Below are 71,850 nucleotides of genomic sequence, written 5' to 3'. Positions count from 1 at the left end.
CCCATCAGCAAGGGCATTGAAGACAATGACAATGCATGACAATGATCCCAAGCACACAGCCAGAGCAACGAAGGAGTGGCTTCGTGAGAAGCATTTCAAGGTCCTGGAGTGGCCTAGCCAGTCTCCAGATCTCAACCCCATAGAAAATCTGTTGAGGGAGTTGAGAGTCCGTGTTGCCCAACGACAGCCCCAAAAAAATCACTGCTCTAGAGGAGATCTGCATGGAGGAATGGGCCAAAATACCAGCAACAGTGTGTGAAAAGCTTCTGAAGAGTTACAGAAAACGTTTGGCCTCCGTTATTGCCAACAAAGGGTACATAACAAAGTATTGAGATGAACTTTTGGTAATGACCAAATACTTATTTTACACCATGATTTGCAAATACATTCTTTAAAAGTCAAACAATGTGATTTTCTGTTTGTTTTTTTTTCACATTCTGTTTCTCATGGTTGAGGTTTACCCATGTTGACAATTACAGGCCTCTCTAATATTTTCAGGTGGGAGAACTTGCACAATTAGTGGCTGACTAAATACATAAATTCTGTCTTGGTGATTTTCACGTGAGGTGTAGCACTTTGAATTACCTTGTGTTTAATTGTGCTTTAAAAATAACTTTGCCATACAAAGGACCAACCATCTGCTTAGGTTACAATTAAGATGATTTAAGGTCAACAATGCAGTCAAACATGTTCCACTTTCTGCCAATATCCAGAAACTTTGTGTGTAGGAAATGTGCTTTACTGCGTCAGTCAAACTGTTGTGACACCAGATCCTGACTGGTTTACTGATCCTCTCCTATCCATCCACTGCAGTTTAACTGCAATTTCAGAGGTGCATTTTTTTGGGGCATTCATCTGAAACAGGGGTGCCCAAGTCCGGTCCTCCAGAGCCCCTATGGGACTGGACTTGGGCACCCCTGATCTGAAAGATGAGCATTCACAGCCAAACCTCCCAGTTTAAATGAATTTAAAATCTAATCCAGTACGTCACAAACAGTGGGATGCAGAGCAATGCCGGGGTGGCGCATATGACCTCGGGGAACTTTTTTTTTTTTTTTACCATACTATAATAAAGTGTAATTGCACATCTACTCAGTGGGTGGCAGTGGTATGGAAGCATGCTTCCATACAGCGGCGCTATTTTCAGAGTGTGCATAGTATTTTGGATCAAACAAGAGCACACAGCAAAGAGGACTAGAGATATGAAGAGCTAAGACAAGAAAATATGATGAAGTGTATGCAGCTTTTGGCTTTGACTTTTCATTCAGTCGGAGACGAGGAAAGGCCAGTCTGTTTACTGTGTATAAAAATGTTTGCAACGGACAGCAGGTAGCCAAATCAATAGCGTACAGCACAAATGCTATTTTTAGACCGTACATCGCCATCTTAACCCAGAAGTGGGTCAACATAGACACACCCTCGCATACAATTAATGTTATTACTGCATTTTCTGCCGGTAATCTTTCAGAAATGAATGTGCTGAGTAAACACTGCTGCTATGGAACTTGTAGATACGACTCTAGACATTACGCCATATGAAGGATGTTTTCTTCATATGTTTCCTGAAGCCAAATACTCAGAGGTAAAAACCTTTTCTGTTGTAAAAAAAAAAAAAAAAAAAAAAAAAAAACTTTAGTATGGGGAAGTGTAAATAAATCATAGAATTAAGATTTGTTATCAATGAAAAAATTTAAAGTGTTCGTGGGCTGTCACTGAGTAGCATTTGAAATCGCTACACAAAACTAGCAATGTAAATTACCCCCAAGATCGGTCGGAGACATAAGACAACCAGAGGATATAATATATAAGAACAACGTAGATAGGATAGATTGTTGAAACGGGAGAATGTCATTGTCAGTGGCGTAAGGCAATGCACACAAGAAAAAGGCGTCAATAAAAAAAGCTACCTTTGGATTAGGTCAGCTCTTTTCCCGTCTTTTTCAGCCCTCGACACTCAAGCCATCATTTGTATGTCCTTCCACATCTTTACCAGCGAATTTGGCACCAGGGACACCATTTTCGGACATAATTGGTAGGTTTAGCTAAGTAAACATCTCGTTTGTCCACTATTTCCATGCCATTACTATTAGGGACAAATGGGAACAATTGCTGACGTAATGAATATTAATTAGCAAAAATGGCGTGTTGCTTGCGGTACGCCATCAAGACGTCACTTAAAGACATTAAACCCCAATCACATTGATAAGTCGCTTGATTTTTTTTCCCAGAGAAAACATTGCCAGCAATCATCCTTCTTTGTCTGTGTTACATCAATATACCAGCGAGCACTATTAGCATCATATAACGTGGCATACCAAGTTGCTAAGTGCAAAATAACCCCACACCATAGATAAGGACCTGATACTGCCTGCAGCGAAAATAAAAACTGTCCCTCTGTCCAATGACGCTGTCATTTTTGTTTTTTCGGTTGGTAATCAAATTGAATGTATTATTATTTATTAATTTTATTAAAATTGATTTTTCAATATAAAATGGTCCAAAAATGTATCTTGAGTGTATTTTACAGTTTTGATGTGACTTTTTTTTTTTTTTAATTCAGACAAATTGATGCGCTTTAAATCTTTTCTGTTACAAAACAATGTTAATTAAGTTATAATTTACTGTAAATTGATCTATATTACTTTTTTCTTTAATATTAAAAAGGATACAATGTTATGCAGAGGTGTGCTTATAATAATAATTGTATAGAGCGGAAAACACTCAGATGACTTGAAGTTCCGCTCTGAGACCCCCAATTTGGCCAAATTTCAAAATTGTCCGATATGCATGTGTGATACATCATTAGAAAGCTTAAAATCTCAATTTTCTGGGCGAAGAAAAATTTTGAAGAGGAGGGCATTTAAAAAAAAAAAAATTAAACAGCAAAACCCTAACTGAAGGCGAGAGCACGCGAGAGCAGGATTAAAGACGCCACTATTTTAACAAGATTCTATCACGTACCTACCTTGTTTTGATCCAAAAACTCCATGTAGCATGTGTCACCGGGTGTCAAGACACAGCTGTGAATGGCCACAGCCAGATTTTTTTTTTAATTTTATGGGTGAAACATGGTGATATAACAAGGGTCGTGATGCAGAAATCGCAGACATCAAGGAGTGTTTGAGATTTTTTTTTTCATATATTATTTTAAATGTTATTTTTCAATTTTTCTTTGTTTAGATCGATTATTTATCACCTAACATATCGGGAAAAATGCGACAGTAACAAAAAAAAATACAATCAAGCAATAGTTATGAGGTTGACATGAAATGACATTTTTACAGACGCCAAATTTTTCAGTGTGACCTCATTTGTTTAAAAGTTTAAAATATGCGAGTAAATAATTTTTTTAAAGTTGTTTTGTTTTTTTTAAACTAAATATTAGACCTCAATTAATGATTCTAAGCTAAAAATGACGGACATTTTTAATAATAAATATAATTACTTACCTTCTTTTTATGGCCTGGTTGAAACAAAAGCGGTTGCGCGATGTCTGTAAATGGAGGTTTTCAGGGTAAAATGGACAAATTCAAAAAAAGTTTGGGGGCTTAATGCGCCATGAATCTGATATGGCAGCATATAGACATATAGTTTTTGGCTTAAAATACTGCAGTTTCTTTTAAAGAGGAGTGCAAGAGCAGAAACTGCTTTTTCAGCCTTGTCTGTGTTTTCCGCCATAGACAAATTATACTATTTACAGTGGTTGGAGGGGATGTGAAACGTTTGTGTCTTCCTGGGGGACGTAGCGGAAAATAATTGAGAATTACTGATCTAATCCAACATAGAGGTGTATTCTATACAGTGTTGTTAATCTTACTGAAAAAAAGTAATTAATTATAGTTACAAATTACTTCTCCCAAAAAGTAATTGCGTTAGTAACTCAATTACCTGAATGTAAGAGTAATTAGTTACTTGGCAGAGTAATTGGTGATAATTACTTTTTTTTTTTTTTTTTTTGCTGGGAAAAAAAAAACAAAAAAAAAACATTGGCCACACTATGTGAAGTTTTTTGTGAAGGTTTTTGGTACAATTGGCCCGAGCCCAATTCTTTACCCTAATTTACCCTTTACCCTGAATCAACTGTTAAAAGTTGTTAAAATTGCTCCCATTATTGCATTAGTTCCCTTCTCTCTACTTTCGACATATGAAAGTTATAAAACTGTTTCATCATTTAAAGATAGATTCAAGTCAAGATTTTGCCGATTTAGAAGTATTTTAGATAAAAAGTTACTTAGGTTCGCTAGGAAGGTTCTCTACAACAGAGCCGTCCTAAAAAGTCTACTGCTTTAAGATGGCGGCTGTCTACTAACGCATTTAGTGCCATGTCTGTCATTTTGCATCTAGTTATATCTATATACAGTACATGTAATATCTACCATGTCTACCATATCTACCATAACATGCGGGCGTAGTTTGTAGGCTATCGGCTACAACATGTATTATTGGAGCTACCTAGCATCGCGTTTGCTCCTCGTCACAACTTTCTTGCCTCCTCCTCACTCCTGCTCTGCTCTGTCGTCTCGGTGAGTCCGTCTCCCTCAGACTTTTCGACCAATATAGTAACGCATAGTAACGCATGCCTTTCCGTCCTCAGTAACGGTAACGGCGTTGCCAAGATGAGAAAAGTAATTAATTACGTTACCCACTACTGAAAAAAATAACGCCGTTAGTAACGCCGTTATATTGTAACGCCGTTATTAACAACACTGATTCTATACCACTTTCCAGTATGGAAGTTTGTTAATAACAAAATCTTGTACACAAGATTTGACTAGGCTGAAACAAATGTGCTTTAATTGACCTAATTGTTTAATGTATCATTTTTATATGCTATGGTGTCTAGACATGTTGATATGCATTTTTGAAGATGTTGTGAAGCAGCTGCTTTGTCTCATGCATACCTGAGTGTGGTTGGCTTTATTGGGAGGCACGCAGCAAATGAATTCATATTCTTCCTCTCTCCACAATCCTTCACTCTGGAGGTCAGAGAAGATCAAATTAGCTCTCTGCGTTGTTGTGTTTGACGGCGTTACATGAGTCGCCATGGCAACTAGTCACACGCCGCTGAAAGATGTTTTTTTAATTCACAGGAACAGTCTGCCAGTCTGGCACACAGCCGCTATTTAAAGTGGTCTTCTTTCCACAGTGGGCATCCCAATGTAAGTGCTCATTAGTATGCTATTTAAAAAGCCTACACTCGCACAAGACTACAGAAATGTAATGCTGCCACACCAAAAAAAGGTCTCAAATTTATTGATCTAACGTCTGAATCTTATTGCATTGTTGCATGATGAAACATCTTAGAGTGTCGACTGTTAACAGGCCACATGCACAACAAGTCCCAGTGTCAGTCACCCTGATTGTTCTTTAACCCACTCACTACTCTCCGAGTCAGCACTTTAGTGCCTATGTGTGTACTGCTGGCAGCACCTGAGCTGAGAGATTAGCCACACTGATCATGTGGAACTATTATCCAGGTTAGCAAGGGTATGGCATCATTCTTACATGATTGCGAGTTATTAAAGGATGAAATACAAAATAAGGATACGAACAAGGTAAACGTTTTATGACATTTCAATCATCAAGGAAGTTTTATTTCTGCTTTACTTTCAAGTATTTCATGTACTGTATGTACTTTATGTATTCATACAGGAACAGTTTACCAGCAAAGGTCATAGGAATTCTTCATGGATCGCCTGTTTCTTCTTCTGTTTCTTCTTTTGAGAAATGTTTTGATACTGTGGCGATCGGCAGTTCTCAAGTGGGTCCTTGAAGGCATCATGAGGTCAGTCGGTCTGCTCGCGTCCCCAGCAGCAAGGGGTCAGGGCCTGGTAAGCCTATTGCTTACAGCCCGTGTCGTGAAAGCACACTGTGGGATGAGATGTTCTCTTGGGAGCTGATTCCTTATTTTGTGTGTGATAGGCGGAGCTACCACTGCATCCATAGACTGCCTTGCCTCACTTGAACTGACCTGACCTGGTCACCAACCTCAATTTGGCCCCTTCAAAGGCAAAACTTCTTTAAACACGTAAGCAAAAATGTATTTTAATTTGGAGTGGGACATGATTAAAAAAATATATCTAATTAATTAGAGACTTTGTAATTATTTAATCTTAAATAATCACATTTAATTGCATAGCTATAATTGTCTCAAAAAGAAACTTTTTTTAATCATTTGAAAGCATTTTAGTCTTCAATTAATTGCATTTCTATATAAAACAGTGGAATAATAATTACTGCTGATAGATATGAAGTGCCGTTTTATGACCAAAAATGTGCATGAAGTGCACATATTTTTTCTATAAATGTTCCTTTGAGAGATGAAAAACTAAGTCTTTAAAATTATTTTCACTGTTCACCAACCTGTTTTTCACCACAGTCTGATTTCATTTGAAAACATTTTTTGATGTACCTTTTCAACGAGTCAGTTGTGGGTGAATTGTGTAAAGACTAGTGCAGTATATTTGCACAAACTCATTTTTTTACGAACCCATCTTTTTTCTCTATTTTAATAGCCAACAGCCAAGATAATAAGTGTGTTAGTTCAGTCGGTGTAACAGAAAATCGTGCACTGCACTCACAAAGGTTCTGTCTTGTTCAAAGGTTTTATTATTGGAATGCCACCTGCGACTAAAATGAGTTAATTTTTTGAACTTTTAAATCTTTTGTGATTAATGAATTGTAATAAACACACTTAAGTCCCAACCTTAATTAAATATGTATGCATAGGGCAACATTCACTGCTACTGACAGTGATAGACATCAAATCTATTTCAACTGGGACGGCTGGCACTGAGTGATCATATTTTACTGTCATTGACAATGATAAAGTGGAATGAAAAAGTATCTGAACCTTCTGGAATTTCTCACATTTTTGTGTAATATCACCATCAAATGGGATCTGATGTTTGTCAAAATCACACAGATGAAAAAACAGTGTCTGCTTTAAAACCATCCAACATTTAAAAGTTTTCATATTTTAATGAGGATAGTATGCAAACAATGACAGAAAGGGGAAAATAAGTAAGTGAACCATCACATTTAATATTTTGTCAACCAGACGCTTCCTGTAGCTGCAGATCAGTCTGCCACATCGATCAATACCAATCTTAGCCCATTCTTCTCTACAAAACTGCTGTAGTTCAGTCAGATTCCAGGGACGTCTGGCAGAAATCGCTGTCTTTAGGTCATGCCACAGCATTTCAATGGGGTTAAAGTCTGGGCTTTGACTTGGCCACTCCAGAACATGTATTTTGTTCTTCTGAAACCATTCTGAAGTTGATTTACTTCTGTACTTTGGACCAATGTCTGTTGCAGCATCTATCCTCCTTTTAGCTTCAACTGTCTGGCAGACAGCCTCAGGTTTTCCTGCAAAACATTCTGATAAACATTTAAATTCATTCCTTCATTAATGATTGCAAGTTGTCCAGGCTCTGAGGCAGCAAAACAGCCCCAAATCATGATGCTCCCTCCACCATGCATCACGATGGGGATGATGTGTTGATGTTGGTGAGCTTTTCCATTTTTTCTTCACACATGACGTTGTGTGTTACTCCCAAACAATTCAACTTTGGTTTCATAAGTCCACAAAATATTTTGCCAAAACATCTGTGGAGTGTCCAAGTGCCTTTTTGCAAACGTTAAACGAGCAACAATGGGTTTTTTTTCAGACAGCAGTGGCTTCCTCCGTGGAGTCCTCCCATGAACACCATTCTTGGCCATAGTTTTACATATAGTTTATGTGCGCACAGAGATATTGAACTGTGCCATTGATTTCTGTATGTCTTTAGCAGACACGCTAAGGTTCTTTTTTTTACCTCTCTGAGTATTCTGCGCTGAACTCTTGGCGTCATCTTTGGTGGACCGTCACTTCTTCAGATTCAGATTCAGAGTTTATTTGTCATTGTCAAGATAACAACGAAATTCAGATTGGAGTTCCAACAATAATACTATGGGTTAGTTTCCATTAAAGTGCTTGGTGCAGAGCAATATAAAGGTAAAGTGTCCCCAGTGCCCCCACAATCCCACCATAAATAATAATAAATATTGATAAATTTACATAACCATTCATGCCCCCCCCCCCCCCCGCACCCCGCAGTGTCAAGTGTGTATTAATGACAGTATAACCATAGCAGCAATTTCAGTGTACTTGTGAATTCAGCAGTCTTATCGCCTGAGGGTACAGACTGTTTCCTTGGGAGAGAAGCAACAGTGCCAAACTCTCTCCATTTGTGGAGAACTTCTGACTGTCGATTGATGAACATCCAGACTTTTAGAGATGGTTTTGTATCCTTTCCCAGCTTTATACAAATCAACAATCCTTGATGGCAGGTCTTCAGACAGCTCTTTTGACTGAGCCATGATCCACATCAGACAATGCGTCTCATCAAGACATTTCTTACTAGGTGTGTGTTTTATAGTGGGCAGGGCAACTTTAAACGACTCATTAGTGATTGAGCACACACTTGACTTAATTTTTTTTTAAATAAAAATTGGTTTCAATTGCTTTTTAAGTCTCCTGAGGCAGAGAGTTCACTTACTTATTTTTTCCCCTTCTGTCATTGTTTGCATGCTATCCTCATTAAAATATGAAAACCTATAAATATTTGGGTGGTTTTAGGTAAAGCAGACACAGTATTTTCATCTGTGTGATTTTGACAAAGATCAGATCACATTTAATGGTGATTTTATGCAGAAATGTGAGAAATTCCAAAAGGTTCAGATACTTTTTCATACAACTGTAGAAGTCCAAATAATTTGACTCCCAGTCAAAATGGATTGTACATCACAAGAGATAAACAAGTGACCTTATGGGTTACTCAGGAAAAATGAATCAGAGAAATTCTAATGCAGCAATGGCTAAAATTGTATTTCACTTTATAATGACACACACATTATTATGGATCATGATTTACTCATAGTCACTGATTGTAATGTTTCATTTGCTTGACTTCCGTGCAAGCATGCAGCATGGGTTCGGGAAGTATGACAATGCAGTTGAAATGTTGACATTTCATCAGCTTGTATATACGTTAACTTATATACTTTGTATATACGTATATATACGTATATGGTGCCGAAGTGCCAGGTTGGAAGGCCGTCTTTGCTATCATCAGATCTGTGTTTAGCACTTGGCAGGATGTGACTTGACTTTATGCAAAAAATTCACACTATTTTCCCATTTTTCCCCCTCATCTCACTGTTTGTGAAATAAATATATAGTACTGTTCACATACAATGTTGGGGTTGGGGGCAAGTGGGAGCACAGAAACTCATTTGGGGGGAATGCCTGTGATTGCCTCCCTCATAACGCCAACACTGTTAGAACATCAATTACATAGCTGATTACATTTCTCTGAAGCATTCTAAGCAGAAACTGTGTCGCCTAGCAACAGCAAACCTGTGCCAAAGGCGGCTGATAAATAATATTCATTAATTAATATCGTTTAACAAAAGAAAAGTGATTGAACATGTGCTATTAAGCCCAAAGCCTGAGGCGCTGGGTGACAAAAAATACACATTGGATAGGTCTGAATTAATTTGGATCCAGATGAAGCTTTATTGTAATAAGTCCTTTTAAGGAACACCCCACCCCCCCCACTAATGATCCCCTCCCTCCTCAGTTGTAGAACTTCCCCTGCTGCTGAAACTTTATTTGACAACACTGTCTGGCAAATATATGCGCGGCAAAAAGCTTTAAGGGAGCTGGGCACAACCAGCAGTTGATGCAGATTAAAATAGGAACCATAGCGGATTGGATTATACCTAATACGCTATTTCATGAAGTGTAACGTGTCATTTTCTGGGCTCCGTGCCCTTGTTTGTGTAGTGTACATCCGAATTACAATTCAAACTGAACTGCGGATCCTTTCCAATTCTCAAAGCGGCAAATATGTATAAAGGTCGACTGCAGGCTCGGAGTAATGCTTCAAATGAACCTACAATGCACAATGACTTGTTCTTGAGACACTGGACCCATAATTTTTATTAACCCCTTATGAGGCACTTATTTAACTCATTTCCTGCCATTGATAGCTCTAGATGTCAAATCCTTTTTGACTGTGAGGGCTAAATGAATGTTCGTTTATTACCAATGCACTTCGATGAGCATTCACAGTAGTCCTACCAATTAAGGTGAATTGGATAGCTACGGTTGTCAATGGCAGGCATGAGTTGATAGTAAATATTCTCATATTAATTTATTTTTTTTAGGACTTTTAAACTTAGTTTTTCTTTATTTTTATTTTATTTACATTTTTAAAAGGGGAAAAAATGGTAAATATTCTCTTTTTTTTTTTTTTTTTTAACATCTTAAATAAATTTATAAGTAATACATCAATTATTGTCTTTATTTCTTTAAAATGTTTATACAGTTAAAAAAATTAAAAACAAAAGGGATTTAAAAAAAAAATGTTACTTCATGCTATTTAAAATCAAGATCTGGCATCCTTATACTCTATGTGGACGTCACATTTTTTGGTCTTGCATGTCACACTAGTATGTTAATATTTTGGCCTATACTTGACTTGTATATATGGCCGAAGTTCTTTATGGTGTTACTTTGCGTAGGAAGAGTAGGGACATAACACTAACAACTTTTCAGGATGCTCAAACATAGACTTTATAATGTATTGATGGGACACGGGTTGCTGGGTCGATTCAAGGGGGCCTATCTCCGTCAAAGTTGACCGAGTGGAAACACAGAAAAAGAGCTTTTTCCGTTGAAAATTCTTGTGAATAAATGCTTAAATCCCTGAATTCTTTATAAAGGTGAACGTAAAACAGTCTCGATTCTTGATTAAAAGCAAAAAAAACCTTGCAGGTACCATTTATTTTACGTAAATACTGAGAACTATGAGGCTAGTCAGTAAGGAAATTAGCGGCCGCCATATGTAAAGAAAGAGCTTTTTCCGTTGAAAATTCTTGTGAATACTGTAAATGCTTAAATCCCTGAATTCTTTATAGATATGGACGTAAAACAGTCTTGATTCTTGATTAAAAGCTAAAAAAACGTGCTAGTAGCATTTATTTTACGTCAATATTGCGAACTATGAGGGTAGTCAGCAGTGTTGGGAAAGTTCATTTTCTACATGAACTAGTTCAAATTGCAGTTCACAAATTTTAAAATGAACTGTTCAGTTCATAGTTCATAATTCAAAGTTTTGAACTAAAGTTCATGGTTCCAAAAAATGAACTTTTGTATTTCAGTTCTTTTTGTTCGCCAAAAATTGTTGCAAACTATTATTTACTGTATTTATTTCCAAAGCTTATAGAAAATAATCACAGTTCATTTCCTACCTGAATATTTGACCACCGATGCTGAAGAGTCTCCCACAATATACTGCAGAACTAGATTGTCTAGCTGCGGCTGGGAGAGACAGAAAACGGGGCCGCTCTGGTATGCTGTTAGCGGTATTTGGGTGGCAGAGGTACTGCTCTGGCCAACCGTTGCCGTCTCTTTATTTAATCGCACATGCTCGCAGTCGCAGATACCTAGCAAGGCTTGTCGCATGCTTTATTTCGATGTGCCGTTTAAGGTTGGTTAAAGACGTTACCGACGTACAGACGGTCTTCTTATATTTTTGCCATCCGGGTCGGTACTGACTTTTTCGTAAAACTCTTTTAAATGCTGGTACTGTGTAGAAAGTTGCTCTGAGCGGGCCGGGTTTCGAGAGCTGCCAGCTTCTGTGTCCATGCTGCTCTTGTTATGATGATGTATTTGCTTAAACACTACGGCCGTGACAGGCAGGTTGGGTTGCCAGGTTGGACAGTTTTGCGCTATTAATGTTAATTTTTTTATTGTGTGTTTTTAGCCTACGGCTTTATATGCAGTTTTGTCGGTAAGGCTCTAAATGTGATGAACTCATGAACGAAGTTATGAGCACCGCTCACAACCGCTAGAATGAGCGCGTTCACAGTAACGTTCATGAGACAGAAATATGATGCGTTCAATTCACGTTCGCCCAAAATATGAACGCGTTCATGAACGATCGTTCAAGGAACGCGTTCATGCACAACACTGGTAGTCAGTAAGGAAATTAGCGGCCGCCATATGCAAAGAAAGAGCCGTTGAAAATTCTTGTGAATCAATGCTTAAATCCATGAATTCTTTATAGATATGGACGTAAAAGAGTCTCAATTCGTGCAGGTAGCATTTATTTTACATATATATTGCAAAGTATAATGCCAATGCTGTAGCGGCTAACTTCTATTGATTGTTTTCACGTTTCAAAATGCATGCACGCATGGTACTAAAAATATAATAATTTCCTTGAATCCTAGAACAAATTACTCTTGAGACAATCCTTCCTGTTTATATGCAGTACAATTTTCGTACTTTTTCAACCTAAATCCGGCGTTAGATCGCTACATGTGACCAACTGCTAATAAATGTAGCGGAGTGTGGGATGGCCCCCTTTGGGTAGGGGTGACGTAATGAATGGCGAATGTGTCACGTCAATACATTATGAAGTCTGTGGCTCAAATTGTCCCCACCAACTTTAAAGCAACCCTATTTGCATTATTTAAGGAGTTCACTTATATAGGTCATTTAGATTGTCTTACCATATATTGTAAGGATAGAATTGACCCTACCTAGTAAATTATTTTCATGATGTTCTGTTTAGTGTTTATGTTTCAATTATTTTCATGATGTTTACCCTTTTTCACATGCTGAATGTGCCAGTCCATTTTTCCCTAAAAAATGCACGTTTGATTGGCTGATAACTTGCATTTATTTAAAATGTAGTTACTTATTTTCTTCAATATTTTATTTATTTAAAAATATTTTTATTTCTAGCATATGCAGATTTTTATTTCCAGATAATCATACGTTAATTAAGAATTAAATAAATAAAGAATTAAATTCTTTTTTCTTTTTTTTTTTGCGTTTAGCTGTGCTTGTGGACTAAAGTAGTCATGTTTTACCTGAAGGAAGGCGCCGTTAATCCCCCGACCAGGAACTTTTTTTTAGTTATATATTTTTTCAGTTACAGTGGTACCTCGACATACGATCACTGCGACACACGATCTTTTCGACATCCAATGTAAAATTTGACTCGCCATTTGTTTCTACATCCGACGACATTCTCGAAATACGACGATTTATGACAGCGCCGCAGTTTGTTTTCCTGTACGCACGGCGGATTTTCTTGTGAGAGAAATCAACATCGGTAGCAAGATTGTTAGTGCAGGTGGTGAAATAAGCAAAAAGGTGAGGCTTACCATTGAAATGAAGACGAAAATAATAGATAAATATGAGCTTTGTGTGTTCATCCGCGAACTGGCTTGACATTATGGCCGTAAAATGTCTACTCTCGATTGTCCTCCTCTGACCTCTGTTCACCAGTCTTTCTAAGTTAAGGTGACAATTATTATTGTGGTTTGTAATCTTTTATTCCATCAACTTGTGCAACACAACATGCCTACTGTCCGCCGCAGCTGAACGAAGTAAACAAAGAGAAAGTAAAATGTCCTATCTCACTCTGTCAAGTCAGCCACACGATGCGTTCAGGTACACCACGCAAAAACAATCGCCATATTAGAACCCAATTTCTTACATTATTACAGGTGTTATTATTATTATTACTATTATTATATTATCATTCCTATTTTTATTAATAATTTATTTGATTTGCTCTGTGTGATTGCTATTTACAATAGTACCAACAGTATTTATTAAGTATTTAGTGTCGGTTTTCGGGCTGTGGGACGAATTAATGGAATGTATTCTTATGGGAAAATCCTGCTCGATATTTGACCATTTCGACTTACACACAAGGTGCTGGAATGTCTTCGTATGTAGAGGTACCACTGTATATTTATTTATTTTGACAGACAGTGTTGAATGGTCTTAAGACAAATGGTTATTTTTTGCATGTGTATTTATTTTGTATGTTAATATACGTTATATTCAAATATTGCAATTTAAATTTGCTAATAAAATGCAGCATTTTATTCTGGAAGTTTTCAAATGTTTCTTTAGTACTTTCTGAAAACAAATGTTTGAATTGAACGGTGTATCACCTGAACCAATACACGTGAAAGTTCGTACAAGTCTAAACAGATTTATTTTGCATTGATCTTTCAGCCTATATCAATTAATTGGGTTTATATTGGTGAGAAATACAGCTCTGACCATACGCGGAGTTTGAGGGGGGCCGAGGGGGCCAGCCCCTCACCCCGGTGGCTGAAAGTGTCATTGCATGTCATTGACTTTCCTATATATGATTTTAAAGTTTTCCGGTAAAATAAATGGTGTTAAATGGTGTTATACTTATATCGCGCTTTTCCACCTTTCAAGGCACTCAAAACGCTTTACACTATCTCGCCATCCACCTACTGGTGACACAGCACCAGGAGCAATGTGGGTTTCAGTGTCTTGCTCAAGGACACTTAGACGAGTTCATCAGGGCGGAGACTTGAACCCACAACCTCTGGGTTGGGGGACAACTACTCGACCACTGCGTGGCTCAGGTGTTAAGAAAATGATCAACTGCTACCTTTCTTCCCTTGATAATTCTAATCGTAGGGAGAGGGATTGTAAGGCTTTAGCCAATTAAAAAAAGGCTCGAAAGGCTGCCAAAATTCACTCATTTTACGCAGCCTTTTATCTCTCTATATAGGAAAAACGGCGCCATTACAGATTGAGCGCGACAATGCGTGAGTGGGTCGTGCAGCGCATGCATTAAATGCGTTAAATATTTTAACATGATACATTTTTTGGTTTTTTTTGTAATTACCGCTGTTATCGGGATAAATTTGATAACACTACCTTAAGCCTAAACTTAAGAATAAAGAAAAAAATATTGTCTATGAAGGTTTGAAAGCAATTCAACAAAAAAACAGAAATGAATGAAATGAACAAAAAAAGATTTTAAAAGTTTTATAATGGTCAAAATTATTTTTCAAACAGATCATGTGACCAGCACCATTGATGATCATTTGCTCTGCATAGCCAAAATCACCCGAGGACCGAGAGTCAAGATGAATATACGTAATTTTTTCAAACCTAAGCTTTCAAAAGCGACAACAACTACTGAGCAAGAACCAAGGATTGAAAATTTGGGCCATGAAGCGCCAGGGAGCACCGCCAAAATGGTCAGCGGAGTTTCAATTTGCCTCACTAAAGACGCTAATTGTACAACAGAGCCACCACCAGTGTCTAGCCAATGTAGTTACCCGCGTTAAAAATTGTATCCCCTGGCCGCGGGAGCGCACACACACACATTAGTAATGAGTTATGTAAAACAATTAATTGAAGCCAGAAAAGAACCACAGTTATATATATTTTTGACATTGACGTTTATTTAACTGGAGAAACTACATACAGGACTTGAATTACAGTAATAACAGTTATAGGTCGTCCAACGAGTAAAACAGTAAAACATTGCCTTTTTTTTTTTTTGCCTTCAGTACGTATGTTATGTTATACGACAGAAGAAAAAAAAAGTTTTTTTTGATGGTTGGGCCATGTTTTAAAACTTCGTAGATAACTACCTCACCACAACACGGAAATCAAGCAAATCAGTACAGCACAGTGGCTCCACCCAGGGGATACCATTTTTGACGGGGGTAAAAACATTGGCACGACACTGGCGAGCGTACCATATTCAATGGATGATGATCTTGGCGAAAAGTATAGCTGGCCTGATTTAGAATTCCCCTCAAGAATGATGGGAAACAAAAACCGCTAATTTTTAACTTGTTATAAATATTCTTGTAAGTTAATTTTATTGCTGACACTGCATTTCGGGGTCATCAACAGGTTGTGCCCCCCAGCCCCAAAAGTCAAACTCCGCCTATGGTTTGGTATTATTAATGTCTCTGTGTTAATGTTGAGATCAAGGGCGCAGGTTTGGACTCAACATTGGTAGGGATGATATACAGTGCCTTGCAAAAGTATTCGGCCCCCTTGAACCTTGCAACCTTTCACCACATTTCAGGCTTCAAACATAAAGATATAAAATTTTAATTTTTTTGTCGAGAATCAACAACAAGTGGGACACAATCGTGAAGTGGAACAAAATTTATTGGATAATTTAAACTTTTTTAACAAATAAAAAACTGAAAAGTGGGGCGTGCAATATTATTCGCCCCCCTTGCGTTAATACTTTGTAGCGCCACCTTTTGCTCCAATTACAGCTGCAAGTCGCTTGGGGTATGTTTCTATCAGTTTTGCACATCGAGAGACTGACATTCTTGCCCATTCTTCCTTGCAAAACAGCTCGAGCTCAGTGAGGTTGGATGGAGAGTGTTTGTGAACAGCAGTCTTCAGCTCTTTCCACAGATTCTCGATTGGATTCAGGTCTGGACTTTGACTTGGCCATTCTAACACCTGGATACGTTTATTTTTGAACCATTCCATTGTAGATTTGGCTTTATGTTTTGGATCATTGTCCTGTTGGAAGATAAATCTCCGTCCTAGTCTCAGGTCTTGTGCAGATACCAACAGGTTTTCTTCCAGAATGTTCCTGTATTTGGAAGCATCCATCTTCCCGTCAATTTTAACCATCTTCCCTGTCCCTGCTGAAGAAAAGCAGGCCCAAACCATGATGCTGCCACCACCATGTTTGACAGTGGGGATGGTGTGTTCAGGGTGATGAGCTGTGTTGCTTTTACGCCAAACATATCGTTTTGCATTGTGGCCAAAAAGTTCAATTTTGGTTTCATCTGACCAGAGCACCTTCTTCCACATGTTTGGTGTGTCTCCCAGGTGGCCTGTGGCAAACTTTAAACGAGACTTTTTGTGGATATCTTTGAGAAATTCTTGCCACTCTTCCATAAAGGCCAGATTTGTGCAGTGTACGACTGATTGTTGTCCTATGGACAGACTCTCCCACCTCAGCTGTAGATCTCTGCAGTTCATCCAGAGTGATCATGGGCCTCTTGGCTGCATCTCTGATCAGTTTTCTCCTTGTTTGAGAAGAAAGTTTGGAAGGACGGCCGGGTCTTGGTAGATTTGCAGTGGTCTGATGCTCCTTCCATTTCAATATGATGGCTTGCACAGTGCTCCTTGAGATGTTTAAAGCTTGGGAAATCTTTTTGTATCCAAATCCGGCTTTAAACTTCTCCACAACAGTATCTCGGACCTGCCTGGTGTGTTCCTTGGTTTTCATAATGCTCTCTGCACTTTAAACAGAACCCTGAGACTATCACAGAGCAGGTGCATTTATACGGAGACTTGATTACACACAGGTGGAGTCTATTTATCATCATCGGTCATTTAGGACAACATTGGATCATTCAGAGATCCTCACTGAACTTCTGGAGTGAGTTTGCTGCACTGAAAGTAAAGGGGCCGAATAATATTGCACGCCCCACTTTTCAGTTTTTTATGTTAAAAATTAATTAACATTAACATTAACATTAATAAGACCAAACAAATTGGGTGAACGGGGGTCAGGACTACATCTCTCGCGAATATGAACCTAATTAATTACAAGGCTAAATGATCAATGCAAAATAAATCTGTATTAACCTATGAATACTACATTTCATTGGTATTGGTTCAGGTGATACACAATTTGATTCAATCCTTTGTTTTCAAGAACTATTAAAGAAATATTTTCAAAGCTTCCAGAATAAATGTCTGGATTTTATTAGCAAATTTAAATTGCAATATTTGAACATAAATTAATATTAGCACACACAATGAATACAAGCTTCTTCATAATCTCTAAACTATCCAAGAATGCAAAAAAAAAAAAAACATTTATCTTAAGACCACTCAACATTGTCTAAATAAAGATATTAAATGTAACTGCAAAAACTTATTAGTCAGGGAATAACAAAAACAAATAAAAAAGGAGCCTTCTTGCATGTAAAAAAAAACTACTGCTTTTGTCAACAAGCACAGCCAAACCCAACAAAAAATGAACGCTCCTTTGGGCTGCTTTAAGACCACATAAATAAAATATGAATATAATTTAGGGTGATGGGGATGAACACTACATTTCTTACAGTTTAATTAATGTTATAGAACAAAACACATACAGGAGGACACTTCTCTCTAAGCCAGGGGTCCCCAACCTTTTTTGCACCATGGACCGGTGTGATTTGGGTCTTTTTTTTCACGGACCGGTGTTCTGTCAAATTTTGCCCCTTATAAAATTTTGCTCCCAAAGCTTTTGTGGCGGTGAAAAAGCCCTCTTTTATATTTAGTTGGACTGTCAATGTTATCCAACGGTGCTAAAAAAATATTTACTTCATAAACTTACATGTGCAACACGAAAATGGTGTAAATTAATGCTTAACGACACGGCAAAGTCGATAAGTGAGAGCTGCTTGCAGTTGTGTGCAGCTAACATGGCAAATGTAAGTTGATATTCCTTTCTTTAAAGAAAGTTTGTAGTGGTTACTTTGGAATCGCTGCATTCGCATGCATTTTTAACGTTACGCGCATGCAAAATTTGTCAGAACACCGGCAATGTGCAGCAGAAAAATACAGCAAATATAAAATAACATTTGTTTTTAGCCCGTCGTGTTAAGTGCAGGGAAAATATAACTCACCCGCTGAATCAGTGGGAGGCCTGAGCTTGTTTCTTTGAGACGAGACGGTCCCATCAATGTGTGATGGGAGAGTGAGAGAAGCCCGCTTCACAAAGATACGATGTTGGAAATTGTAGCACGGTTTTCAATGCTCTCCTAGCGATGTCAGGATATTCCGGAATGATTTTAATCCAGAACCTTGGTAGAGTTGTTGTCTCAAATGTAAATTTAAGGTCGCCGTCATTTGTGATCTCTACAAATTGATCCTCCTGTTGCACAGACACGCTCGAATCACTCGGTTTATTCACAAACGGCTCACGAATCCACTCCTTCGGAGTTCGTTGGTTTTTAGTAATTGGGAAGTAGCGTAGATTTTGTTTGCTTCAAGGTTGTAGGCTCATCTTCTGGCTCGTCAGGTGCCCTTTTCCCCGTAAAACATTTGTCCAAAGACGTCTATTTTCAGTCATTCTAGTGTGGGGACAAATTATTTCCGGGAGCAAATGTGATTTACCCGCCCTACGTCAGACATTATTATCGAGGACAAGCGCACATAGATATGGCGGAAATCAGGTGACTTGAAGTCCGCTCTGAGACCCCCAATTTAGCCAACTTTCAAAATTCCCATATGCACGTGTGACACATCATTGGAAAAGCTTAAAATCTCAATTTTCTGGGGGAAGAAAATTTTTGAACAGGAGGGCATTTAAAAAACAACATTTATTTTAAACAGCAAAACTATCTCTCGAGGTGAGAGCACGCTAGAGCAGAATTACAGACATCATAACTTTAACAAGATATTATCGTGTACTTACCTTGTTTCGATCCAAAAACTCCATGTAGCATGTATCTGACAGCATGACTGTCAAGACACAGCTCTGTATGGTCACAGCTGGATTTTGGGGGGATTTTATGGGTGAAACATGGTAATATAACAAGGGGCGCGATGCAGAAATCGCAGACATCAAGGAGTGGTCGAGATTTTCTTTTTCATATATTTACCCGTTTAAACATTTTTGGATTATTTATCATCTAACATATCGGAAAAAATGCGACAGAAACAAAAATAATACAATTAAGCGATAGTTATGAGGTAAATATCCGTGACTTTTTTACAGACACCATTTTTTTCATTGTGACGTAATTTGTTTAAAAGTTTAAAATATGCGAGTGAATCATTTTTTAAAGTCTTTTTTTAAATATGATTAATTACCTTTGTTTTATGGCTGGGTTGAAACAAAAGCGGTTGCACAACGTCTGTAGACGGGGGTTTTCAGGGTAAAACGGCAAATTAAAAATAATTCGGGGGCTTAACGCGCCATGAATCTGCTATGGCAGCATATAGACATATTGTTCTATCAAACACAACAGTTGTTTTGGCAAATACAGCAGTTTCTTTTAAAGAGGAGTGCAAGAGCAGAAACTGCTTTTTCAGCCTTGTCTGTGTTTTCCGCCATATACAAAACAAGATGTACTGCTAGCAGTCCAATCAATGGATTTCTATGATGACATTCCATCCTGTAGTATTATATCTAGAGTAGACAGGGATACTGGTGTGTTAAGGGGCACAGGCCAAAATTACAGTAATTTGGCCATTATGCAGTCTTTAATAATGATTTCTTTTGCGGCCTAGTACCAAATGGGCCAGGGACCGGTACCGGTCCGCGGCCCGGCGGTTGGGGACCCCTGCTCTAGGCAGCTTCCTATTTGAGTTTTGCAGGTTAGCAAATTCACACAATTTAATGTTATTCTAACTCTGATGCAGGTTCAACTTTCAGTAAAAAAAAAAAAAAAATTGTGGTGTGTTTCCCACCTCAAAAAAATTGATGTCTTTTTACTAGGGCTGGCAAAATTATCGCGTTAACGGGCGGTAATTAATTTTTTTTAATCAATCACGTTAAATATTTGACGCATTTAACGCACATGCCCCGCTCAAACAGATTAAAATGACAGCACAGTGTCATGTCCACTTGTTACTTGTGGTTTTGGTGTTTTGTCACCCTCTGCTGGCGCTTGGGTGTGACTGATGTTATGAGTTTCAGCACCATGAGCATTGTGTAATTATTGACATCAACAATGGCAAGCTACTAGTTTATTTTTTGATTAAAAATTTTACATAATTTATTAAAACGAAAACATTAGGAGGGGTTTTAATATAAAATTTCTATAACTTGTACTAACATATATCTTTTAAGAACGACAAGTCTTTCTATCCATGGATCGCTTTAACAGAATGTTAATAATGTTAATGCCATCTTGTTGATTTATTGTTATAACAAACAAATACAGTACTTATGTACCATATGTTGAATGTGTATATCCGTCTTGTGTCTTATCTTTCCATTCCAACAATAATTTACAGAAAAATATGGCATATTTTATAGATGGTTTGATTTGCGATTAATTACCATTAATTAATTTTCAGGCTGTGATTAACTCGATTAAAATTTTTAATATTTTGACAGCCCTACTTTTTACATTACTTAGAGTGGATGCTGCCGGCCGAAAAAAAAAAACCTTCTAATATCGGAGGAGGCGGCATGTTGTCGACATGTTGTATTTCTGTCTGGGCTTTTGGTGCGTGTGTGTAGTTGGGGAGGGGTGAAGTCATCAGCCAATCAAATGTGCATTTTAGGGGGGGGAAATTGACTGGCACATTCAGCAAGTGAAATGGGGGGAAAGGAAAGTCTGAACATAATGAAAATAATTCACTTAATAATTGTATAATAATGGTCAATTCTGTCCTTACAGCATATATGGGTAATTTGTAAGGGTGTAACGGTACGTGTATTTGTATTGAACCGTTTCGGTACATGGTGTTCGGTTCGGAACGGAGGCGTACCGAACGAGTTTCTGACGTAATTTAACCCTTACTTTTCGAGGCTGTGAGCTGATCGGGTTACAGTTTCTTTGTGTAAATTATATTTACTCCGTCTTCTCTACTATAACGAGGACCAACACGGTAGGACAGTATAACCCAGAAACGACAATGGCGCGACAACGTGGCCGCCGCAAGAACGCAGTGAAACGCGGGCGTTAAAGTCAATCAGCCAATGCACACCAGTCGCAGTGCCGTCGCGTGTTAGACGCATGCGAAAAGAACGGCAGAGTTTATTATTTGACGCGAGACGCAGCCCTCCTGCGTCAACACTACTACCGATAGCTAGGATCGGGCAGACCGGAAGTCACTAGTGTAAAAATACGGTGGATCTGGTCGATTTTCAAACTCATATGCAATCGTAACCCACTTTTTGAGTCCATCAGATCTCTTGAGTGGTAGATCGGGGCACAGTTGACTTGTCTTTGTTGATTTACTGTTGTCTACTCTGCTATAATAATAACCAACACGGCCCCGTGTACAATACAAAACCCTCCTACCACAACAAAACAAGTAGGAACTAATATTCACATAGGAACTAAAGTTATACAACATAAAATATACAATATAAATGGATAACACATCGCATTTGTAAAATATAAACGCATAATAAAATAAATAATAGCCCATTAAAATAAAATAAATTGAAATGAGCTAAAACACATGTAATTAAATAATAAAAATAATACACACATCCTGCTTACACAGTTAATTAATTTCTGTGTGGCGCTTTAACTTGAGAAAATCCACCAATAAAGCTTTTGAAAACCGTTCATATGAAGAAGATTCATTGAGGCATTTCATTTGTAAAATACATGTTAAAATCTTTGTCATTGGGATTGATTTTCTCTTTAGCACAGGACTTCTTTTTTCTTCTTTCTTTCAGAAAGAAAGCTGGCCAATGTGCGGGGTCTGAAAGGCAAATTGTTGTTGGATTATTTTTAAATACCCGCTACTTTTTGAGCAGAATTCGATCTTTGTATAGGCTAATGTTCCTATTGTTGAAAGCACAAAGGTGTGTAATAAACAACTAGCACATTTATATTTTGCATTTTGTTTTCTTACTGTACCGAAAATGAACCGAACCGTGACCTCAAAACCGAGGTACGTACCGAACCGAGATTTTTGTGTACCGTTACACCCTTCTTAGTAATTTGGATTGTCTTCCCATAATTGAAGTCTTATGTATTGCAAAACATGGAGCGAAGCAGGTGGTGATGCGCACAGGTGTTATCATTTAACTTTTTTTTTTTTTATTTATTCTGGCACCACTGCCAAGTCACGTGACTGGGGTGTTGCTAAAAGTGGAACATAACAATTAGTGGATCCAAATGGTCCGAGAGGATGCGGACTGAAAGCGTGTCCGGAGAGCGGCGGTGCTCAACGGGGGAGGGAATCCCTCCAGTACGTCGCGCTTCCTTTACCAAGGAAACCCACACTGTGCTCTTTCTGACGCAAATGCCCATTTTAGGAGACATGCGTCAATGGACCGACTCAAGTGCGACAAGCAAGCGAGGACCACACGCCTGTTCCTGACGTCCAAACCGGCACAGAAATCTCTTCGTACGTATCTCCGAAAGACTATTTGGGTTTCATCAACGCTATTTTTCTTCCGCCAGTATCCACCGGAGGAAGTACTCAACACGGCTGTGTATTTCGCCACTTTATGGAAAAGAGCCCCCCCTCCCTTTCGGCTCAAGTCGCAACGCCCATAAGCGTGACGTGTGTTCTTTCGTCGGTGTTGAAAAGCAGTTGCACTTCTCGACAGTGCCATTGAAGTGAGTCATCTCTAGGAAGTGTGGTAACAAAAAAAATAGTAAAGAAAAGCGGAGAGGGGGAAAAAAACTAACATCGAAGTGCTCCGCGAAGGCCACAGATCGCGCGTAATCGGCAAGACAGTGGAAATTATATCGACCGGCGAAAAATCCGACTTTAAAGTGAGTGTTAACCTGCGTGGATCTTAACTTTAAGTTCAAGTTCGCGCACCTTGCACCTCTTCAATAACAAACGGACAATCACCTCCATTGCCGACTGCAGAGCCTCGACTGCACCTTTTTATTAACTGTTTTCTGGACACGAGCAGTCAAAGTGGAAGAATTATTTATTTTTTAACCACTCTGTTGGTGCCTTTGATAAGAGCGAGGATTTGCTACCTGAAACACCGCACACAACAGGTCTCTTGATATCTTGTTTTCCCCCCCTGGATCATGTACCAGGAATACTCCGGGAATTACGACACCTCGTCCCGCGGCAGCAGCACTTCTCCGGCACAGCCCGAGTCATTTACGAGCGGCAGCAGCACCATCGGAAGCCCGATCTCTACCTCAACCTACCAGGTAGACTGGCACTGAGGTGCTGTGTGCGTTGCCTATTTTTTATTTCTATTTTTCACCCGGTTATTTAACAAAACTTAAGCTAAATATGATCAATTATTAGTTTATTATTAACACATTGGTAAAAAAATGATCACTCAACTCCAGCAATCCCAGTTCAAATTGATTTTCATGGCTATCACTATCAATGGCAGTGAATAACTTAATTATTATTTTATTGTTTATATATTTTTTTGATTTTACCTGTAAACACATGTATTTAAAAAAAAAAAAAAAAATTGATAAAAACAGAAAAACAATGTGTGTGCAACAAAACAGTACCCAGATAGTAGACAGACATTGAATAAACGTTGATTTTCCATCAAAATCATCAGTATGGTTGACATCGAAATTTTCGACGTCAAGTGGCGTTGAAACAACGTTGTTCAATGGTATGTTAGGCGATTGTTGGGTTAACATAGTTTTATAGTTGATGAACTAATGTTGACAAATAATTGATTTATGATTGACCGGGAAATATGATTGAAAAGTCATTGAATTATGGGTGAGCGCGCGTTTTGGTCGAAAACATAACATTGATTCAGCATTGTTCCAATATTATTCATAATCGAAATGACGTTTAGGTTGTGTAAGGATTTCAACGTTGAAACAACATTGAAGGTGCAAAAGTGACGTTGGTTCAACGATATAAGCTCGACAGCGGAATGTTGATCCAACATCTTTTAAACGTCGGTCTACTATGTGGGTAAAGTTGACGATAGACGTCCAATTCATTGAAACTGTGAGGACTGGCTGTAAATTCTCAACTTTCGGTGCCAGTGACGGTGCTAGACGTCCAATCCATTTTGACCGGGGACCTGCCAGCATCATTCGCCAGCCTCGTAGTCAAAACGAATTAAACGTCTAGCGCCGTCAATGGCGGCCAATGAGTTTAATGAATGCAATTAAAATGGTTTAATCGTGTATGTTGAGCCAACAAATGTGCTGGTGTTAAGAGAAAAAGCTGCGATTCCGCGCAATATAATTGCATTTAAATGGAATGTTTGCACGTATAGCGCCATATTAGGGAGCTTTCTCACGCATGTCGATGCGAATGAAATGCTCTTGTCAAAATGTGAAGTTGGACAGGCGCGCAACAGGCACAAATTCGGAGATACAAATCTAGTTTGGCATTTTGGGTGCGATGCGTTATGGTCCAATATTATTGAGTGTGGAAGTGTCATCCACTATACGTTTAAAATGACCGAGGATTTGTAGTTATCGTGATCAGATCGTTCGTATTAGTTGACAACTTATTTATGAAGGGAAAGCCCGGAATCGTTGCTTTAAATTCAATCGGGGCGTACTTTTGACATTCGCTTTCCCTTGCGCAACTGCAATGCTCGTATTTTAAAGGCGAGTTCTAAAGTGGCGTGTTGCTTCCCGGTTTACTGGAACTGAGCGCGTTTCGCACGCACTGAACAAATGAGTCACCAGATAAACAAAAAGTTCCATAAGACTGCCGGGATGTCCGACGGAAGGTTGGGAATAACTGGAATAAAAGGACGTGCGTAAATAACTTACCGACGCATGATTAATAGAGCAGACCCAAAAGTTGTTTCTAACACCTGCATGTCATCACTTGTCTTGGAGTTTCGGTGGTAAAGAGGACTGATAACAGGGCACCTTGGGCTTTCCCACACGATTCACAGCTTATGTCACTCTTGCATTAGTACCACAAGAGGTAATGGCGGAAAATGCACACATGCTTATGATCCCACTTATGCTCTTTCCAGAAATACAGGGTCGACATGCCCGGCTCCAACAGTGCCTTCATCCCCACCATTAATGCAATCACAACAAGCCAAGACCTCCAGTGGATGGTTCAGCCGACCGTCATCACCTCCATGTCCAACCCGTACTCCCGCTCACACCCTTACAGCCATCACTTGAGTAATGGGCAAGGGCTGCTGGGGCATAACCCCTTGGCCAGGCCTGGGGTCATCCGCTCCATCGGGGACGCCAGAGGCCGACGCAAGAGAGACGAACAGGTGAGGGAATCGCTTTTTGAATTGGAAAGAGATCAGATTCATGCATTGATATAAAATGTTCATGTGTCAAATGGAAATGGTCGTGTTAAACAGGGAGCTCTCCTTGCCTGAAAGTGGCATCATCGAGTCGCTTGAGCAGCGAGTATCTAGAATTTGCTCGCAATTCAAATTTTTGCTCATGGGAAAAAAAGACGAAGCTATGACTCATAACTCAAAAAACTTGTGAGTTAACACTTTTAGACACAGCGGTCACTACAGCGGACAACTATTCAAAAGTTGGCACTAAATATCTTTAACTCTATCAGGCAAGTGACTATTTTCTGTCAATCAAAAAAATATATATATAGTAGTTCCATGTATATATATATAAATCTATTAATCATGATTGTATTTTTTATATTATTTTTTTTTTTTTAAATCAGCTAATTAAAAAATGTTTATAAGAACTATAGTTGTCCGATAATGACTTTTTAACTGATATCGTCCAACTCCAAAAATCCAATAGCGATATATGCGGTCGTGGACATAACATATTATGGCTAATTCTATTGTGACGCCCCTCTGGATGCTTTAATAATGATAAATGTAACAACTTCGAGGTTTTCCAAATAAACATTTTGTTAAAAGTTATGGAAAGGTGCCTATATTTTACTTTGAAGGCAGCATGCGTATTGGCCCAAAACTGATCATGAAAAACCTATGTCAATACTATCTTGATATCATTTTAAAATGCTTTTATTGGCTGATATTATCAGCTACCTGATAATATCGGGCAATTCTAATAAAAACTAAATTGGTGAAGTTAAAATTAGGTAAAACAGAAATAGACCATATGGCCACAAGTAACACACTAAAATAACTATTTATATATATAATTAGATTAGATTCAAACCTTTGCTTTCAGAAATAATCACAACTGTTTTCTTTTAACATAGTATTTAAATCATCGCATGCCATTGAAGGCAATAGATGTCCAATTCAGTGAATGCTCATGTTTCAGTGCCATGTGCTCTCCTAGTCAAATTGATTGGATATCTAGCACCATCAATGGCAGTAAATGAGTATGAGTGGAGTTTTCAAAAAATTTGTAAAAAATCATATGAAATCTGGTATCGTCTGGATTATGTTATGCAGGATTTTAACCAACCTGTTTTTGTAAATTCATGGCTAAAAATTCCAAAATGTTGCTTCTGTACGCTCAAACGAGACACTAAATTGCTCAGGGTTACCTGACTGACATGTTTCTCATTGTATTTCATACAAAATAAAGTACTGCAGTGTAAATGCATAGTTTCACCTTAGCATACACCGTGTTTTTGCAGACAGCCATGCATAAACACATACTCTTTGCATTGTGACCTGAGGCTTTACACGTGCATTACCTACAACCTAACCCATTCTTTGATCTTTACCCTTAGCTCACCCCAGAGGAAGAAGAGAAGAGGAGGGTGAGGCGCGAGAGGAACAAGTTGGCCGCTGCCAAATGCCGCAACCGCAGACGCGAGTTGACTGAGATGCTGCAAGGAGTGAGTACGAACGAACCTGATGCGGTGATCATGTCAATATTATAAAAACTGGAGAGAGTCCAAAATCCAAACAAGCGATGGTTTTTTGGGGGGGCCGAATAAACATATTTGAACCTTTATTAAAATATTATGAGAAAAACTGTTCAAATGGGACATAGTATTTTTATTACATTAGATATAAAAATGTAAAAAAAAAAAAATAGACTGTTAGAAATATGTTCACTTTTAAAGTATCACACGTCACTACTTTTTAACTCATAAAATAAGATTGAATGTTGTTAGATTTAATGAAAATATTTTCAGGTATTCCTAATATTCCTATTCATTTTGACGGCACTAATATCGATCCAAATTATTCACTCCAATACTTACCGAACCAAGCTAATGCATTTTGCATTGAACAGCTTAGCACAAATTGAAAACAAAATTAGTATTAGTGGGCCGCGCACTTTCATTTTTCAGTATGGGGCCCTCCTTGGAATAGTCTATAAATTCTTATAAATCCCTCTTTAGATAGACCTTCTTGCACGTTACAATGAGAATGATGCTGAAACTAACAAATGGATGCTCACGATGAAACCAAAGACTGTAAATGGCACTGAGTGTTGCTGCAGACAGGATGATGACGAAAGCTGTCTTCAGCCTGGCAGAAGTACAATCGTTTGCTGAGTAAATGTACTCCACACCTAAAGTCAAAAGCTGGCAATACAGGTTTGGGCCCCGTGATAGTTACATAAAAGGCCGACTGAAATATACAAGCTTTCTGTAGCTGTAGACAGACACACAGCCCCAATAATGAGACGCTAACAAAATGAATCAATTAGCCCAAGTTTCACTAAGCCAAGCCTGTTGAGACTTCCAAAACTCCCAGGAATGGAATTTGCCACGAGCAAGCTCTCAGTGCCGATTGTGTTCATCTCCCAAACCTGGAATGTCCTGATTTGCACTCACAAAACAGCATTACAAAGGGAAATAAATGCCTTTTTTGCTGTTGTTGCATGGCCATTTTTGGAATACCAAATAAGGAAATACCAGTTTCGAGTCAAACAGTGCTCTCTGATTGCACACCTCCTCTTTGTGTGGCTCCTTGGAAAACTACTTCCTCATACCTTTGTCCATGAGTCAAAGTTCTCAGACAGCTTGTCACCTTATCTTGCCTCTCTGTCTTGCATTCGTGATGAATTGTGCCTTATGGTCCCTGACACACACACAAACACACACACAGTGGCACTCAAGTTCATGAAAAGCAAAAACACATAACACTCCTCATATTGCTGTATTTGGAGCAATACCGCTCTCTTTCGGCAGACGAGTGTAATTACATCTACGCAAAGTTTTTGCAAAAAGAAGTGTGTTTAACAAATACCCGTCACACGGTTAACCCTTTATAGATTAAGTGACTCTTTCTGTCAATTGAAAAAAAGCACATAAAGACTTTGCGTCAACATACGTTGAGATCACATTTTTGGTCATGAAGACAACAATAGTATAAGGCCGAAAACACTAAGTTCTGCTCTGAGACCCCAAATTTGGCCAAATTTCAAAATTGTCCTATATGCATGTGTAATAAATCATTGGAAAGCTTAAAATCTCAATTTTCTGTGGGAACTGAACAGGAGGGCATTTAATAAAAATAAATAAAAATTAAACAGCGAAACCCTAACTGTAGGTGAGAGCACGAAAGAGCATAAAGACACCATGATTATAATGAGATATTATCGCATACTTACCTTGTTTCGATCCCAAAACTCCATGTAGCATGTATCACCGTGCGTCAACACAGCTGTGAATAGCCACAGCCGGATTTTGGGGGGATTTTATGGGTGAAACATAATAATATAACAAGGGTCGCGATGCATAAATCGCAGACATCAAGGAGTGGTTGAGATTTTCTTTTTCATATATGTACCCTTTTAAACGTTTATTTTCAATTTTTCTTTGTTTGGATTAATTATTTATCATCTAAAATATTGGGGAAAATTAGTTACAAAAAAAAAAAAAACATAGTTATGATAATTATGAGTTCGATATCCGTTACTTATTTACAGACACTATTTTTTTCATTGTGACGTCATTTGTTTATAAGTTTAAAATATGCGAATGAATGTTTTTTTTAATTCGTTTTTTTTTTTTTTTAACTAAATATTACACATCAAAGATTCTAAGCTAAAATGACAGATATTTTAAATAATAAATATAATTACTTAGCTTCTTTTCATGGCTAGGTTGAAACAAAAGCGGTTGCGCAGTGTCTGTAAACAGGGGTTTTCAGGGTAGAACGGACAAATTAAAAATAGTTCGGGGGCTTAATGCACCATGAAACTGCTATGGCACCATATAGACATATCAAACACAACAGTACTTTTGGCTTAAAATACAACAGTTTATTTTAAAGAGGGGTGCAAGAGCAGAAACGGCTTTTTCAGCATTGTCTGTGTTTTCCACCATAACTATAGTACAAGTGTTAATTTAATTTGATTTTTAAATTAATCTTTTTAAATATAAAATGAATTATAAAATCATTACACTCTGGTTATGGCCCCGAATGCGGTTCATAAATAAATTTTTTTTAAAATGAAATGGTAATATGTAATGACAAATAGCATTTTTTCAATCCCTTTTTTCTTTGTAATACATTTTTTATATGAATAAACATTTTAAATAAGTGAAGAGAATAATCGTTAGTAATAGTTAATAATGTTAATAATAGTTTTATCCTTATTATTTAAGGGATTTTAAAAATAAGTAAAAGTAATAAAAATAATTAAGACAATATTTAATGTTTTAGTCCCCTTTTGAAAAAATAAAAAAAATGAAACCATAGACTTCACTATCAGTTGACGGGACACGGGGCTCAGGGCCAATCAGTGGAGGGCCTATTTTAAAAAACTTAAAATTCAAATATTTTCAAAATCAAAGCCGCTAGCGACCTAAAACCAAAACAGGCACCTCCCTTATGCATTTATGAGTCTCCATGAGCAGCGACATCAAAAAAATCAGTCGTTCCATGTTAGATGCACAAAAATGCAGGGATAATCACCTGTATTGTCAGGATCAATAGCAATATTTAACATATCATACAAGATTTTGCCCAAAATAGCAACTTAATTTTTTTTTTTTTTTTAATTTTGTGCAAGTTTACAACAGCTAATAAATAACTCAATTTTTCTCATCAGAAACTTAATACTTGAGGACAGCATGCAGAATCATCTTAATTTTACTCAACAAAAGCAAAATTTGCATTTTTCTGTATACAATCACAATTTATTTCGGTTAAATTCCGATGTTACTATTGCCTCAGCACGTCTTGCTGGCTATCTGCCCCTCGTCGTTTTTAGATTGAAATGTTACTCAAAATAAAACAATTAAAAGGCAACAAAAAAAAGATTGGGACGCAGAAATGTCTAAATTACTACTTTTTTTGTTAAAAAAACAAACAAAAAAAAAACGGGCAGTTTGCTGAAAATTCCCTGATCATTGGACTGTAAAGTTATGCTACTGTGTATGGATACAACATGGCGGCAATCACAAAACAAAGAGCTTTCAAAGAACGTGCATGCATAGGGATAGTTTATCAAATAACTACCTTGAATCCTCGACCAAATCACTCTTGAGACACTCCTGCCTGCTTGTATGCAGTAAAACATTCGTCCTTTTCCCAGCTAAATCCGGCGTTTAAACGCAGCGTGTGTTTGAGTTCATCACAATGAAAGCCAAACGCTCTGCCTGGGTTGGCCTCCAATGGGAAGGCGTGGTGCAATGTTTGTGGGAGCTGTCCTGTCAACTGATGGTAAAGTCCATGAAACAAACTAAGTTTAAAAACCTTAAAATTCAATAAATACGAGTACATTTACTATTAAATCAACGCCTGCTAATGACAAACGTCCAATTACACAACTTGTATTCAGTGGTTCACTTCATTTCTTCTTTCTGCCTGACCAGGAGACTGAGAAACTGGAAGAGGAGAAAGCCGATCTGCAGAAAGAAATCGAGACCCTCCAGAAAGAGAAGGAAAAACTGGAGTTCATGCTGGTAGCCCACAATCCCGTGTGCAAGCTGCCGAATGAAGATCGCCACCATCCTCCGCCGCATCATCAGAACCATCAACACCAGCAGTGCGCCCCCCTGCCCTTGACCATGCGCCCCAACATGGCCGCCCGGAACCATGTCAACCACGTGGTGGTGAAGCAAGAGCCGGATGACATGGTGGAAGCGGTGGGCAAACCCCAGCATTCCGTCATCAAACCCATCTGCCTGGGTGGGATGTACTGTACGGACGGGGACAGTCTCAACACGCCGGTGGTGGCGGCATCCACCCCGGCCGCCACGCCCAATGCTCCCAACCTCATCTTCACCTACCCTAGCATGCTGGAACCCGACAGCCCCTCGCCCTCCTCCGAGTCCTGCTCCAAGGCCCACCGTCGCAGCAGCAGCAGCGGCGACCAATCGTCGGACTCCCTCAACTCGCCCACGCTCCTGGCTCTGTGATCAAAACACTGTGGTCGACGGTGAACGCAAAACACCCCAAAGCACATTCGGAGAGTCCAGACCAAGCTGACGATGTGAGCCACCCCCCTTTTTTTGGCAGGGAGACCCAACAAGGGCTACGCTGCGTGTTTCTTCTCGTCCCGCTTCAGTCTCCTCGGTTCAGACTCGTTCAACGTGCGTGCAGCAAACCTTTACGCGTCGCCGCTTTGCCATTTCTACGACGGAGTATTAGGGCCACATAAAGAAAAAAAACATCTAGGTCTTGGAGAAAAAAGTCGTAGTACTACATAACTTTATGCAATATTACGAGAAAAAAGTCGTAATGTTATGTAATTTTACGTAAAACTACACAGGATCAGAACTTTTTCCTGGAAAGGTGTTATTTTACTTTTTTCATTATGTATGAATACAGTGCAACTAATTTAGCATGAGCTACTGCATACTTAACATAGCGCTTAGCCACCTCTGTTAAAATGAACAATATTGACAGCATCTTGTAAGGCTGTATTTTTATTTATTTCACAAATAAGGAAGGCTTTAATCTTTTGGCACATCGACATTAAATTATAATCAATATAAGGATCTATGCTTTGTTGTGGCTCCCAACCAAGGTGAAATAACTTGCGGAGTTTTACGTAAATTACGTAATCTTTAGCTAAATTAGCCGCACTGCATCTGTACATACTGGGGCTGGACAAAATAATGGAAACACCTAACATTTTGGCATCATAATCCTTGAACATATTTGTTAAAGAATGGCATGAGGTACATTCTAATGAAGTTGAGCATCTCGTATGGCCGGTGTTCAGATGAATAGGTATCCCTTGTCGAAGTAGTATCCTCGCTGTTGATAGCAGCTTAATGTTGGACAAATCTACTTTACGTTTTGACACGTCTATTTAGATATATTATTGATATAATATTAAATGTTTAGATACACCCACTATAATGTCAATATTCTTTCTTGAACAATAAACACTATTAAAACCCAGGCGACCCACATTTTTACTGCTTATCAGACAACGTTAACGTCCTAACGCTAATATCCCACAATATCGTCAATATTCTATCGTAGTCTTTCGTGCGTACACGTAATTGCTTACAGAGTTTAGTGGTCAAAATAGGCACTATAAAATGGAGGGGTGTGGTTGTCGTGCGCATGCCCAGTAGCACTTTGGATAGCAATTCGACCGGGATACCCATTCGTCAGAACACCGACACAATCCCCAGACCTCAACATCATTGAGCATTTATTGTCAATTTTAGAGATTCAATTAAGATGTCGATTTCCACCGCCATCGTCTCTAAAAGAGTTAGAGCAGGGGTAAGCAACCAGCGGCTCTTTAGCAATGCCCTAGTGGCTCCCTGGAGCTTTTTCAAAAATTTTGAAATCAGAAAAAGACGGGGGAGGGAAATACATTTTTAGTTGTGATATGGTTTCTGTAGGAGGACAAACATGACACATTCTTCTAATGCATTAATATTAGGGGTATCAAACGATTAAAAATTTTAATCAAGTTAATTACAGCTTAAAAATTAATTAATCGTAATTAATCGCAATTATTCGCAATTCAAACCGTCTATAAAATATGCTATATTTTTCTGTAAATTATCGTTGGAATGGAAAGATAAGACAAGATGGATATATACATTCAACATGCGGTACATAAGGACTGTATTTGTTTATTATAACAATAAATCAACAAGATGGCATTAACATTATTAACATTCTGTTAAAGCGATCCATGAATAGAAAGACTTGGAGTTCTTAAAAGAAAAATGTTAGTACAAGTTATAGAAATTTTATATTAAAACCCATCTTATTGTTTTCGTTTTAATAAAATTTGTAAAATTTTCAATCAAAAAATAAACTAGTAGCCCGCCATTGTTGATGTCAATAATTACTTACACAATGCTCATGGGTGCTGAAGCCTATAAAATCAGTCGCACCCAAGCGCCAGCAGAGGGCAGCAAAACTCCATAAAACACAATTAACAAGTGAGCGTTTCACTGTACCGTCATTTAAATCTGTCTGAGCGGGGCATCTGCGTTAATTGCGTCAAATATTTTAACGTGATTAATTTAAAAAATTAATTAACGCCCGTTAACGCGATAATTTTGACAGCCCTAATTAATATTGTATTGAACTTAAACTTTAGGCGGCATCGTACAACAGAGTAATCACGTGGCGCGTCAATTGCTATATGATGCACTGCAGGGAAAATAAACATTTACCGTAATTTCTACACTATACGGCGCACCTTCAATGAATGGCCTATTTTAAAACCGTTTTCATGGATAGGGCACACTGCATTAAGGCGCAGTAGTAGTAGGTAGTGGTTGGTGTTGCGTTATGCATCCACAAGATGGAGCTGAGCTATATGGAATGTCAAGTCATGGTGATATACAGTATAAGGCACATTGGATTGTAAGGCAAACTGTCGGCTTTTGAGAAAACTGAATCATTAAGGCTCATTATGTATTTGTAGCCAACTTAGTCATTTCGATAGTAGGCAAATATATCTAATATAGATACATACAGCATGTGTTGCCTTCATTATCGTTATCCATCCTTTCAATTTTTTGTGGCTCCAGACAAATTTGTTTTTTGCTCCAATATGGCTCTTTCAACATTTTGGGTTGCCGACCCCTAAGTTAGAGGGTATTCTAACAGAAGAATTGCTTAAAAGTCCTTTGGAAACAATTCACAAGTTATATGAATCAATACCTCGGAGAATTGACGGTGTAATTACCGCAAAAGGCAGACCTACACTTTATTAAATTAGTTTTTGTTGATTTTTTTAAGGTGTTTCCATTATTTTGTCCAATCCCTGTATTACATATTACATAACTAAAAAATATATAAGACTTTGATCTCATATTACATAAAATGATGTAACATTAATTTTTTTTCATAATCTTGACTTTCTTCTCGTAATATTACATAATTTAATACTCTTATATTAAATTTACATAGTATTATAACGTTAGTTTCGTAAATTACGATTTTTTCTTGTAATTTTACATTACTTTGTTCTTGTAATATTAGGACTTTAATCTCGTAATACGACTTTATTCTTGGATTCCTATTTTTTTTTTTCTCTTTCTTTGTGTGGCTCGTTCTTACTCTGTCGTACATTTCAACTCTTATGGTGTCAACTTGTTTACTCAAGACTCTTTACTCCCTTCAAATCTGGCCATTGTGAGTTCAGATGATTATACAAAATGAGTTCTTAATATATATATAAATATATAGACGAATATAAAATCTATTTTTAGAAGAATGAATTTAAAGCCATGACCACTTGCACTCACTCTGCCAAGACGAATCAACAGATCACTATGAAAAAGGTCACCGCATGGGGGAGACAAAGCAAACAATTTCTCATCTTTATTTTCATGTAAGATGAGTCCTTTTTATTGCAAACCCAACATACACGGACCTTGATCATCTCTAACTGTATTTTATGTGTTGAAGAAAACAAAAGTGTTTTTGAGACATTGTATTCTCCCTCATCTGCCTGTAGAAAAGCATCTTGGTCTTCTGTGTTACAAACTAATGGCGCATTCCTCGCGTCCTTTTGCCAACGTGGCTTGACAATGTTAGTATTGGTGTGCTTCACCTCAGTGGTTCTGTTCTTGATCTATACAACATGTCAAAGACAAACATGTGTATGCTTTACATTGATGCCAGGGATATCGCTCATGTTACCCCGTCATGAAGAATGCAGGCTGTGTGATAGTCTTACCAAAGGGACAAAAGAAACAAATGGGGCCGTTGTGCAACATCAGGAATTTTTCAAACATTTCAAAGACAACGTCAAAGTTATTCCACTGGCTCTCGCGCTTGCCCTTTTTGCCAACATTGTGGAAATGAAAAAGGTCTTAACTTTGTCAACACTGCCACTCAGGGCAGGCTAGGTTTAACAAAACCAAAAAAGGGTTGTTTGACACTTATAATCCTTTTCTTTGTGTGAGAAAATAAGGAGAGGTTTGTGTGCTCAAATGAAAAGAAAAAGCCACTGTGGTCCAACCAGACTGTCACCAGCTGCCAATGATGTCAACCCTGTTTATACTGTTTGTAAAGGTTTTTTTAATGTAATTTAAAAAAAAAAATCAATACAAGCCTCATTGGCTTGAAATAAAGGAATAGTAATAGGACAGCTGGCCTGGGTTTAACCCCTTGATACCTGATTTTACATTGACCAATTCATTTAAACTGGGAGATCTGGCTCTGAATGCTCATCTTTCAGTGCCATTTCAGTGCTAAACATTCCATCATGTTGCGTCCAATTATTATTCTGTTGCATGTGAATTGAAATTAGTTGTTCTCTAGTAGATGCCCAATTCATTTGAAGTAGAAGGTTTGACAGCAAATTAATGAATATTCATTTGCTGTTCACCGCGAATGAACGAATATTCATTTACTGTCAACCCTCCTACTTCAAATGGATTGGACATCTCGCACCGTCAATAGCAGCCACCAAGAATTCACCAATATACATAAAGCATTGGAGGAATACATATACATAAAAAGTTGCATTGATGAAAAAAATACTAAATACAGAAAATTACATTGAAAAACTTGCATTAGAAAAATACAATACATAAGATAAAAAAAAGTTAATAGTTTTAAAGAACTAATAAACAAAAGTAAAATGAGGAATTCATTAATAAACATCTTTCATATTTTCCATTTTTTTACATGTTAAATTTAAATTTTTAAATTCATTTATATTTTATTTTTAATCTGTTTTTGTATTTTTAGTTGTATATTTCAATTTTATTATTTTCAAGTAGTACTTTTGTAGTCCCCCAATGCTTTTTGATGTATATTAATTAGTTTAATGCGCTGTACATTCAGACATCAAAGGTTTAAAACATTAACAGGATTTTTCAATCATGTCAAAAGGTCAAGAATTCAAGCCATTGCAAAGAGCAGCAGTGAGAGTTGAGACAAGTCAAGCAACACTTCAAACATTCCCAAAGTATTTTTGGGAGAGTAAAAAGTTGAATGATCATGCACTGGATGCAGACCAATTGACTTTTTAAATGCAATGTGCTGCTTCTTGGTGGAAATAATATGTGTTTTCTACTCTCTTGCTAAGACTCGGGTTTCTGCAGATGCTGTGTGTGACCTCATGTTAGCCCCCCCCCCCCCACCCCACCCCAACCACCCAAAAAAACCTAACCAAAAAGAAAATCTGTATGTCAAGATTGTCCGCAATTCCTGAACACAATTAGGAAAGCCATGACGTAAATCTTCTACTGTACATGTCCTCTACTGTCTATTGCCTGTTTTCGAATACTATTACTTATTTTGCAAATGCTTTAACTGTTCAAAATTATCCCAAAAGAAAAAAAACAGCAATATGTAAATAGCAGTGTTTGTTAATTTAAATAAATCACAATAAAGTTAATTTCCAACTTGGATTTGTATTTTGCCTTCTTGGGAAAATAATTCACACAAATTATATTGCTATTATGTTCCATATTCAAAATCACTTCAAAATTTAGATATGCATATCAGATCTGACTTGCACCTGTCCTTGCATCAGCTGTGTTTTTTAAGGTCATTTATACTTCATTGAAAAATGTGTTTGCAAAAGTCTCATTTTAATTAAACAAAGATAACGCAGGAAAATCTTTTGTGGAGTTGGCCGTTTTTTTTTAACAAATCTTTGGGTGCAGAATCATACATAATTTCACATTTAGAATTATACATAGGAGCCCTGTTTTCTTGAACAATTTCAAAATGAACTACGACCGCCTGGCTCACTCCCAAATAATCTCATCAGCTGAGAGACATGGAAAGCACCACTGCTGGGTGAATTATGTTTCTGCCCTACGGCGAAGCGACAAAAGACCCTACGTCATCATTGAGCATTTGAAGTTCTAAGTCAAGGGAAGGCGTTCTGCAAGTCACCGCCAAAACCCTAGAGAGGTGTGGCTTTGTCTTTGTACGGTTTTGGGGGACTCTTGTCCAATGTTCCCGCTACACTGCGCGCATGCACAATCGTGCACTGCTTGCACATACTCAATAAACAAGACAATCTATACAGCGCACAAAATGAAATTCAACAGAAACGTATTGCAGTGTCACTGTCAGCGCCGCAGTGATGTGTCACTCCTATTGGTACGTTCAATATGCCAACGCAATGCTCCTATTGGTGCGTTCAATACGCCAATGCAACGCTCCTCTTGGTGGTGAAATGTGAGCTTGACTCCTGTGCTGATTTATTGAAGCAACATTTCATTGCCAATCTTTTCAAGCGCTACAGTATCAATTAATCAGGCATGAAAATGGGTAAGGGGTTAAAAAGGTGAGAAGGGTGTGGAGGAAATATGTTCCAGTACACTGTACACCCCAACAAAATATTGAGCTCTGTCGACCCACACTGTGTTTCAGCAGGGCCGTGCAGAGACCGGTGGAGGGGCAGGTGCTTGTAGATCAAAAGGGGCACATGAACAAGTATTTAATACACCTTAAAACAACATAACTTCAATCTTAACCAGCTTTAGATAATAATTGGCTGCGACTGTGACATACTTTAATTGGGAGGGGGTAACAGTGAATAGAAATCAAAACTGTCATCAACACTTTCTGGCTGTGACTCAGTCAGTCTGCCTCTTTTCTTCCTTCAACCTCTGCATCAAAACTTCCTTCCTCAACTTGTTCATCTGAGAACAAACCACATCAGATGGTCACTGAGCCACCAACAGCACAGTTTTCTCAAAACTATTATTTCATTATTATCCATACTTAACAACTCTAGCACCTAATGATTAATAAAGCAATGACATAAAATCTTATAGAAAAATAACATTGTAATTGTGTTTATAATTGTATTTAATAGCCGACTATCCTTGCAAACTTGTTCTTACCAGGTCTGCTATTCACCCAGCTGATGAGGTATCCACTGCCTTTAGCAGCCTCATCCAACTCCTTTTTTTACCCCTCAATCTCCTTTCCCTACGAGGCATGTCTATGTAATGAAATATAAATATTTAAAAAAAAAAATTAAAACAACAGACTCTCCGGTGGCTTTTAGTTTTAAAGCTTTCTTAATTTCTTTCTCTCTCAATAACGATGGAGGTAGATTTGTGTTTTTGTTATTCAATCAAAAAACAAAGTTACTTCTATCAAAAATAAAGTTGCTTCAATCAAAATACAGTATATACTTTTAATCCCCAAAAAGTCACTTCAACAAAAAAAAATTGTTTTTGATTGCAAAAATAAATTTGAGACAAAAAAAGCATTTGAAAACTATTTTTCTTGATTGAAACAAATTTTTCCATTGAAGTAATGTAGTTTTGTGTTTGGGCCACATTTTGGCTAGGACATTTTTGTCTTTATTATTCAATCAAATAAATTGCTTCAAACAAAAAAATATATATAAAAAGAAAAACTTTGCACATGTGTCAATCACCGTTTAACAAAGCCTGAGAGGGTTTGAGTAGACTCACTATGAAGCATTTAATAAAGCCAAGCATTTTCTTACTACTTTATTCTTGTTTAAAAATAATTCGGTGGGGCAGTAACATGTTTAAAACTGATCATAATTCTTACACTTTGAAATGCTTGAAAACCATTTATAAATGATACTTTGGTGAAAAAAGTGAAAAAACTTGTCTTATATATATATATGTATCTTTTCTCCAATGTAAAATCTGAATAAATACATCGAACACGCACAAAAAAAAAAGGGGGGGGGGGCTACTTCGCGGTTTTCACTTATTGCGGCGGGTTCTGGTCCCCATTAATCGCGAGAAACGAGGGATCCTTGTATTTCTGAAAAGCTTTAAGAAGCGAGAGTCATTCCCACCACTCGTCAGCTAGAGTCCCAAACGAAAATAACGTGTCTCAGGCGGACGACGGGAGCAATGCGAGGCGCCCCACTTCATCCGAGAGCATGCCGCTTAATTTGACTCAACAGTGCGTTTCTCCGTTAATATAACCGCTAAATACACGAGTTTGACGCCAATTTAACGGGAGCTATTTTTTCACGGGAGATTTGGCTAGCTCTGGCAGTGTTCAACGCAAGCTGCAACGAATGGCAGTAACTTTATTATATCGCAAAATATGAAAACGATTGAAAGCATTACTCACCAAATTCAATCTGCTGGCAAATGCAGGGAAGTGTGTATGCTGCGCTCTGGTCTGCCCCACTCTGGATAAGGCCTGCTTTTTGTTTTCGCAGCTTTGCAACGCAACCAAAGGCTCTCTAAGCACTCCATGTACACGTAAAGATTGCGCGCGATTAGAATAATGGAACGCAGTTTGGGCCGATGATTGGTTCTCGTCAGCGAAGCATCTAGAAGGATTTGCTGACTGGATTTCTTAAGTGCTCAGTTTACGTACTAAGTTAATCACATGATGATAATAATAATAATTAAATAAAACCTCCCGACCCCCCCACCCCCCTCCCAAAAAGAATTTCTCCTCGGATCTATGCAATTCACGTAGGTCGCCCTTTTTGACTTCAAAACGGCGAATTTCGCCGAAAGGTGAGAGATTTTCATGCCTGATTAATATCTAATTTTAGACTTTAGGCTCAGACACAGTGAATAGGAATCTTGAGTGTCCTTATTAACTGAACAGTTTTAATGTGGGAGTTTGATATATTGTACTCCCATTGTGGTTGTTCATTATGTTTTTTTTATTTATTAACTCACCCATGCCACAACTGTACATTACCCAGGCCAAAGCAGGACTCTTCCTATGGTTAAAGCTGGACTGTCACATATAACATAGTACACATCTCATGAACAACGCTCTTTTTTATTTTAAGTGGGCCAAATCAATTATATTAAAAGTAAACTAATTAAAATTGCTGCTGTAATTTCATTCGTTTAATAAGCCATGTAAATTGCTATGATCCGAGGTTTTGAACAGAAGTGATACTGGTGTGTGGCTACAGTGTACACATCTGATGTTGCTCACCGTGGTCCAAAGTGTGCTCAGGGAGCTTGCATGTCTGCTCAGACACATGAAACATTAGAGGCAACATTGCTCTTGTTGAATTCCTATAGTTTTCATTTGGTCATAGACGGCAATGGCAACGGAGATGGAACTTGTGTGTTTGCAGCTGCAGCTGAACAAGTTTGAACAACAAATGTTGCTAATACAAATGTTGAAGCGTATGCGACACAGAAGACGTTAGCGAATGTTTGAAAACGGTGGTGTTGTTGTGCCGAACCGGAAAAAACGTTCTGAGGGGACCAATCACAGCCGATAGACGTTCACATCGCATTGACGTAACGCGTAGTCAGACTACGGCGTAGGGTCGTAAATCAGGTCTGCGTTAACGGCACAAGTCCACCATCACCGCAACTCAGAGGGATAAATCAGCCTTTACTAGGAACCTACAGAAAGCGTTCCAAACATTCCTGTCGTTGCTCCAGGTCTCCAGTGGGCGGTGCTGTTTAGGAGATCATTTACATCACTGGCTCCTTTAGCCGCCACCATGGATATTTCTGTTCAGGTGTTTGTCACCAGCCTTACGATGAGGCACCTTCACAATCTAATCAAATCTAAGGGAAAATATATCAATTCAGCCATTAAAGGTAGTTTGTAGGTTTTATAATATAGAATAGGTACACTTTTCAGGTTAACAAATTGTATGGAAATAGATGAAAGAATAGCTCCCGTTCAAGTGAAAACTTTATTAAGCCTAGCATTTTGTAGCTCCTACAAAGCTATAACAAAGATTCTGACATGTTACTCTTGTATCTGGTAGCAATACAAATTGAGAAAGGTAATTAGGTGGATGTAATGTATTTGGTTCCAATTGTATTATCAAACTTGTAGGATATACAGAGGACACTCATGATACAATCAACTCACGAGTTTTTCACAATACGAGCATCGTCATGAGAGCAAATAAGTTTTGTTAGGCAAATAATTTTTCACTAGACAGTGTTACCTCTACTTACGAACGTCTCTACATACAGAATTTTCAGGCAACGACACGCCTCAACGGGAAAATATTGCCTCTTGTTAACAAAATAAATTTCAGGATACGAAAGGCAAAAATACAGTATGAGCTGCTACTTGCAGCTCCCAGAGTTTACTGAACGTAACATACTTAGAGCTGCTCTGCCATTGGCTATTGCCTAGCATCTTAATGGCATCTAATTGGCTAAGACGGACCTCTACTGTATGTGTATATGTGTATCCTAGCGTCCTTTTCATTCGCCCCAATAGGACATAAGGTGTTCCGACAGCTTTATGTGAGTGTATTAACTTTTATTCTTTATTGTTGTTTTTTTTTTACATTATGCACAACTCTCATTTTATGTTCATTGTGCAGCACTAATTGTAACATGTATTTGTTACATGTTTTAAAACATTTGCATGCTTAATAAAAGACTTACAGTGGGGCAAATAAGTATTTAGTCAACCACCAATTGTGCAAGTTCTCCTACTTGAATAGAGAGGCCTGTAATTGACTAAATGGGTAAACCTCAACCATGAGAGACAGAATGTGAAAAAAACAGAAAATCACATTATTTGATTTTTAAAGATTTTATTTCCAAATTAGAGTGGAAAATAAGTAGTGGGTCACCTACAAACAAGCAAGATTTCCAGCTGTCAAAGGGGTCTAACTTCTTCTAATGAGGTCTAACGAGGCTCCACTCATTACCTCTATTCATGGCACCTGTTTTAACTCATTATCGGTATAAAAGACACCTGTCCACAACCTCAGTCAGTCACACTCCAAACTCCACTATGGCCAAGACCAAAGAGCTGTCGAAGGACACCAGAGACAAAATTGTCGACCTGCACCAGGTATGGAAGACTGAATCTGCAATAGGAAGATAACACATGGCTGGGTCTTTCAGTATGACAATGATTCCAAACACACAGCCAGGGTAACAAATGAGTGGCTTCGTAAGAAGCATTTCAAGGTCCTGGAGTTGCCTAGCCAGTCTCCACATCTCAACCCAAAGAAAATCTGTGGAGGGAGTTGAAAGTCCGTGCTGCCCAACGACAGCCCCAAAACACCACTGTTCTAGAGGAGATCTGCATGGAGGAATGGGCCAAAATACCAGCAACAGTGTGTGAAAAGCTTGTGAAGAGTTACAAACAACGTTTGCCTCCATTATTGCCAACAAAGGGTACATAACAAAGTATTGAGATGAACTTTTGGTATTGACCAAATACTTATTTTCCACCATGATTTGCAAATACATTGTTTAAAAATCAAACAATGTGATTTTCTGTTTTTTTAATCCACATTCTGTTGCTCATGGTTGAGGTTTACCATGTTGACAGTTACAGCCCTCTCTAATATTTTCAAGTGGGAGAACTTGCACAATTAGTGGTTGACTAAATACTTATTTGCCCCACTGTATGTCTGAATTTTGGGGGGCTTGGAACGGATTAGCATTTACATGGAAAACGCGTCCCTACTTACAGATTTTTCAGTTCACGAAACTACTTCCAGAACCAATTTATTTCGTAAGTATAGGTACCACTGTACAAGCGTATGTCCGAGTGCCTCAGCATCCCGCCAGGTGGCATGCAAGCTCTCTCTTGCTTTGTCTCCCCAAGTGTCTCAGCGTTCCGCTAGAGGGTATACAAGCATCTTGCGTCAACAGAATCCATCCATCTGCCCACCTCTTGCCTCATCCTAGTCCTCTCCAGTGAGTGCATGTTAGTGATCTTTGTAATGATTAAAAGCATTCAAGTTCTACAATCTGGTAAGTGCTTATGTATAGACAACATTGATTTTATGCTTTAAATACTTTTCAGGTTATTTAGCCTAAAAAATGATGCCTTGAATTATTATTTAGGGGTAACGAGTCATGAAAAGTTTGAAACGCACAGGAATTCGATTATTTCTTATGGAGAAAATGCATTCATGATGTAAGTACATTCACGTTATGAGCGTGGTTGTGGAACAGATTGTGCTCGTATCATGAGGGTCCACTGTATTTGTACTATAAAAAGGAGGAAGTCAATAAATTTTGGGGTAATGAGCTCAAAGATCACACAGTTCAGAAAAGCGCTGTCAGTATGGCGTGCAAGACATTGATTCAGGTCGAAGGTCGTAGAAAGTCCTTCTTCCCGCCAGTCTTACTCAGTAGTTTTATGTCAGTAATGATAATGTCATGGCTCACAGCCTTACACATGTCATAAACATTCAGAGCTGCTACGGAAACGGCAGTCAAAGCCTCCATCTCGACACCTGTCTTGCCGGTGGTGCGACAGGTCGCGGTGACAACCACAGCGTTGTTCTGCTCTTCCAAATGCAGGGTGACTGAGGCGTGGTCTAAAGGGAGCGGATGACAGAGCGGGAGGAGGGCCGAGGTATGTTTAGCCCCCATGATACCGGCCAGCTGAGCCACGGCCATGGCGTCGCCCTTAGCAAGCTGGTTTTTCCGCAGCAGCCCAAAGGCAACGGGGCCCAAAAGGACAGTTGCACGGGCCGTGGCTATTCGACGCGTTGGGGCTTTACCGCCAACATCCACCATGCGTGCTCGGCCTTGGGCGTCTGTGTGCGTCAGCTGGGCTTCTGGGGTACCGTCCAGGTGAGAGTTGCTTGTCTCACTTGCAGACTGTGAGATGTGGGGTTCTTGGATAGAGGTGTTTTTGTGATATTGTCTGATACTGTATTGGGTACTTTTTACTGTGATTTTTATTTGTAAGTGTCTGGTTAAGCAGCTAAGATTATCAGTGTTAGTGTGATACCAAGGTACAGTGTGACAAAATTTTATGTCAGACAAGTGCTGCAGTGTTTTGATCCTTCCATCAAGATATGAGAAACCACTCATTATTTTTGCTGAGCAGCAGCCCGCAAGTGCTGAAGCAGTTGTGTCTAGAAGGCACATAAGGCTTACTCTATTAGGGACTTCTTCTCCGCCTGACTGGCACTTAAGAGCTTCTTTAACACCCTTAGTGACAAAGTGGAAACCCTCCAGGATGTCGTTTGATGAAGGTGCTTGGCTGTCTGGAACTTCAGAAGCAAGAGATTGTCGTTCAAGAACAAGAATCTACAATTTCATGGCACATCTGAAAAACATCTCAGTGGGCTCTTAAACATTACATTACGAAGACTGAGGGCGCTTTCACACTAGCACTGTTTGGTCTGTTTTAAATGGACAAGAGTTCTTTTTCTCAGATTGTCCACTTCGTTTTGTAAATGTGGACGTGCATTCGAACTCTAGTTTGGACCAAACAAACGAACTGTGGTCCGCTCAAAAATCATGGGTCTCGGTCCACTTTAAGCGCACCCTGCTTCGCATGTGAATGCAAGCGGACCAGGGCGCGCTTAATCTGCATCACGTGCAGCTGCTGTGACGCTTCCTCTTCTAAATTTGTCCAATCGATGAGTGAGCCTTTCGTCCACGTGATGCGATTCAGAAAGTTCGGTTGGCACTGTGTGAATACTGAACCTTTTCATCAAGTTATTTGCAAGTGTTGTTGCGAGGTAGCTCTTCAACCGGACCCAGGTCCTCATGGTCTAATGTGAAAGTGCCCTGCCAACCCTCTCACTTCAAATCTATAGGAAGTCCAGCGAGTTAACAACGAAAATGTTAAAATATCCCCCATTACTATCAAGAGTAGTGCAAAATCAAATTTACCCCATGGCAAGAAATTTCTGGTGACCTGTCATCATGCAAACACAATTAATAGCCATGTGTCCATACTTTTGCAATTAAATACTGTCTCCAGATCAGTGTTTTTTGTCAACAATGCCGATAACAAAAATATTTCGTCGACGAACAATTTTTTCATGATGATGACGTGACGATAAGCTAAAAACGTGGCTTGGGAGACTAGAACATAACGAGACGAATAACAGTTTTCGTCTGACGAGACGACTTCGAGACGAAAATTAGACATTGTTTCTGTCATATGTTCACAACGTGTGACATTTACAATATAATGTACATGTAGTGCATCAGCTTGCATCGTGGCAGTTTTTGGGTCATGTCACTCATGTGAGATGTGCTGCGACTCTCCCTGCTCACCGGAGTTTAGGATGTGTCTCAAGCTAGGCTGCGCTCCATCTTGCTTGTCTGGAAACACGCTAAGATGTGTTTTCTTATCTTGGTAAGAAATAATATACAATGTTGCTCTGGCCTTTAAAGGTCTGTGCTCAGTGATCATCAGACGCTAAATGTAAATCCTAGCGTTAGCATAGCATTCACGTTAGCATTAGCTTCAGAATGGCAAGTGTACTCTTAAAACACTAGCCAGCCTAAAGCAGAGCCAATTGGCTTTTCTGGTCAGTAAGTCTGGAGGATGTTAAACACTCGGACAACTTTTTTTTAAAACATACAATTCATGGCATCCAACTAGGTATAATTGATTTAAAATAATGTACTGTTTTCCTGATGAGTGTGTATGATCATCACAAAGTTGTCCTTGTAGATGCTACAATATGTGCTCTACAATATCTGTATGTTTATTTGAAATTATTGGAAAACTTTATTTTTGGACTAAAACTTTAAATTTTACAAAAACATTTTGAGTAACTGTCAACTAAAACTAGACTAAATTTGTATGAGATTTCGTCGACTAAAAGTAGACGAAGACGAAAACATTTTGAAATGACTTAAATATGACTAAGACTAATAAGTATTTTCGTCCAAAAGACTAAGACAAAAATTAAAAGGGCTGCCAAAAACAACACTTCTCACAACACTTACGTATTGATAATTTTGACAACTCTATCTAAAATATAATATCTGACCCAAATCTTGTAATGGATCTCATTGCATAGCCGGTCATTGATTGAAATGTGCTTCAACAGATTGGAAGGTGAGATACCAATGATTTGCTTACAACAGACTAGTGTATGAGTTTGTACGTACAGCTGGAGTGTCACCCACCGATGAGGATCATAGGTCTGTTCTTCATTTGAGAGATGTTGAACATGCCTGAAAAGCAGTCACTCCGTTAATGCCGTACATTAGTAGTAGTTAACAGTTGTTCAAATACACAATCTCACCTGCGTGTTGCTTCTTCTTCCTGCCCACTGCAGCGCCGATTATTTGCAACAATTCTTCATCTGATGCACCGGAACGTAACATGTCTCGTAAGGATACTTCAGAGTTGCCGAATAAACACACCTGAAGGACCGTGGGAGGACAACTGATACTATGGCGGACATACACAAACAAACCTGTATGCGCACACACAGTTTTTACCTTGAGGTTGCCGTCTGCAGTGATGCGTAAGCGGTTACATGAGCCGCAGAAATGCTCAGACATGGAGGTGATGAAGCCCACCTGCCCTTTGAAGCCTGGCACTTTGAATGTCTGTTAGAACATGCAGACAAGGAGATTATTTTTCCTTCTACGTTTTCTCTCTCTTCAATAGTAAATGCACCGGCTGAAAGTTAAATCATGAAGACAAACCTTGGCTGTGTCCGACTTTCCAGTTTGAAGCATTTCCAGGTCAGGCCACTGCTGTTTAATGTGATCCAACATCTCCTGGTAGCTCACCATCTTCTTGAAGTTCCATTTGTTGCCTGAACAGACAAGAACACAAACACAGCTGGTTAATGTGGGAATGGCACTGCCAAATCATCAACAGTACCAAACACCCTTAGGCAATTTAATTCTGAAAACAGTATGCTCTACTTAATTTTGAACTTTGTTCACACTTTTTTAAATACAGTCCAGCCTTGTTTGAGAAATTCAGTCAATCAACATTATCTTGTTCAATGTGCAGACTAACCATCAAATGGCATGTATTCGATGAAGCGCACTTCCAGAGGCTTCTTCTCTGTCAGAGCTACGAAATCAAGCAGTTCGTCTTCGTTGAGGCCTCGCATGACCACACAGTTGACCTACAGCAGAGTAATCAATAGACAAGAGTTAGTAAACATGCCAATCCAAGGTTTTGGGGGTCACAAATGTGGGGGTTCAAAGTCTAAAATGCATAGAAAAAAGATGAAAGCAGTACACTATCAGGACACAACATGTTAATTGTTAGCTCTAACAGCCAACAGACATTAATTTCACAATATGTTTAAAACTGTGTACTAAAAGTTAACTAATCCATCAATTTTCTTAAATTTTGAGGAATCGGTCATTGGTCGATCAATAAAATAACCGATTTTGTCCACCAATCACGTCTCGAGCCAGTTAGATACATTAGCACGCTACTGTATGGTCACGGAAATTTGGTAATTATGAGCATCTAAGTGCACTGGGTTGGGTATTCATAGTCATAGTTTCTCGACCCCAACTTATATCTGCCGCTATTTGCTACGTTACGTTACGTTACGTTACGTTACGTTACGTAGAATTGAAATGTGTATTGGCTCTGTGTGGTAATTGTTTTGCGGCTGCTATATGGCCTCATTACTTTGTCTCTCCTTTGTTAGTGAATCCTATCAGACATGTTTAGAAAGCTCACATGTGACTCACATTCAAACTGTTCCAGCATTAAAAGGTATTATGACTTACAGACCTGATATAATTGACTTGTTGTACTTTTATTAATTAATTAATTAATATAACTATTTCCTTCAACCTTGTGATTTTCTTTTTGTAAAGCAAAAATACTGCTGCATCATAAGTTTTGGTGAGAGGAATTAGAATTTAGTAGTTTGGAAAGAAAATGTTTTAACTTAATTATATTTTAGGAGAACTGCTTTATGTGCAGTCTGGATTCAAAGGTGATATTCAGTGTTTTACAAGAAAACAAGATCAACTGGAATCTTTCTTCACCTTCACAAAATCAAATAATATACGCGGAGATTAAGGGGGGGGCCCCGGTGGCCAAAAAGTGTCATAGCATGTAACTGACTTTCCTATATATGAATTGAAAATTAGGAAATTAGGACTTTGCTGGTAAAATGTTGTCTATAAACTTTGTAAAGCAATAAAACAAACAACAAAAATGAATGAAATGATTTTTTTTTTTTTTTTAATGGGTCAAATTATTTTTCGAACAGATCATCTGACTAGCACCTTAGACGGTCATTTGGTTTGCTTAGCCAAAACCACTTGAGAACAGAAGACGCAAGATCAACATACGTAATTTTTTTCAAACCTAAGCTTTTAAAGGCGACAACAACTACTGAGCAAGAACCAAGGATTGACGATGTAGACCATGAACACGCCGGAGAACACCGCTAAAATAATTTAATTTGCCTAATTATAGATGTTCATTGTACAACAAGTGCCACCACCGGACATATCACATTCTTCTTCTCCACTTGTTAAGACAGAAAAACGCATGCGCTCACACACACACACACAGCTGGGATGCCTGTATTTACGAGCATGGGTTAAGCTACTAACCGAGCATTTATTGTGTAAGTTTATTTTATTGCTGACACTGCATTTTGGGGTCATCAACATGTTTTGCCCCCCGCCACAAAAGTCAAACTCCGCCTATGATTTTGCCAATTCATCAGCATGGCCAAACATTGTTTACTAGCCTGTGTGACGTCACCATAGGGAGACGATGTGCACACACACCAGCACATACAACTCTGTCCACTGATAACTAATGGATCAGGTGGATGAATTGAACCTTTCCATTTTGCATTTTTGGTTCGGTCAGTTACGTACCGTTTTGTTTTTGTTTTATGAATTTTTCCTCATAAAATGCATTATTAGCGCTAGCTAATGTGCCGTTGAAAAGACATTCTTAATGGATTGTTTCCTTTTTTTTTTTTATTTATTTATTTATTTTTAACTTCTTTTACTTAATTCATTTTTTAAATTGATCACGTTAAAATATTTGACGCAATTAACACACGTGCTCCGCTCAAACAGATTAAAATGACAGCACAGTGCAATTTCCAAGTGTCCATATGCAATGTTTTTTGAGTTTTGTCGCCCTCTGCTGGCACTTGGGTGCGACTGATTTTATGGGTTTAAGCACCCATGAGCATTGTGTAATTAATGACATCAACAATGGCGGGCTACTAGTTTATTTTTTGATTGAAAATTTTACTAATTTTATTAAAACGAAAACATTAAGAGGGATTTTAATATAAAATTTCTCTAACTTGTACTAACATTTATCTTTTAAGAACTACAAGTCTTTCTATCCATGGATCGCTTTAACAGAATGTTAATAATGTTAATGCCATCTTGTTGATTGTTGTTGTTGATTTTATAACAAATACAGTACTTATGTACCGTATGTTGAATGTATATACTGTATCCATCTTGTGTCTTATCTTTCCATTCCAACAATAATTTACATAAAAATATGGCATATTTTATAGATGGTTTGAATTGCGATTAATTACGATTAATTAATTTTTAAGCTATAATTAACTCGATTAAAAATTTTAATCGTTTGACAGCCCTACTTTTTTTTACGTTCTCTTTCCTCTCTGTCCCGTCTCAAACCTTGTTCTTTACGACTGCATTTAAAAGAAAATGGAAGAAAAACAAAGACAGAAAAATACCTTGACTGGATTGTATCCCATTTCAATAGCCTTATCAATGCCTTCCATAACCTTGTGGAACCCTGTAAAAAAAGAGCATGAAAGCTTATATAGGGCTCACTATATTTGGTGAGACATTATTTCTATTTTGGCTTCCATGAGTCATATGTACTAACTCAGTCTGTTAACTTTTCTTTCGATTAAAAAAAAAAAAAAAAAACAGCAGAATGGCTCAGACAGTTGCTTTTTTTTCTACGAGCCGGAACTTATTTTTTCATCTCACTTGGTCCATCTGTGCAATCGCTTCACACGCCCACGACAGAGCTGAGCCTGCTGTCACTTTGCTGCCTCAATGCAAGACGTACCCACATCAGCCAGACACAGTCCAGATTTGAACTGTCAGCCAAAAGTATTAAAAGATGTAGGACGGCGTCACGGTGCAGGGTAGCCCATCGAATCTTTTTCTCGTGCAACATTCCTACATTTGACCTTAAAAGTTCAAATAAAACATAACTTTTTGAGTCTAAAAAGTCACTGTGGGAGGAGGGCCTATATATCTATATAAGACTCAGTCTTATCCAGTGCAAACTTGTATACTAACATTCGTCCGGCTAGAATTTATTTATAACACATCTGCTACTTGTAATAGGTGTTGACCGTCTCCTGCAAATCCTACATAAACATTAAACAAACAATTTTCATACATTTTCAGGAGTGGTTGGAGAGAGGATAATACCCCAAAATTAATTACTGGTCAAATTTAACCCCTTCAAACCTGAGCATGCAGCTCTAAGACATGACGCGTTCGTGTCTCTAAATCAATAAATACACTGAATTTAGTTATTATTGCCACTTCTGGAAGATTACTGGGTGAACTTTACTCATCGAAATCATATCATGAGGTTTAGCACGCCCTCTTTGCTATTTTTGGCTCTTTGAAAATGGCTGAGACAAAACAAAACTTCAAAAAGGCAAACGTAAGTGATCATTTTTCATCAAAAACAACATTAACATTAAAAATAACCAATAAAAGCATTAAATATCCCCGACAATTTTGCACTTTGTTCCGGTAAATGAGAAGAGTAAAAATCAGCGAAGATTTTTTTTCTTTTTTTCCCAGGAGAAAAAAATGAGTGTCTGAAGGGGTTAATCAATTTTATATAACCTGATGGTACCACTGATGGACTGACTGCTTGTAAGTGTGTGCTTGTTTTGTAAATTCCTTCATGTGGTTGCGGCCTTTTTTGTCACTAGCATAAATTCAAAACTGTTCACTGTTCAAAACTGTGTTTTGGTGTTTTTTTTTATGTCTAAAAAATTGACACACTTTGTATTTTCTATTGCTTTCATTGTTAAAGGTGTTGCACCCATACCATTTTTTGTCTCCTTATTCCGACACCCATCTGCGTGGTATCCACTACACCGATTCCATATTTTTTGTAATACTAAATTACTACACACTCATTTGACTGTTAAGTAATTGCTATCATGGCCAGACACTGCTCTCATTGTCTGCCATTGACAGGACTAGACACCAAATTCACTTGCAGTGGGGGACTGGCAGCGATGGGACATCTATCATTATCATGAGAAGGGCAACAAGTGGTCCTATTTTTACGGCAGCGAGTGGAACTGAGGGCCATCTTGGGTAGAACAACCAGCAGTTGGAAAATAGAAAATAGATTCCGAAAATTGCATATTGCGCAGTATCGACACGTTACTCTCAGATACCGATTACATCATTTCAGTGTTGTATTGGTATTGGTGCAACACTAATTGTTAACACCCAACAAACAAATGTTTTATGTATTACAAAAAAAGAAGTCATACCTTTTCGCCTCACAATGAACTCAAATTTAGCAGGGACTAGTGAGTCCAAACTAATGTTGATCAGGTCGAGGCCCGCATCTTTCAGCAGGGGCAGTAGTCTGGCCAGGTTTATGCCATTTGTTGTCACCGCAATAGTCTTCAGACCCTCCAACTTCCTCAATTCAGCTGCAGAGATGAAAAAGTTTGAAAAAATGATCTCGAAGATAAAAAAAAAAAAAGACGAAGAGCTGCTTAACCTTTGCACATACAAAGAGGCCAGTATTCACATTGACCCGACAAAAGAGTATTACAGCATGGACAATCTTAGCAGTTCCTAACATTATGAGTGAGACTAAAACTGATTGGCAAAACATTTTTTTCTCTAACCTATTGTAATAGACACTCATGATTATCAATGAACAATTGTTCAAAGTAATGTTTTCACAAGTGAACACGATGTTATCACCCTTGTTGAAGCAACACTACTATGAATTAATCAATCTACTAAGCATATCCTTGAATAAAATTCTAAATAAATAAATATATATATTTTTTAAATTTAGGGGGGAAAAAAAATAAAAAATAAAAAAAAAGAAGCTTCATCATCCCATTACTATTACTGGACAGCATATCATAATACTGGACAACCATAAAGAGCAAGAAGAAGAAGTGCACCTTGTGCCCTACTTCACAATTGAGGGGCCGTTTACATGGTGACTCTCCGAGAATACGAAAAATGTCAAATTTGCATTTGCATTTGCGTCTCCATTTGAACGATGTCGCGATTCCGCATGAAAACAATGTAGTATTCATGCCAGGCCCTAGGGGGCAGTGCAGATTTACTGGGCGACAGAGAATGATGCACTTTGACCCCACCAAGCTCCCTCAGCCCGGAAAAAAAATATGCTCGCCCACTCGAAGCAATGTCATTTTTCTTTGGCTCAAAAAGGCACAAAAATTGAAACGTTTAACATATTAAATTTAAAAATATTATTAAAACGGTAAATTAAAGCCGACATTCCGCCATATTTGCTGTTTTTAATGTTTGGTAGCACCGCTGCGCATGCCCAATGTGACGTGTACGAGTGCTGACGTTAACGACGCGGTCTCGCGCTGCAGGAGCCTTTGATATGCATGCCGAGGAAGCCCCTCTCAACCCCCCGCAATCGGATTCCTCCACTTTGGAGGCAGGATTCAGAATTTTTCGTCTTCGCCGACACCATATGCATGCGAGGCGAGTCCGCAACTCAGTCATTGCGTCTTTGTGTCGCAGAGTCGCCATGTAAACTGCCCCTGAGTCAGTGACGTACACGGCACTCCATAAAATGCATGGATGCCCTAAGAGGTCTACTGATAAGGGATTATTTTATACGCCAAAGATGATTATAAAGTTGTTTTTTTTGTTTTTTTTTTGCTGATTGCTGATGTCTATAACCGATTTTATAAGCTAATATTTAAGGCGGATATAAAGCACGTTGATTATCAAAGGCAAGGGAACCACAAGTAGAAATGTATGTAGCAGAAAACACGGACAAGGCTGAAAAAGCAATTTCTGCTCTTGCACCCCTCTTTAAAATAAACTGCTGTATTTTGTTTTAAGCCAAAAGAACTGCTTTGTTTGATAGAACAATATGTCTATATGCTGCCATAGCAGTTTCATGGCGCATTAAGCCCCCGAACTATTTTTAATTTGTCCGTTTTACCCTGGAGACCCCTGTTTATAGACACCGCGCAATTGCTTTTGTTTCAACCCAACCATAAAAAGAAGGTAAGTATTTATATTTAGTATTCCAAATGTCTATCATTTTTATCTTAGAATCATTAATTGATGTCTAATATTTAGTTTAAAAAAATAAAATAAAAAAAAAACTTTATAAAATTATTCACTCGAACATTTTAAACGTTTAAATAAATTACATCAAAATGAAAAAAATAGTGTGTGAAAGTAGGTCATGGATATCTACTACATAACTTTTGCTTAGTTGTATTTTTTTGTTACTGTCCCTTTTTCCCCGATATTTTAGATGATAAATAATTGATCCAAACGAAGAAAAATTGGAAAAGAAAAAAAAAAAAAAACGTTTAAAAGGGTAAATATTTGAAAATCCCGACCACTCCTTGATGTCTGCAATTTCTGCATTGCGACCTTTGTTATATTACCGTGTTTCACCCATAAAATCCACCAAAAGTCCGGCTGTGGCCATTCACAGCGGTGTCTTGATACTCGGTGAGACGTGCTACACAAAGTTTTTGGATACGCGATAACATCTCGTTAAAGTCATGGTATCTTTAATTATGCTCTCTCATGGTCTCACCTCGGGTTAGGGTTTTGGGGTTTCATTTTTTTTTTTTTTCAAATGCCCTCCAGTTCAAATTGGTCTTCAAATTGAGATTTTAAGCTTTCCAATGATGTATCACACAGGCATATCGGACAAATTTGAAATTTGGCCAAATTGGCAGTCTCAGGGCTGAACTTCAAGGCACTTGAGTGTTTTCCGCCATATATTCAAAGGTATTTTTTTCTTCTTCTCCTAGACTGCAAATGTATAATGTCTTACTCAGATTATTTTTCATAAATCTAGAAAAACAATTTTTGGAGTGACTGAGTGAGTAAAGACTAGTTAACAGATTAATGCGTCAGATTATTCCACTTACTTTAGGTAAATATGACTACCGGTATTTGTCCCTATTAAACCCATACATCTAATAGTTGGTAATTTTTCACCTAAATCAAGAAAAAAAAACTCTTTCAAATAATGTTTTGAACAATATCTATTCTTGAATTAAGAACATTTCCGAGAAGCAAACTTCTTTTAAGATTAAATATACTAATTTATTGCTTAAAATAAGCCTGTTAATCTTATTTTCAGATAGTTTTTTTTCCTGTTTCAAGAAATCTCAGTAAAAGGTACTTGAAGCTCTGGCAGATACTTCTTTCTTTTAGAATTACACTGAAAACAAGGGAATTTAACTAGTTTTAAGGAGGTGTGTTTTTGCAGTGTACTTCCTTTTGTCACACTGATTACACTGTATCAGCTATTTAAGAAAGATCCTCACTCATACACTGAACATAAGTTCCTATCATATTGGCAAGCCCATAACAGATCTTAAAAAAAAAATTTTTTTTTTAAATGTTTAAGTCAATTTATCCGCCGGGTATATCGGCTGGCTGATATATTGGTCGACCTTTAGATGTCTAATGATCCTGCTACCTCGTTAAGCCCAGTAACATTTTTCACCAGTCACGACTAGGGCTGTCAAAAGTATCGAAAAGTATCAAGGTATCAACACTGATATTTTGTGTGATATACGGATATGATATTCGATTGCAGCTATATATATTCGAGCACAGATCAGCACAGATCAGCAGAAATTTGTTGACAACATCAATTTTGAGTTTGCACTACTCTTGATAGTAATGGAGTATACTGTATTTTTGCATTTTCTTTCTTAACTTATAACTGCCATTGACAGTGCTAGTTCATTTGCTAACAAACCTCCCACTTCAGATGGATTGAATGTCTACAAGTTAAAAACTCATATAAAGAGTTTTAATTTAGTTTTTAAAAGCCACATGCTTGTATCGTGACAACAGTAGTCATAATCCTGTTATCCTTGCGACATCCACACTAACTCACTAATTTGTGCTGTAAAACATTAGACAAGGTACACGTGTCGTGACCAATTAGTTTTGCTTGCTGCATATTTCGACAAGGAAAGAATTGTTGGGTCCATCTTAAAAGTCACAAGGGAAAGTGACGCTGATTGCTTCAAGTTACGTGTTACCGATGATGTCCAGCACATCAGGTCTGATGAGCGGCTCTCCTCCAGTGAGACGAATCTTCTCTACGCCCTCTTTGACAAAGAGGCGGGCTAGGGTCAGTATTTCAGTCGTACCCAGAAGCTGGCCTCTTGGTGTAAGCTTGACGCCCTCCTCTGGCATGCAGTACTGGCCTGAAGATGACCAGGACAAAAAAAGAACGAAACTGAGTTGTCTATTGAAAACCTAAACTGCACAATTCAGTACTCCATATATTCAATCGGCTGAATCGTTATATTTTTATTTTTACAGTTGTTATTTTTATCAGGATTGCGGGCACTTTTCACTCTCACAATTGTATACAGTACCACAAATATAATTGTTTACGTATGGGTAAATGTGCTTATTCAAACATTTATAAACTGTGACGAACTACTACAATTTAAATTCTAGACGGTTACCAGTGTTGTCACTACTGTAATCTGATTACTTTCTTTCAGTAACAAGTAATCAATCGTGTTCTTTTTACCAAAGCAGTAATCTGTTTAAAGTTAGTTTCCTTAGTGTCTGTGCCTTACTATTTTGTTATTGCCTCATGTTGTATGTAGAATGAAGAATATTGTAGTCATGTGCGAAGACCATTTTGAATACAAAATGTAAGAAAGGTTCGCACTTCGTGTTCTTTTCCATGGTAACCTCTCACAGTTACCTTCTGTTTTGGTCTTGAGTCACACATGCTAAATGTTTTGGGACTGAAAAAGGCGTGTGCCAGCATGGGTGCACATTCGAGCAGAGTGTAGCTACCTGTTGAGATGTGGGAGGGAATGTTGATCTGTGTGCCTCCATGAATGAACGTGAGTATTATTCCTTCATTCTGGAGGGTTCCAGCGATAGGTTGAAGCTGCTTAATACATGGCCGTTTCGTAGCTTTGCCTTTGCAACGGCGGGTAGTCATCGCTCCAAGTCAGCAAGCATTGTGCACATCATATTCGTGTTGCACATTTATGCCATGAGGTCATGTGTTCGTTTAGCATCTTTGGGATGTGTTGTAAATCCAGTTGATTGACCGCGTGTGTATACGGCGTACTTCCGGGTTGTGTGCGCGCATCCTCGCCCGACCCCACCTTTGTGTTTATTGCACTGTGCAATTCATTTGTGTGTTATTGATGATTGTCCAGTTTATTTGCATTGTTTTACATTAGCTATGATATGTTGTTAATCCTAACCTCTAAACCGTAACCCGAAATTCATAATTTTTGACATTAGGCTTAATCTTCAAGTTAGTTTAAAGAAATTCCATGCAGTTTGTCAGGTATTTGTTAGTTTCAGGGCTCCGAAGTGGCCTACCTAGCACGGGTCAATGGTGGTTGAAATCAACTCCATCGACTAATTAAACCGCCGCTAACTCGAAGATTAAGCCTTATGTGAAAAATTTAGATTTTTCCTTTTAAATTCAATTATCGGAAAGTCAATACCAAGCAATGACATATTTCTGCTGTCATTCTTATGTTGAGGCGGCAAAGGGAGAAAAATTGGTAAAAAGTAACTAATAAACTACTTTTAAAGTAACTAAGTTACTTTGATAATAAAGTAATCAGTAAAGTGACTAGATTTTTTTTTTTAAGGCATAATCAGTAACTAAATTACCTTTTCAAGTAATATGTGACAACACTGAAGGTGACTAATATTCAAAAGATAGGTAGTGTTTAACTGCTTTACACTTCAGCTGCACGCTCGTCGGCACTTATCTCAGCAACACTGTCACTCAGTAACTCGAAAGAGTCATGAGTCTAAATATCCTAAAGATGCCAACTTCAACAGACATAGCAGGCAGACTTACAGCGCAGGTTGCATTTCTCAGTCAAGGAGATGCGTAAGTAATTGTGTCTCCGGCCAAAGTTGTCCGTCAAGAACGACGAAAAGGGAATGTTGTGGTCTCTTAGCTCCTCCTGAAGAAAAGTCAGATGAGTGATTCCTCGTGACTACAGTGATTATAAATGACTTTTCTATGGTCAAACCACCTTGAAATGTATTTTTCCACTTGAGAGGCAGTTTGTGAATACAATTAGGACTGTATTACAATTAAAGTATTTCATTGCTGTTTAAATGATTTCATCTATACAACAAAAGACATCAAACAAACCACTGCTAAAACTGAAAATGTTTTTTGCATTTATGACAGGTGGCTGAACTAAAATGCTGGCTAATCATTTAGAAGTGGTGAAGGATTCCCGAGTGAGTCACATTGCAGTAGTGCATGGTTTCATGTAATAATGATGACCTTTGCCTGTGAAATTGTGTACGGCTGTTCTTTGAACAAAAAAAAAGGCTAACACAAGACTTAGCGTTTGGTCACACATGCTGAACTTATTGCGAGGAATTCACCCTCACCGTGACATCTGATTGTCCCTTAGAATTGCCCACTCCCGGCACACAAACAAAAAGTTCCAAAACCAAAATATCCATTGTGAATAGAATTGTAATTAGTTAAACCAGGGATGGCTCAACACCATGTCAACGTATCTTGAGAGTGTTTAAATATTAAGTGAGTATTTGTTTCCCGCTCCACCAAATCAATTGAAAGTTGAAACACTTAACTTGTCCAGGATGACAGTAAAAGCAACGTTCGCTTCATGCTAAAAGCTTACTGACTCCAAAATATTCTATGCACGTTCAAGAAGACAAGATAAAACCAAAGGAGCTAGAAGAACAGCATCCTGCTCTGAGTCACTAGTTGTAAATGAGCTGCTGATTCAGGATGTACACATTCTAGCTATCTAGTCTTTTTTTTTTTTGGGGGGGGGGGGGGGGGGGGGCATTTCATCTCAGTGTAAATTAGTGTAGCCATATCCAAAACACCAAAAATTAGGACAGTTTGTAGCATTTAATGAGGAAAGAATCATCCAAACATCGAACTCCAACATACTTCCTACAATTTTCTGATGGAGTTGTCAAAAGTATCGACGCGTAACAAAGTATACATACTGAAATGTTGAATCCGGATACTTTATTTCATTGCAAAAGTGTTGATACTACGCTATTCATTCATTCATTTTCAGGGTACACCCTGAATCGGTTGCCAACCAATCGCAGGGCACAACAAGACAAACAACCATTCGCATACACACTCATACCTAGGACAATTTAGAGTGTTCGATCAGCCTACCATGCATGTTTTTGGGATGTGGGGGGGGGGGGGGGGGGGGGCGGAGTACTCGGAGAAAACCCACGCAGGCATGTTTGTTTTTGCACAAACACAGGTCACTGGGTAAATTTGATTATGTACTAGTCTTGACAGTAAAGGAGTATATATTTGCATTATCCTTTTCAACTCATTGGCTGCCACTGACTGTGCTATACGTCCAATCCATTTGAAGTGGAAGGATGGCAGCAAATCAACATTGCCATGGTCCGATGTCAAATGGTTTGGTAGTCTCCTAGTCATAAACTAATTTAAAGAGTTTTAATTATCATCGTCAATGGCACTAGAAGAGTAAAAAATAACATTTTAATTTATGTAGTAGGTTTTTTTGTTTGTTTGTTTGTTTTTTAATGTAGTATCAAAAATGGTGTTCAAGTACTTTTTGTGAGTTGATATTGAGTTGAAAATCTTAGTATCGTGACAACAGCAGTTCTTTATAGAACATTTATGCAGTTTATGATCTAGAAATAATCTCCTCCATTGATGTTCGGCAAGTTTCACAACCTTTATGAACTTTGATTTATACAAACAGGCTACAGCAAGACAGTAAGGAAAAAACACCATGTAAGCGGGCATATAAAATGTGAAAATGTTTAAAACACAACACTACACTACACGGATGTGAGGTAAGGTTTTTTTTTTCTCTGTGTGTTTGTTGAGTAAAAAGATATTTCACAATATTTACAATTATTTAAAAAACTACAACTAACGTAGTAAGCAGCGAACCGACATTGCCTATTTGTAGCAAGCACTCACGAACACACTGGAGTGTGTTGCGTTCAGGTGAAATTAAAAAATAGAGGACAAATAAGGGTCCTGCTTGGGGCTTTGCAGGATGAGAGACATATCTAAAGGAAGGTCTGTCCTACATTAGGCAGTAAGTATGGCCACTTTTAATGTCAATATGTCATATTGCTTGACGAACATCTGGGTAGTGTTTATTTTTAAGGTAAGATTTCTGTAAAACGAATATATAAGAGCCGATTCAAAGTTAAAAATTAGCCCACATACACCTGGTGCTACCGCTGAAGTTGCCCCCAAGGCAACAAACACCCCGTTTAATTTACTCTAGAATTATAACAGTGATGATTAAACAACATACTAATTATGAAAACAAACATTAAATATTTACCTGTTTTGTCAAGGTTTTCCCAGATTCGGGGAATGCTAAAGTGGAATCCCCAAGTGCAAAATCGTTCTTGTGAGTCGCACTAGGGAAACTTCTCCGACTGGCTCCTCTTACGCACTGAATCAAGACTTTTCTGACACGTCGCACACTCTCGTGTATGTCATGGAAGCCACAGCTCAGGTTGGAAGCCATGGTTCTGTTGATCTTCTGCAGTTTCCATGTGTTGACAGAACTCGAGTGTACTGAGGTAGGAGAGCAAAAGGGCGGAGTGGTCGTAGCCAATAGTGGAACACAACGTCATATTATGGTGCACCCTGGGAAATGAAGTTCACAAATCACTGACGGCATGCTGACAAATGCTTCTAAATGAGGCACTAGCAAACAGCAGAATGACACAAAAAATGTGTGTCGTTTTAAATCGGAGGACATTTTGCGTCTTGCACTTCAAATTTGAATGAAAGATTGAAAGATTTTCGGTGAAACGTTACGTGCCTTGAGACCAAATCTAATTAATAATAAAAATAAAAAATAAGAAAATAATAAAACCCACGCTCCACCCCCCCCACCCCCCCCCCAAAAAAAATTTGGGTTGAAAATAATTCTTAGAATATCAAATAAATCTGGAATGGCCCCTAAATTATTATTTTTTCTTACTTACTTACTCACCACTCCCCATAATTGAATGTCACATGCAGGGGCGGACTGGGACTAAAAAGCAGCCCTGGACTTTGACTCAGCCCAGCCCACAAGAATCGCTTTATGAAAGGAAACACAGAACCCCTAGGGGGGTCCGGGAGCATGTCCCCCCGGGGAGAATTTTTTTTTTTTTTTTTTTTTAACATTTTATTGTAAAATGCATCAATTTCGTGCACTTTCAGAGAAAAATTAAGAAAATGTGTCTAGACTGTGACTGTCTGACTTGGGGCGCTCAAAGTACTGCAAGTCTGAACTGGAGTTGGATTCATTTTCTGTACTAGCTCTATGATCAACCTGAATAAACAAATTAAAGAATTTATTTTTCAAAGCAAGTTTTAGGTATCCAATTGATTATAATATATCTCTATATATCTCTGTCTATAAAATGACTTCATTGTTTATGCCATAATTCAGTGGTCTCCAAACTATTCCACATAGGGCTGCGGCGGGCACATGATTTCATTCGATTTCATTCTAACAAAACAAGACAACACCTCTGCACCGATCTGGTGTCTTACAAGTGTAATCAGTTGATTGCAGTCAGGTGCTGCTTGTTTTAGCAGAAACTTCATTGGTTAAACTGTCGGTACTCGATCGGTTGAAACAAAAACCAGGCCCCACAGCGGCCATTGAGGACCGGTTTGGAGACCCGTGCCATACAAATAATCAATTTCAATGAAAATACAATAAACATTTCAAGACAAATCCTGTATACATAACCTTCATTGGAAAGTATTAACCAGACAACAAAACGATATATAAATGATTAAAAATATATTGTATATCATATCAGTTTAACTACCTAAACTTTAAAGTAAAACTATTCATTTTATTAATATCTTGTTATATTTCTTCTGAATTAATATTGCTATGCTGCGTGTGCATACATTGTTTTACGGCTAAAATATTTTTTCTTAAGAGTGGGATACAGTGTTTCCCCTAGGATTTTTTGAAGCTGTGGTGGTGGGCTGCATCGGAGTCGGACAGCCTCACCATGTCGTGCCACAGCGAATTTTTTTTCCTTCATTTTTTCCCCCAAGAAGAACCATAACAAAGATATATTTGAAATATTTCATTAGCCAGGCTAATGTTGTACCTCTCAGCTACAGTACATGTATGTAAAATGCGTAGCTGATTACAGCTACGTTACCCGATGTACTAATGCGACTTTTTTTCTCGTGGCAATAGTACGACTTACATCTCGTAGTGACTCAGGGTTGGCAACCCAAACTGTTGAAAGAGCCATATTTGACCCCCCAAAAAACACAAAAAAAACTGATACAGTATGTCTGGAGCCACAAAAAATTAAAAGCCTTGTACAAGCCTTATAATTATCGATACTAGCTATATTAGCCTACTATAGAAATGACTAAGTTGGCTAGAAATACGTAATTAGCCTTCATGATTAAATGTTTATTTTCCCTGCAGTGGATCCTATAGAGAATGACACACCACGTGACTACTCTGTTGTACTATGCCACCACAAGTTTAACTTCATTACAATATTAATGAATTGAAAGAATGTTTGTGTCATGTTTGTCCTCCTAGAAATCCTATTAAAACAAAAAAATATATTTCCCTCCCCCATCTTTTTCCATTTAAAAAAAAAAAAAGCTTCGAAGCATCGCTAAAGAGCCGCATGCGGCCCGAGAGCCGCGGGTTGCAGACCACCGTCGTAGTCCTCCTTTTTCCTTTTATTTGACCCTCATAAGTACTACATTACCACAACAATAACAGTCCTTCTGTCAACTGACCCATTTAGAGCACTGGGGGAATTCTAATAGCCGTGTAAAGAGTTTTACTTGATTCGGTGAGAAGGTGAATAGTTTTTTCCCCGTTGTTCGTAAACTAAATTTCCACACAAAGGCACGTCGAGGTACCATTAACTTAGCAAGGAGAGGTATGAGAGTCATTTTTCGAGTGTCCCAGAGCTCGCGAAATTTGGGTGGGGGGGCGCATTTATCAAAGTTTCGTCAGCCGTAATTGTCTGAAGTTGGCGCGCCGGTGTTGTGCCGAAAAATAGCCACTCCACGTGAAATGTCCCCCCTGACGGGAGCGCCCACACGTCACTCGTACAAACAGCCTTTTCTTACCAATCGATGGACACAGAAACGACGTTCTTGTACCGTGAATATGTATCATTTTACTCTGCTTGAACTGATAAATCGTTTACTGTGACCAACGCTCTGAAAATAGAGCAAGGCTTTATTTTGGGCCACGCCTCTCCGCAGTCTCTCAGCGCAAGTTAGTCAAAGTTTGCTTTAGACGGCCGTCCACCGCTCACTTTCGCCGAAAAGTCCGATCCAAATTATTGTAATGCCCCGGATATGGGCAAGAAGGAGAGAAGTCTGTATTTGCTTACCCACTTTATTGTGGTAACAATAATAAAGAAAAACAATAACAAAATAACAGCGGGCTGCTACAACATGCGACCGCTATCTCTCGCTATCTCGCTCGTTCTCCCATTCTTCCTACTCGTTCCCCTTGCGTCTCTTAAGGGGGGGCCTGCATAGTTACGAACATTAGGCTACAATACACAATGAATAGGTGTCCGCTGAACTCCTCCCACTCGGCTGCCGCTAGTTTGAAGCGGCCTTAAAAAAATTTTTTTATTTAAATAAATAAATAAAATACATCTCATTTGCCAGGCGTGGCGGCTTTCATTTTAGTGTGGCGGTGCGCCACAATCTGTTGAATATAGGGGAATCCCTGGGATAGTAGGACTAGCATACTGTAACTTGACACGATTGCAAACGGGTACATCGATTAGCTGGCACTAACCCTTTAATTGTCATTTATTTCATTTAAAATGTAGCTACCTGGTGGATAACAATTGCCAGTATACGAGCAAGTAACCCTCTTCATCCCAATTTACTTGCCCTGCGCTTGTCTGGGGAACTTCCTCCAGCTTACTTCCCTCTTCTTTTCTCTCTCCCTGCACCGGCTGCACGTCAGAGCGGCTGCCGCTCCCTCTCACCATTGCCGGGAGCTGGGCTGTTGTTATCCGACGTGGCCGTTGCAGCCAGACTGCTGCTTGCGAAAATATTTGTCGACTTATGACATTTTAATGCTTCACTCTCCAGTTTAATTTTTTTCTCCCTAACCTTCTCCGCGCCATCCTGCTCTTTTCTGTTTTTTGCCACCACCATCCATATTGTGCATTAACGCTCGTCGCTATTTTGCTTCCACAAGGAAGGAACCAATGAAGGCTACTCTGTGCTTTCTTCGTTCCTAGTCTATCAGATTGGCAGTCAACAGCCAGGCGCATTGCTGCCACCTGTCGGATTGGATGTGAACTGTAGATGATCAGAGGATAGACGGGATAAAAACAGTGATGTATAATAATGAATGGCGGCCGCCGGCCGTCCAGGGCACCGGCCGTTCTGTGATCCTCCAGAACCCACAGATTACCAGTCCGCCCCTGGTCACATGTAACAGTTAACTCATTCACCGCCATTGGGATCGAGTGATCAAATCCATTTGAACTGGTTTGGCTCACACTAACAAATCACGTTTATCTGCCATTGACGGTGATAGAAGTCCAATCCAATTTGACTGGACACACATAATACCGATGAAAAGAATAATAATAATTACAATATCTCTTAAATGATGTCTTTTTTATTGTTATTTGAAATGTATTTATTTTAACGTTACTACAGAATGAACAGAACAAATGAGGAGAGATTTCATTTGTGTTCACAAAACTGGTTGAAAAATGAGATTTCACGCTTATGTCCACTAGATGACAGTATATCATCAATATATCATCATTCAGTATTTACAGGTTCATCGTGTCAGAAAAAATGTGGTAGCCTACATGGTTGTGAAACATCTTTTTAAGGGCCAGTAACACTTTTCCTTTCATTCCATGTGAATGCAATAGGCCCACATTGGATGAGAACTATTCGTCAAGCGATAAAGAGGCACACATGTTTTGATGGTGTTGTCCTCATGAATATCCCTTTTACTGAAGGTAACAAAGGATGGAGTATTTTATTGTCCTCGTGATTATTAAATTTTTGATTAAATACACCATACAAAAAATACCTCAGATTAATGTCCACCTTGACTGAGAGATGGGAAGTTTATCCTTATTGAATGTACTGTATAACCATTAACTGATTGGAACACTGTACCTGTTTATACGTTAGTATTGAATATACTCCTTATAAGACAAAATGCATGTTTAGCCAACTATTCCATAACCATCAGTGGCTAACTGTTAAATTGGATTGTTTCCACACATGGCTGAACCTTCACATACTCATTTATTTCAATTGCAGCTTACAGAAATCTGAATTCTAACTCCTCCACTCTCAGTTTTGTTCCGAAAATGCCTCCTGCTCTAATGAGCACTTCAGGTGGGCAGCAAAGCATAACATCACAGCTAATTGTAAATCCTGCTAAACAAACATGAATTCTTTGGTACACTAGAGTCTCTTTAGCTATTTTGCTTCTACTGCCATGATTTATTTATTTTGTTAAGGATATGAAAATAATGCTGCATGCAGTTTATGTTGCATGACAAAATACTGCATTGTGTTTTCACTTTTAACTGTTGGAGAGGTGACTCTGTTGGTTCCTAATGTTTGCATAATTATGTTTTTTTTTCCACCTTGGCAGGAATGAGGAAAACAATGCAGCAGCTCCTGTTGCTGCCCTTTTAAAATGCAGGTTCTGCCCACTGTTTTTGAAATCAGTGCAGAGGTATTTTTTGGGAAACCCATAATCATTGCAGCGCCATTTCTAACAATGACAGCTTGCAAAAGCTTAATAATCACCACCTCCCCAGTGTTGTTTTGCAGCCACAATCCTGATGAAATCAACCATCAATTGTTCATGCGATTAATGATCTTGTGTTATAAGAAAAGAAACAGACTTATTCAGTTTAAGAAATTCCATCTTAGTTGCTTTCTCCCAAGTGGGTAGTAACATTTTTGACAATTTCATAAGACAAGCAGAAAACATTCTGAAGCTTTTCTTCTTTAAAGTTGTTGTACAGTACTTGTGTTTTGCTTCTGTCACTCTTCAACACTCTTACAGTATATGTGTTCTTGTGAAATTTATATTTTGACAATGCACAATGCATACACTGCACAAATCTGGCCCTTATGGAAGAGTGGCAAGAAGAAAGCCATTTCTCAAAGATATCCATAAAAAGTCTCGTTTAAAGTTTGCCACAAGCCACCTGGGAGACACACCAAACATGTGGAAGAAGGTGCTCTGGTCAGATGAAACCAAATTTGAACTTTTTGGCCACAATGCAAAACGATATGTTTGGCGTAAAAGCAACACAGCTCATCACCCTTAACACACCACCCTCACTGTCAAACATGGTGGTGGCAGCATCATGGTTTGGGCCTGCTTTTCTTCAGCAGGGACAGGGAAGATGGTTAAAATTGACGGGAAGATGGATGCAGCCAAATACAGGAACATTCTGGAAGAAAACCTGTTGGTATCTGCACAAGACCTGAGACTGGGACGGAGATTTATCTTCCAACAGGACAATGATCCAAAACATAAAGCCAAATCTACAATGGAATGGTTCAAAAATAAACATATCCAGGTGTTAGAATTCCAAGTCAAAGTCCAGACCTGAATCCAATCGAGAATCTGTGGAAAGAGCTGAAGACTGCTGTTCACAAACACTCTCCATCCAACCTCACTGAGCTCGAGCTGTTTTGCAAGGAAGAATGGGCAAGAATGTCAGTCTCTCGATGTGCAAAACTGATAGAAACATACCCCAAGCGACTTGCAGCTGTAATTGGAGCAAAAGGTGGCGCTACAAAGTATTAACACAAGGGGGCCGAATAATATTGCACGCCCCACTTTTCAGTTTTATATTTGTTAAAAAAGTTTAAATTATCCAATAAATTTTGTTCCACTTCACGATTGTGTCCCACTTGTTGTTGATTCTTGACAAAAAAATTAAAATTTTATATCTTTATGTTTGAAGCCTGAAATGTGGCGAAAGGTTGCAAGGTTCAAGGGGGCCGAATACTTTTGCAAGGCACTGTATTTACTGATATTTTATTTCCTGCTCAGTAAGTACATCCGTCATTTAGCTAACATCCAGGATCATTTTTATGTGTGACAAACTATTACTCTTCCTGCAATAAATTGTTCTTCCTGTGTCTAATTTCAATTTTAAAATGGAAAGAAAATTCCTTAAACATATTTTATATCTTTAGAGCGACTGTGAATGACAAAACTTTCTTTCCCTAGCCTTTGCAGATCTGCCTAATATTTTGTTGAGAAGTTACATGCCAGCTTCAAAATCACTGTGGTGCTGGCATCAACAAGCCTCGCCTGGTAAACAGGAGGTGCACGTCTGTGAAGCAATTTTGTCATTAGTCATCAGCATTTGTCAAACCATTTGGGTTGTTTTGAGCCTCTTAAAGGATAATGGTATTCTTGCTAACGTGCTATTCGACAGTCATAAACATACCTGCTTTGTTTGCTTGTGTTACATTAGTACTGAATAAAATATTAGGGTTATTAGTATTAAAGTTTAGTATTAGTATTAAAACCATGGTGTAATCAACAAACATAATACATTTAAAATATGAGTGCCTGAAGGGAATGCTCGTGGACGCTCGTGAAATGCTTGCCTGGATGGCGTCGAGATAGTGTAGAACAGTGAGAACAACAACGTACGCACACTTGCCTGGTTGGCGCGACACAAGATAGAAGAGAAGCAAACCCTGTCCTCAGCTGTCCTGGAGCCTGATAAGAATATTCGAAGATTATGTCGCATTCCTTCCTTGCACACACCTGGGCACCGCCCCAACAGCCCCTCTGATCTACCTCTCTGCCTCCTGGCACCTTCAAAAAGACTGAACATTTCATTCAGAAGTAGTCACTTCTCAAGATGCTGAGAGGTGTGCTGCTACAATGGGACCCAGGGCCCAGTTTTCTACATCTGTTTTTCTGACAATTTTCATTGTTGTTCTTGTTATGTTTGACTGTTGTCAACTTGGATTAAATTGTCAACTTTTTAGAAAGTCGTGGTTAGAGTTTTTCTTCAGATTATCACAGTTAGTGTTCTTGGAGTCAGATAGTTGTTACAACAACATGAAGGCGCAGTGTTTGGCGGTCAAAGAGGTCAAATGCCAACTCTCCGTAATTTTGGTAAAAACATTGTGGAGGAATCTTCTTCCACTTCACTTGACTATTAGATTTAATTGTGGACACATAAAATTCATGCCAGACTAGCATGTGAACTTTAAAATTTGCAAGAAGCAACCAACAGTAGCATTCATTCAATAAGGAATACATAGAAAACATACATGATTGAGAGTTGAAAATTGTCAGAGCTTTCATTCAATAACCGGTTTACTGGTCTGTGATTGACTGGTGACCAGTCTAGGGCGCAGTCATAAAAAAAATCAGCTATTCCAAACTGAACAGGAGAATTTGTATAGAATACAGTAGGATTAATATTAATAGAACAATACATATTTGACATTAACTCATTGGCTGCCTTTTACAGCGCTCCCATTGTTCATTCACTGCAGCCCTCCCACTTCAAATTGATTGGACACAAGGCCGGCCCAGCCTATACACAGACTATGCAGCTGCTTAGGGCCCCTGACCACTAGGTGGCCCCCAATCTGGCAACCTCATTTTATACATTGTTAATAGAGCATCATGAATAATGTGGCGCGCATTGCTGTTTATCCATGCAAACATCATTTTCTTGTCATTACATGTCATTTGGGGTGAGAAGTTTGAAGTATGCAGTGCAACAAAACATGATTAATATACAAAATATGAACGTATGGGTTGGATTGCATGTATGGGTTTCACAGTACACTGTGACCAAATGGTTGGCCAAAAATATGGGCCCCTTTGCATTATTTTGCTTAGGGCCCCCAAATGGCCTGGGACGGCCCTGAATTTGGACATCTACTAGTAATAAACTAATATGAAGTGTTTCAATTTAATTTTTTACAAGCCCAAGATCATACATTAATGTATCAAACTGAAGGATATACAGTGGTATGAAAAAGTATCTGAACCTTTTGGACTTCCTCACATTTTACCATCAAATGTGATCTGATCTTGCTCAAAATCACACAGATGTAAAAACAGTGGCTGCTTTAACTAAAACCACCCAAACATTTATAGGTTTTCATACTTTAATGAGGATAGCATACAAACAAAGACAGAAGAGGGGAAAATAAGTAAGTGAACCCTCTGCCCTAGGAGAGTTAAATAGTAATTGAAACCTATTTTTACCAAACAATTTAAGACAAGTGTATGCCCAATCACTGATGAGTGGTCTAAAGCTGCCCTGCCCACTATAAAACACACACCTGGTAAGAAATGTCTTGTTGAGAAGCATTATCTGATGTGCATGGTGGCTCGGTCAAAAGAGCTGTCTGAAGAACCGCAATCAAGGATTGTTGATTTGTATAAAGCTGGGAAAGGATACAAAACCATCTCTAAAAGTCTGGGTGTTCATCAATCGACAGTCAGAGAAGTTGTCTACAGATGGTGTTTGGCACTGTTGATTCTCTCCCAAGGAGTGGCTGTCCACCAAAGATGACGCCAAAAGTTCAGAGCAGAATACTCATAGAGGTAAAAAAGAACCCTAGAGTGTCTGCTAAAGACTTACAGAAATCACTGGCACAGTCCAATATCTCTGTGCACACATCAACTATATGTAAAACTACGGCCAAGAATGGTATTCATGGGGAGACGCCACAGAGGAAGCCACTGCTGTCCAAAGAAAAACATTGTTACTCATTTAATGTTCGCAAAAAGGCACTTGGACACACCACAGAAGTTGTGGCAAAATATTTTGTGGACTGATGAAACCAAAGTTGAATTGTTTATGAGTAACACACAACGTCATGTGTGGAGGAAAAATGGAACAGCTCACCAACATCAACACCTCATCCCCACCGTGAAGCATGGTGGAGGGAGCATCGTCATTTGCTGCCTTGGGGCCTGGACAACTATGGTTGCATTCTATCCTCATTAAATTATGAAAACCTATAAATGTTTAGGTGGTTTTAGTTAAAGCAGACACTTTTTTTTTCATCTATGGGATTTTGACAAAGATCAGATCACATTTGATGGTAATTTTATGCAGAAATGTGAGGAATTCCAAAAGGTTCAGAACATTTCAATGTTGATAGGGGGAATCTGAATAATGAGCAAGCATTACAACCATTCCATTGTATGGTCATTTTGAATATGATCAAATTTAATATTTGTTATGTGTACAATACTGGATTGATCATCTGAAAAGCAATGCCCAGACTCTGATGCGTTTTGTTGGCATATTATGCTTGCCTTGGTTTTCTCAGGGGTCTTCACACATTCCAAAAACATGCATGTAAATTGTCTTTAGGTGTGAATGCGAGTGTAAATGGTGGCCCATGTGCAATGCAGTGAGCTTATATAAAATAGATGCATGCATGGTTGGATGTTTCAAGTAAATGAAGCTTCACATACTGTGAATTTGACCTTTTCATTCGTTCTAAAAGACAAATCGCTCCCAAAGTGCTGGGAGGATTATCTTTACTTCGCAAGCGACCCAGCAGGCATAAGCACATACTGTACAGTATAATCTACATTGTCCTGAGCAATAGTTCTTTGACGTCAAGCACTATTGGGGCACATTGCCCTCAGTTCTCACATTGCTTTATAGTGCAAGGACATGGAGACTCCCTGCAAGTGTTGTGCCTACATTTAAATTAATCCTCAAGCAGTAATCGGTTCTTCACCACAGTTTGTGTGTCAACCACCAGGGACAGCTCAAGGAAAAAAGGAAGAAAAAGATTTTCAGTAATAGAACAGGAGGACAGCAACTGCAATTACTATTGTCACGATACAGAAATTTTTAATTGGATATTAATATTCCAAAAATGACTCAATACCTTTTTCAATGATAAAAGACTGAAAATAATCAAATAAAATGTTATTATTTTATTTTTATGTTATGAACAGTGCCATTGACAATGATAGGACTCCTGTCTTGTCTTTAAATGAGTTTATCAGTAGTAGACATCCAATCTATTTGTTGCCAACCCTCTGACTCCCGCGTCTAGTCCTGTCAATGGCAGCCAGTATGGTAACAAGGAAAATTTGAAAATATACTCCGTTAATATAGTAGTGCAAATCAAATTTAATCCATGGCAACACATTCCTGGTGACCTGTGGTCATGCAAAAAACAAATGAATAACTGAGTATCAATACTTTTGCAAAGAAATATTGATACATTTTACGTTTGTCAGTTTTCGATACAGTTGTCAATAGTTTCGACACGGGGCGCCGGGCCGATTCATAGGGGACCTCTCTTTATCAACACAGACAAAGAGATTTTTACGTTGAAAATTCTTGTGAATAAATGCCTAAATCCCTTAATTCTTTTTAGATATGGACGTAAAACAGTCTACTTGGTTAAAAGCAGAAAAAAAAGAAAAAAAAAAAAAAACTGGCAGTTAACATTTATTTTATGTAAATATTTCAAATATGCTGCTAGTCTTTAAGCTAGTCTTTAAGCCACTGTGGGTCCACCTTATCACCACAAAGAGCTTTTTACGTTAAAAAATTCTTATGAATAAATCCCTGAATTCTTATGAGATATGAACGTAATTCGTGGTTAATAGCAAAAAAACTGGGCAGTTAGCATTTATTTTACGTCGAATTATGATGCCAATGCCGTAGTGGATCATTTTTCCCATTGATTTTTTTTTTCACAACGTTTCAAAATGCATGCATGGTACGAAAAATATAATAATTACCTTGAATCCTCAAACAAATCACTCCTAAGACAATCCTTCCTGTTTGTATGCGGTACAGCTTTTGTACTTTTTCAACCTCAATCCAGCTTTAGATTGCTGCATGTGTTTGAGAATAACTGCAAGCGACAAATGGATTGGACATCTAGCACCATCAATGGCACTGGCAAGTGTGCATTCACAGCTAATCCTCCCAGTTTAAAGGAATTGGGCATGTATCATTGTCAATAGCAGGCAAAGATACAATTGTGGGTCACTATTTGGGTACTTATGAGTCACTTCCTGTTAACTTTGGGTCACTTCATGTATATTTTGGGGTCACTTACTTTGAATTTTGGGGCATTTCGAGAATTTATTTTTTGGTCAAAAACAATGACCACCGAT

General features: G+C 38.4%; 2 protein-coding genes across 8 annotated transcripts; one reads left to right on the top strand and one right to left on the bottom strand.

Moving 5' to 3' along the window:
- Positions 1 to 5,502: 5,502 nt before the first annotated feature.
- fosl2 (FOS like 2, AP-1 transcription factor subunit) lies at positions 5,503 to 35,902 on the top strand. 4 transcript variants are annotated; one of them, XM_057859431.1, is made up of 6 exons: positions 5,503 to 5,555; positions 5,653 to 5,831; positions 5,923 to 6,028; positions 25,473 to 25,727; positions 27,146 to 27,253; positions 31,196 to 35,902. In XM_057859431.1, exons 4-6 carry the CDS (start codon positions 25,488 to 25,490, stop codon positions 31,739 to 31,741), a joined length of 894 nt encoding a protein of 297 aa, XP_057715414.1. In that variant the 5' UTR covers positions 5,503 to 5,555; positions 5,653 to 5,831; positions 5,923 to 6,028; positions 25,473 to 25,487; the 3' UTR covers positions 31,742 to 35,902. The 4 variants fall into 4 exon arrangements, with proteins under 4 accessions (XP_057715414.1, XP_057715412.1, XP_057715413.1 ...); XM_057859429.1 differs by lacking the exons at positions 5,503 to 5,555; positions 5,653 to 5,831; positions 5,923 to 6,028 and adding an exon at positions 22,720 to 23,700; XM_057859430.1 differs by lacking the exons at positions 5,503 to 5,555; positions 5,653 to 5,831; positions 5,923 to 6,028 and adding an exon at positions 22,918 to 23,301.
- Positions 35,903 to 40,190: 4,288 nt separating this feature from the next.
- mocs1 (molybdenum cofactor synthesis 1) lies at positions 40,191 to 60,268 on the bottom strand. Of its 4 annotated transcripts, none has more exons than XM_057860325.1 (11): positions 60,016 to 60,268; positions 57,522 to 57,630; positions 55,708 to 55,875; positions 51,943 to 52,107; positions 50,134 to 50,195; positions 47,436 to 47,547; positions 47,114 to 47,226; positions 46,904 to 47,014; positions 46,705 to 46,825; positions 46,568 to 46,633; positions 40,191 to 41,275 (listed from the first exon to the last, which is right to left on the bottom strand). In XM_057860325.1, exons 1-10 carry the CDS (start codon positions 60,202 to 60,204, stop codon positions 46,578 to 46,580), a joined length of 1,206 nt encoding a protein of 401 aa, XP_057716308.1. In that variant the 5' UTR covers positions 60,205 to 60,268; the 3' UTR covers positions 40,191 to 41,275; positions 46,568 to 46,577. The 4 variants fall into 4 exon arrangements, with proteins under 4 accessions (XP_057716308.1, XP_057716306.1, XP_057716304.1 ...); XM_057860323.1 differs by having other exon boundaries at positions 46,586 to 46,633; XM_057860321.1 differs by lacking the exon at positions 40,191 to 41,275 and adding an exon at positions 41,288 to 44,703 and having other exon boundaries at positions 46,586 to 46,633.
- Between the last annotated feature and the right edge of the window lie 11,582 nt (positions 60,269 to 71,850).

Source organism: Corythoichthys intestinalis, chromosome 15 (assembly GCF_030265065.1).
Source record: "Corythoichthys intestinalis isolate RoL2023-P3 chromosome 15, ASM3026506v1, whole genome shotgun sequence".
Classification (NCBI taxonomy): domain Eukaryota; kingdom Metazoa; phylum Chordata; class Actinopteri; order Syngnathiformes; family Syngnathidae; genus Corythoichthys; species Corythoichthys intestinalis.
The sequence above is the reverse complement of the archived record's forward strand: the minus strand, read 5'-3'. Positions and strand labels throughout refer to the sequence as shown.

What these genes read in the sequence shown, in the direction of transcription:
- fosl2 (XM_057859429.1), top strand. Translation starts at nt 23,572, where the DNA reads ATGTACCAGGAATACTCCGGGAATTACGACACCTCGTCCCGCGGCAGC. An exon ending in GACGCAAGAGAGACGAACAG is followed by an intron (nt 25,728 to 27,145) that starts GTGAGGGAATCG and finishes CTTTACCCTTAG; the next exon opens with CTCACCCCAGAGGAAGAAGA. An exon ending in TGACTGAGATGCTGCAAGGA is followed by an intron (nt 27,254 to 31,195) that starts GTGAGTACGAAC and finishes CTGCCTGACCAG; the next exon opens with GAGACTGAGAAACTGGAAGA.
- mocs1 (XM_057860321.1), bottom strand. Translation starts at nt 60,204, where the DNA reads ATGGCTTCCAACCTGAGCTGTGGCTTCCATGACATACACGAGAGTGTG. An exon ending in GGAAAACCTTGACAAAACAG is followed by an intron (nt 57,631 to 60,015) that starts GTAAATATTTAA and finishes ACTTTTCTTCAG; the next exon opens with GAGGAGCTAAGAGACCACAA. An exon ending in TGATGTGCTGGACATCATCG is followed by an intron (nt 52,108 to 55,707) that starts GTAACACGTAAC and finishes TCATCTCTGCAG; the next exon opens with CTGAATTGAGGAAGTTGGAG.